General features: G+C 49.8%; 1 protein-coding gene across 1 annotated transcript; it reads left to right on the forward strand.

The window, feature by feature from the left end:
- The first annotated feature begins 17,280 nt into the window (after positions 1 to 17,280).
- LOC147091435 (uncharacterized) lies at positions 17,281 to 37,422 on the forward strand. Its single transcript, XM_085976557.1, has 4 exons — positions 17,281 to 17,548; positions 20,102 to 20,173; positions 24,875 to 24,961; positions 37,235 to 37,422. Exons 1-4 carry the CDS (start codon positions 17,482 to 17,484, stop codon positions 37,360 to 37,362), a joined length of 354 nt encoding a protein of 117 aa, XP_085832683.1. The 5' UTR covers positions 17,281 to 17,481; the 3' UTR covers positions 37,363 to 37,422.
- Positions 37,423 to 72,089: the final 34,667 nt, after the last annotated feature.

The following is a 72,089-nucleotide window of genomic DNA, read 5'->3' on the forward strand; positions in this document are numbered from 1 at the left end:
GAGCCTCGGTTGTTTAGTTTCGTTATTGCCTTCCACCAGTAAAGATCTATCTGTTTTCACTCCTGCTAGTCCGTGTCTCAATCATTCACGGACTTAACACTGGCGACGAGTAAGAAACGAACTTACCTGCAACTCAGCAGCAGCTCTGACGACGTTGTTGAAGGTCGGAGCCAGAAGAAATAAATAAATAAATAAATAAATAGGCCATTGAAACTCGGGAAACGGGCGTCGACCGTCAATCATCGATTTCAAAAACTTGCAGGAGAGATTGTCCAGAGCCAGGCTTGGTTCCTCGGTCCGTGGTTTCCCAACTAATCGGGCTGGTGGCAGGTAGTGCTCTGATCCTTCCTGGGCTGCGGCGGGCTGAAGCTCGATCGGGTGGCTTTTCACGGGGCCGGGCAGCGAGTCGGGAAGCAAAGAGAGAGAGAGAGGGTGGAGCACACAGGGCGCGGCCAGTGCTTCGAAGCCGGGCAGCGTTCGGACCTAAGAAGAGGGAGGGAAGTGTCCCCGAGGGTCCGCTCCACGACGGGAAGATAATAAAAGAAAAAGAATTAATATTTAACGCGCAGGAAACCGTGGAAAGCAGCGCTAACAACAGCGGGGAAGAAGACAAAGCGCGGGAGGCACCATTTTGTTAAATCGGGGAAGAAGGCAAAGCGCGGGAGGCGCCAATTTAGATTTGCAAGATGCCGAAGACTGGCTGTATCACTGCTTTTGATAATACATTAGAGGACTGGATCACGTATGTGGAAAGAGTCGAGGTATATTTCGAGGCAAACGAAATAGCGGAGGGGAAAAAGGCATTGATATTGCTAAACTTAATGGGCGCTAGAACGTACGGCCTATTGGGGGATCTGATTACTCCAGCCAAACCGAAGGCGAAGAGTTTTAACAAAATTGCTGCTGTTCGACAGGAACACTTAAACCCTGCACTGCTGTTGATAGCAGAAAGATTTAAATTCCACAGGAGAACTCAGCACAAAGATGAGAGCAATGCTGAGTATCTTACGGAGCTACGCAAGCTATCAAAGCACTGCCAGTTCGGAGCAGGACTGGCAGATACCCTACGGGACAAATTTGTCTGTGGACTCCTGAGTGAAGGAACACAGAAGAAGTTACTCGCAGAAAAAGAGCTGACGCTAGATAAGGCTTTCAGCGTGGCAGTATCGTATGAAGCAGCAGCCAGGGGAGCTGCAGAAATTCAACAAAAACCACAGGAATACGGCACCCACGAAATGACACGGGGATTTGCAAAATGTTATCGCTACGGCAGAACTAACCATGACCAGAAGGACTGCTGGTCCAAAGACAAAATATGCAGACAATGCGGAAGATTGGACACATTGCACGAGTTTATAGGTCTGGGAAGAAGACCAGCGACAACAAAAAGGCTACTAAGGAACCGTACAAGAAAGTACAAAAGATGACGGACAGTAGTTCCGAAGACCAGATGAGCGATAGTGAATCCGAGAACAGGAGATTAAGCTGTCTGAAACTACACAATGTAATCGCAAAAGAGGATCACCGAACCATTTGGGTCACCCTCACGATAGCAGGGTCCCAAGTTAAAATGGAATTGGATACAGGATCAGCGCCAACCGTCATGAATCGACGAGACTACGAGCGGCTATTTTCACACATACCCTTGAGAGAGACATCCATCATCTTGACGACGTATACGGGGCAAAAAGTATACCCCAGAGGAAAAATAAGGGTGCCTGTCGGATACAATGGCAAGAAAATACAGAAATTGTATCTCTACATACTGCAAAATGGTGGACCACCGTTATTGGGACGGGAATGGATCAGGAAGATAAACTTAGATTGGCATTCCATTCATGCAATGACGGTGGACGGTAAAAAAGATGAAGATGTCACTCCTGGACGATTGTCAACAATCTTAGCTAACGCCAAAGAGGTATTTCAACAAGAACTGGGCACGCGTAAAGGCGTAACCGCCTCGATAAAAATAGAAGAGAATGCAGTTCCCAAGTTTTTAAAAGCGAGACCGGTACCATATGCAATTCGCCCAGCCGTCGAGGCAGAGCTGGAGAATCTGGAGAACGCAGGCGTGTTGTCTAAGGTCGACTGGAGCGAGTGGGCGACACCCATCGTTCCTGTCATGAAGAAAACGTTAAGCAATAAGTCCGGAGAGCCAAGGGAGATTCGCATCTGTGGGGATTTCAAGGTGACGGTGAACCCTGTCCTTCGCACAGTACAATATCCTCTTCCAAGGATAGAAGACATCTTCGCCTCGCTGTCTGGAGGGAAGCGTTTTACAAAAATTGACCTAGCACAAGCATATTTGCAGATGGAGGTTGAAGAGTCCTCTAGGAAGCATCTCACGATAAACACTCACAAAGGTCTTTACCAGTATCATCGATTGGTATTCGGAGTAGCATTGGCTCCGGCGATATGGCAAAGGGCGATGGAACAAGTCCTGCAAGGGATTCCGGGGACTCAGTGTTACTTGGACGACATCCTTGTAACAGGTGAAGATGACAGTGAACACCTTAACAACCTAGAACAGGTGCTCACTAGACTACGGGAACATGGGCTGTGAGCCAACCGCCCCAAGTGCGAATATTTTAAGAAACAGATGTCGTATTGTGGCCACGTGATTGATGAAGAGGGGTTACATAAGTCCCCTGACAAAATTGAAGCGGTTGTTAAGGCCCCAGCGCCTGAAAATGTGTCGCAACTGAGGTCATTCCTCGGATTGGTGAATTACTATCATAAGTTTTTGCCGAATTTGTCGACAATTCTGCACCCACTGAACGCCCTGCTACGAACGGGGGTAGCATGGAAACGGAGCGATGATTATAAGCGTGCTTTTCAGAAGAGTAAGGACTTAATCACTTCAAAGGAAGTATTGGCTCACTACAACCCAGCACTACCAATCAGGCTGGCGTGTGATGCGTCTCCCTACGGCATTGGGGCGGTACTGTCACATAAATTCCTTGATGGTTTGGAAAGGCCGATAGCTTTTGCGTCACGCTCGTTAACTTCTGCCGAGCGTAACTACGCCCAGATTGACAGAGAGGCCCTCAGCCTAGTGTGGGGGGTGGAGAAGTTCAATCACTATCTGCACGGTCAAAAATTTACTCTACTAACCGATCATCAACCTCTTGTCTCCATTTTCAACCCTCAGAAGGGCGTACCGATAATGACAGCACAACGGCTGCAGAGGTGGTCCCTTTTCCTAGGGGCGCACCAATATGACATCGAGTACAAAGGAACTAAACAGCATGGGAATACTGATGGATTGTCACGTCTACCGTTGCCGACAGTGGAAGAAGAAGACCTTGCAGTGGATCCAATGGAGTTATTCCACTCGACCATAGTCGAATGTCTCCCTGTGACGAATGCAAACATAGAAAAGGAAACACGGAATGACCCGACACTATCACGGGTCTATGATTTAACGGTGAAGGGATGGCCAGCACATGGCGAACCACTGCTGCCAGCATTCTCGCCGAGAAGAGAACAGCTGTCAGTGTGCAGAGGAACCTTGATGTGTGGATCCAGAGTAGTAATTCCACCTAAGTTGACGGATAGAGTGCTCAATGAGCTTCATGAGGGTCATCTGGGTGGGGTAAAAATGAAGAGCTTAGCCAGAGCGGTTGTGTGGTGGCCGGGAATCGATAGAGAAATTGAAGAGATGACCAAGAGCTGTGCAGGATGCCAGAAGGTCCAAAACGCCCCACCACAAGCTCCTCTGCATCCATGGGAGTGGCCCTCATCTCCATGGCAAAGGGTGCACATTGATTTTGCTGGTCCCTTCATGGACTCGATGTTTTTAATTGCGGTGGATGCACATTCAAAGTGGCCAGAGGTAATAAAAATGTCCTCAACCACCACGGAAAAAACTATCACAGTTTTACGAACCATATTCGCCAGGAATGGGCTGCCTGAACAGATTTGCTCTGACAATGGACCACAGTTTGTGTCTGAAGAGTTCCGGAGGTTCTTAAAGAACAATGGTTTTAAGCATTACACATCTGCCCCATATCATCCAGCCACTAATGGATTGGCCGAGAGGTTTGTCCAAACATTCAAGAAGGCTATCAAGGCAATGTGTAATGAAGATATACCCCTACAACACAAGGTGAACAACTTTTTGTTTGCCTACCGGAATGCGACACATGCGGTTACCAACCAAACTCCAGCCATGATGTTCTTCAATCGAAGACTACGATGCCGCTTGGATTTGGTTAAGCCAAACGTCCGAAGAGATGTGGAGAACAGGCAGTTTCAGAATATGAATGAAAGGCCGACCAGGAGTTTTAAGATAGGTCAACCAGTTTTGGCCCGGGACTACCGCACTGAGAAATGGCAGCCAGGAACGATTTGTACACGACAAGGACCTCTCATGTATACCGTGGACGTTGGGGAGAGCATTGTAAGACGCCATGTTGACCAAATTCTAGAGTCACTGGAAAACGTCAACTCCACACCACGATCTGATACACCTGGTAATGAAATCGACGTTCCAATTGCAGCAACCGCAGAACCGGTAATATTGGAAGCAGATGAACCAAACAACGACATTGATTCCGACTCAACATTGCCAGAAGAACCTGATACCCCAAAGAGGCATTATCCAGACAGAATCAGTAAGCCTCCTCAAAGACTGAACTTATAATTGCTTAAACTTAACCAATGTATCTGGCAACAGTAATTGTGATTGTAATTAGTTATCATTTAGTTGTTAAATGAATGTTATGTACGGTTTATCTAAAAGGGGAGGAATTGTTGTGTATGTACCTTTAAAAGAATAACTGGTCTCAGACTGCAGTACCGGCAGTGAGCACCCCTGTATAAAAGGCGCTAGAGAGCCTCGGTTGTTTAGTTTCGTTATTGCCTTCCACCAGTAAAGATCTATCTGTTTTCACTCCTGCTAGTCCGTGTCTCAATCATTCATGGACTTAACAGTCATCGCCCTGCACAGCGCCCCGGCCGCGATCTTCAGTAGCGCCCCCCTGGCTTAGCGCCGGACGCTATGCCCGATGGGGGCAGGGCCTACCTGCGGCCGGGACGGCGCAAATCAAAGGTAAGGTGCCGGGCGGCCATTTTTGTTGCTGGCCGCCGGCCAGCAACTGCCCCCCCCTCCCCCTGTTGTCGTGTTCGGCCTCCTGACCCGCCGCGGAGTGCCGGCTGTGCTCCGTGAGCCCGGCACTTCTCTTGCGCGCTGGGCTCTTTTGCCGGCTCTCCCGATCCCCGGGGGCCCAGCTGGGCCCCGGGTCGCGCCTCGCAATTCCCCTCCCCTTTAATAAGGTGAGGAAGATCTGCGATACCACGGCACGTAGCGCTGCGATATTCCCTCGCAGCACCCGAAGAGGGAGGCAGGGCGCTTCCAGTAGCACCCTGCTTCCCTCTTGGGGCGTTACCACTCAATTTCGGCCACGGGGGCGCTAATTTTTGCGGGAAAAATAGCGCCCCGGTGAAGTTAGTGCCCCAAAGGGGGCGAGACTCCATTTTTCCCCCATAGAGTCAAACGGCACAGAAACTGTGCCCACTAGTTCTAGATTCCCCCACGAGGTGAAACATCCTCTCTGCATCTACCCTGACAAGCCCCTTCAGAATCTTATATGTTTCAATAAGATCCCCTCTCATTCTTCTAAACTCCAATGAGTATAGGCCCAACCTGCTCAACCTTTCTTCATAAGTCAACCCCTTCATCTCCGGAATCAACCTCGTGAATCGTCTCTGAACTGCCTCCGATGCAAGTATATCCTTCCTTAAATAAGGAGACCAAAACTGTACGCAGTACTCCAGGTGTGGTCTCACCAATACCCTGTACAGTTGGAGCAGGACTTCCCTACTTTTATACACCATTACCCTTTGCAATAAAGGTGATGTTCACAGAAATCACAGAAACCCCACAGTGCAGATAGAGGCCATTTCGGCCCATCGAGCCTGCACCGACACATATCCCACCCGATCCCCGTAACCCCACGTATTTAATCCCCCTAACACTAAGGGTCAATTTAGCATAGCCAATCAACCTAACCCGCACATCTTTGGACTGTGGGAGGAAACCGGAGCACCCGGAGGAAACCCACGCAAACACGGGGAGAATGTGCAAACTCCACACAGACAGTTGCCCGAGGCCGGATTCGAACCCAGGTCCCTGGCGCTGTGAGGCAACAGTGCTAACCACTATGCCACCGTGCTGTTGGATGAGAGAAAAATATTGGCCCCTGCTCTTTGTCGAAATAGTACCATGGGATCTTTTACATCCACCTGAGAGAGCAGACGTGACCTCCAGGTGTGGTCTCACCAGCGCCCTACTGTTGGTCTCGACCCACAGGAATTAACCTGGTGAACCCTTCTCCAAACTGCCTCCAATGCAAGTGTATCCCTCCTTAAATAAGGCCGTCAAAAAAAACAGCACGCTGATCCAGGTTCTGCGCCATCACTGGCCCTCCCCTTTAAGCAAGGGAGGCAGCCTCTGATGGCGTCAGCGATGCGCTGCAAATTGTTTAGCCCTCTGCTGCTACCGCCCCCACCCCCGCCCCCGGACTCAAGCGCCCCGAGAGCAGTGGCGAGCGCTTGATTTAGCGCTCCACGCCCCCCTTGGAGTGGGAAAGCTGAATTTCCCCGGCCGCAGTGAATCATTAGTGCCTGGCGCACAATACTTTTACTTTTCAAAAATTGGCGCCCCCAAACGGGACGATACCGAATTTCTAGCCCATATACTATTACTTAAGAAAAGATTCATTGTGCACCAGTCGCTGAAGGTAAGCATGCAGGTGCAGCAGGCGGTTAAGAAGGCAACTGGTATGTTGGCCTTCATAGCGAGAGGATTCGAGTACAGGAACAAGGATGTCTTGCTGCAGTTGGTGAGACCACAGCTTGAGTATTGTGTGCAGTTTTGGTCACCTTATCTGAGGAAGGATGTTCTTGCCATGGAGGGAGTGCAGCGAAGATTCACCAGACTGATACCTGGGATGGCAGGAATGATGTACGAAGAGAGATTGGGTCAATTGGGCTTATATTCGCTAGAGTTTAGAAAAATGAGAGGGGATCTCATTGAAATTTATAAAATTCTAACAGGACTAGACAGACTAGATCCAGGAAGGATGTTCCCGATGGCGGAGGAGTCCAGAACCAGGGGTCACAGTCTCAGGATAAGGGGTAAGCCATTTAGGACAGAGATGAGGAGGAATTTCTTCACCCAGAGAGTGGTGAACCTGTGGAATTCTCTACCACACAAGGCTGTTGAGGCCAATTCATTAAATATATTCAAGACGGAGTTAGATATATTTCTTAAGGCTAAAGGGATCAAGGTATATGGGGAGAAGGCAGGGACAGGATACTGAATTTGGATGATCAGCCATGATCTCATTAAATGGCGGAACGGGCTCGAGGGGCCGAATGGCCGACTCCTGCTCCTATCTTCTATGTTTCTATGTTTCTATTCACGAGAACGATAGCAGAACTGAGAGTTTAGAGCTATCAGGAAAGAGTGAACAGGGAAGGCTGGGGGGTGACCTGATAGAGGTCTTTAAAATTATGAACGTAATTTGATCGGTTAGACGTAGAGAAGATGTTTCCTCTTGCAGGCGAGACCAGAACTAGGGGCCATCAACATAAGATGGTCACCAATGAATCCAATCGGGGATTCAGAAGAAACTTCTTTCCCCAGAGAGTGGTGAGAATGTGGAACTCGCTACCACAGGGAGTGGTTGAGGCAAATAACATCGACGCATTTAAGGGGAAGCTGGATAAACACATTTGGGAGAAAGGACTGGAAGGATATGGCGATGGGGTGAGATGAAGAGGGGGTGGGAGGAGGCTGGTGTGGAGCAGAAACACCGGCACGGAGCAGTTGGGCCGAATTACCTGTCCTCGGGCTATAAATTCGATGTAACTCTCCCTCAGTCCCTTTCATGCTGTCTCTGCCTTTTCCTCTGTCCCTCTCTCTGTTTCTCACTCTGTCTGATTGAAACTTATAAAATTCGAACAGGACTAGACAGACTAGACGCAGGAAGGATGTTCCCGATGGTCGGGGGAGTCCAGAACCAGGGGTCACAGTCTAAGGATAAGGGGTAAGCCATTTAGGACTGAGATGAGGAGGAATTTCTTCACCCAGAGAGTGGTGAACCTGTGGAATTCTCTACCACACAAGGCAGTCGAGGCCAATTCATTAAATATATTCAAGAAGGAGTTGGATATATTTCTTAAGGCTAAAGGGATCAAGGGATATGGGGAGAAAGCAGGGACAGGGTACTGAATTTGGATGATCAGCCATGACGTCATTAAATGGCGGAGCAGGCTCGAGGGGCCGAATGGCCTACTCCTCCTCCTATCCTCTATGTTTCTGTTTCTATGTCTGTCTCTCTATTTCCTTCAGTGGGGACTCCTCACCGCCACAACCTCCCCCACCCCCCACAAACTGTGGGGACTCCTCACCCCCCGAAATCAGAGTTCCCTCACCTACCTGACCTTCTCCGCTGCTGTGCCCCGACCTTCCGACACACACACACACACGATTGAGGTACGTCGTCACCCACCCACCTCTCGGGATAGCTGCGCAGCTACTCGTGACTCCTTCCTGGTCCCCGAAGCACTTTCCTTGTCCCGAAGCGAGGCGCTGACGGCAAAGCTGGGTGGCAAAAACTGAAATACAACCCTGTCCTGTCCTAACGCCACACGCCAAGGCAACCCAAATCAGATGCAAATCTCAGACACAATACTGTCTCTGTGGCCCGGCACACCAGGAAGCATAAAATCACAGGCACAGAAGGAGCCCGTTCGGCCCGTCGAGTCCGTGCCGGCTCTCCGTAGAGCAATCCAGTCAAGTCCCACCCCCCCGCCCTTTCCCCGTAGCCATGCAAATTTCTTTCCTTCAGTTACTTATCCAATTCCCTTCTGAAAGCCGTGATTGAATCTGCCTCCACCACCCTCTCGGGCAGTGCATTCCAGATCCTAACCACTCGCTGTGTAAAAAAGTTTTTCCTCATGTCGCCTTTGGTTCTTCTGCCAATCACCTTAAATCTGTGTCCTCTGGTTCTCGACTTCTCCGCCAATCGGAACAGTTTAGAACATAAGAATTAGCAACAGGAGTCGGCCATTCGGCCCCTCGAGCCTGCTCCGCCATTCAATAAAATCATGGCCGATCTTCTACCTCATCTCCACTTTCCTGCACCATCCCCCTATCCCTTGATTCCCTTAATATTCAAAAATCTATCGATCTCTGTCTTGAATATACTCAACGACTGAGCCTCCACAGCCCTCTGGGGTGGAGAATTCCAAAGATTCACCTCCCTCTGAGTGAAGAAATTTCTCCTCATCTCAGTCCTAAATGGCCGACCCCTTATTCTGAGACTGTGACCCTGGTTCTAGACTCCCCAGCCAGGGAGAAACATCCTCCCTGCATCTACCCTGTCAAGCCCTGTCAGAATTTTGTATGTTTCAATGAGATCACCTCTCATTCTTCTGAACGCTGGAGAATATAGGCCTAGTCTACTCAGTCTGTCCTCATAGGACAATCCCCCCCATCCCAGGAACCCATAACGGCACAGAAGGAGGCCATTCGGCCCATCGAGTCCGTGCCGGCTCTCTGTAGAGCAATCCAGTCAGTCCCATTCCCCGCTCTATCCCTGTAGCCCTGCAAGTTTATTTCCCTCAAGTGCCTATCTAGTCTCCCCTTGAAAACATCGAGTGTCTCCGCTTCCACCACTTCCGTCGGCAGAGAGTTCCAGGTCCTCACCACTCGCTGCGTAAAAAGGTTTTTCCTCGCGTCCCCTCCTGTATCTCTTGCCCAAAACCTTAAATCTGTGTCTCCTAGTCCTCGTACCATCAACTAGTGGGAACAGCCGTTCCCCGTCTAGCCTATCCAAACCCGTCATAATCTTGTACACCTATCAAATCACCCCTCAACCTCCTTTGCTCTAATGAAAACAAATCCAGCTTCTCCAACCTGTCCTTGTAGCTAAGATTCCCCCATCCCCGGAAGCATTCTGGTAAATCTCCTCTGCACCCTCTCAAGGGCCTTCACATCCTTCCTAAAGTGTGGTGACCAGAACTGGACGCAATACTCCAGTTGTGGCCTAACCAGCGCTTTATAAAGGTTCAGAATCACCTCTCATTCTTCTAAACTCCAGAGAATATAGGCCTAGTCGACTCAATCTCTCCTCACAGGACAATCCCCTCATGGGCAGAACAGTGGCAAATGGAATTTATCCCTGAAAAGTGTGAGGTGATGCATTTTTGGAGGACTAACAAGGCAAGGGAATACACAATGAATGGTAGGACCCATGGAAGGGCAGAGGATCAGAGGGACCTTGGTGTGCATGTACATAGATCCCTGAAGGCAGCAGGACAGGTGGATAAGGTTGCTAAAAAGGCATATGGGATACTTGCCTTCATTAGCCGAGGCATAGAATATAAGAGCAGGGAGGTTATGATGGAGCTGTACAAAACGTTAGTTAGGCCACAGCTGGAATACTGTGTGCAGTTCTGGTCGCCACACTATAGGAAGGATGTGATTGCATTGGAGAGGGTGCAGAGGAGATTCACCAGGATGTTACCTGGGCTGGAGCGCTTCAGCTATGAAGAGAGACTGGACAGGCTGGGGTTGTTTTCCTTAGAGCAGAGAAGGCTGAGGGGGGACCTGATTGAGGTGTACAAAATGATGAGGGGCATAGATAGGGTAGATAGAAAGGGACTTTTCCCCTTCGTAGAGGGGTCAATATAGTTTCAAGGTAAGGGGCAGGAGGTTTAAAGGGGATTTGAGGAAATACTTTCTCACCCAGAGGGTGGTTGGAATCTGGAACTCACTGCCTGAAAGGGTGGTAGAGGCAGGAACCCTCACAACATTCAAGAAGCATTTAGATGAGCACTTGAAGCGCCATAGCATACAAGGCTACGGACCAAGTGCTGGAAAATGGGATTAGAATAGACAGGGCTTGATGGCCGGCGCGGACTCAATGGGCCGAAGGGCCTCTTTCTGTTCTGTATAGCTCTATGACTCTATAAAACTCTTACAGGGCTTGACAGGGTAGCTGCAGGGAGGATGTTTCCCCCGGCTGGGGAGTCTAGAACCAGGGGTCACAGGCTCAGGATAAGGAGTCGGCCATTTGGGACTGAGATGAGGAGAAATTTCTTCACTCAAAAGGTCGTGATCTTTGGAATTCTCTACCCCAGAGGTCTGTGGAGGCTCAGTCGTTGAGAATATTCAAGACAGAGATCGATAGGGAGAAGGGGAAGTGCAACGAGACCTGGGTGTCCTTGTGCACCAGTCACTGAAGGTAAGCATGCAGGTGCAGCAGGCGGTTAAGAAGGCAAATGGTATGTTGGCCTTTGTATCGAGAGGGTTCGAGTACAGGAACAAGGATGTCTTGCTGCAGTTGTACAGGGCCTTGGTGAGACCACACCTTGAGTATTGTGTGCAGTTCTGGTCGCCTTATCTGAGGAAGGATGTTCTTGCCGTGGAGGGAGTGCAGCGAAGATTCACCAGACTGATACCTGGGATGGCAGGAATGACGTATGAGGAGAGGTTGGGTCGATTGGGCTTGTACTCACTGGAGTTTAGAAGAATGAGAGGGGATCTCATTGAAACTTATAAAATTCTGACAGGACTAGACAGACTAGATGCAGGAAGGATGTTCCCGATGGTCGGGGAGTCCAGAACCAGGGGTCACAGTCTAAGGATAAGGGGTAAGCCATTTAGGACTGAGATGAGGAGGAATTTCTTCACCCAGAGAGTGGTGAACCTGTGGAATTCTCTACCACAGAAGGCAGTTGAGGCCAATTCATTAAATATATTCAAGAAGGAGTTAGATATATTTCTTAAGGCTAAGGGGATCAAGGGGTATGAGGAGAAGGAAGGGACAGGGTACTGAATTTGGATGATCAGCCATGATCTCACTAAATGGCGGAGCAGGCTCGAGGGGCCGAATGGCCTACTCCTGCTCCTATCTTCTATGTTTCTATGTTTCTATGTCTGTTATAGCACCTCCGGGCAAGTTCAAATCATAGTAATCAGAAATTAAGACTAAAATTGCGTGCTAAAAACCAGGCTTTCAACCAGGCGAGTCTTATTAGCACTGCACCTATTTAGCCACCGTGTTCTCCCTTTCACAAAAATAAACATCAACTCCCATTCAATGTAGTAAAACGTCCCAAGGCGCTTCACAGGAGCGATTATCAAAACAAAATTTGACACCGAGCCACGTAAGGATAAATTAGGGCAGGTGACCAAAAGCTTGGTCATAGAGGTAGGTTTTAAGGAGCGTTTTAAAGGAGTAAAGAGAGGCGGAGAGGTTTAGGGAGGGAATTCCAGAGCTCAGGGCCGAGGCAGCAGAAGGCACGCCCACCAATGGTGGAGCGATTAAAATCAGTGATGCTCAAGAGGGCAGAATTAGAGGAGCGCAGAGATCTCCAGGAGGGGGTTGTGGGGCTGAAGGAGATTACAGAGATTGGGAGAGGCGAGGCCATGGAGGGATTTGAAAACAAGGATGAGAATTTTGAAATCGAGGCGCCGTTTAACCGAGAGCCAATGTAGGTCAGCGAGCACGGGGGAGACGGGCGGACGGGACTTAGTGCGAGTTAGGACACGGGCAGCCGAGTTTTGGATGACCTTGAGTTTTTTTTTAAATTCGTTTATGTGATGTGGGTGTCGCTGGTAAGGCCCAGCATTTATTGCCCATCTCTAGTTGCCCCTGGAGAAGGTGGTGGTGAGCCGCCTTCTTGAACCGCTGCAGTCCATGTGGTGAAGGTGCTTCCACAGTGCTGTGAGGGAGGGAGTTCCAGGATTTTGACCCAGTGACGATGAAGGATCGGCCGATATATTTCCAAGTCAGGATGGTGTGTGACTTGGAGGGGAACTTGGAGGTGGTGGTGTTCCCATGCGCCTGCTGCCCTTGTCCCTCTAGGTGGAAGAGGTCGCGGGTTTGGGAGGTGCTGCCGAAGAAGCCTTGGCGAGTTGCTGCAGTGCATCTTGTAGATGGTACACACTGCAGTCACGGTGCGCCGGTGGTGGAGGGAGTGAATGTTTAAGGTGGTGGATGGGGTGCCAAGTCTATGTAGGGTGGAATGTGGGAGGCCAGCCAGGATTGCGTTGGAATCGTCACATCTAGATGTAAAAAAGGCATGGATGAGGGTTTCAACAGCGGATGAGCCAAGGCAAGGGTGGAGATGGGTGATAATAATAATAATTCAACTTTATTGTCATTGTACAATGCACAACGAAATGTGATCTTGCAAGCTCCCATGAGTCCAGTACAAATAACATTAACATTAAATGTAAATAGCACCGTCCTGGGTAGAAGCAAAGCCGCTGCGTCTGTGCGCGCCGCCATTCCATTTCCACCATTCCGACAATCTTCAGCCCAACGCCCGGGCCTGCTCACCAGCCGCCCCTCCTCGGGGCTCCTTCCGTGACCTTCTGCACCTGGTCTTCCCGGATGGTCACCCCTCCATGGTACTAACCAGGCCTGGCTCTTGCTTAGCTTCCAAGCCTTGACCAGTGACCCTGTCCCTAGTCCCAGCAACAGGACTACGGAGGTGGTTACGGAGGTTACGGATGTTACGGAGGTGGGACTAGGCGGTCTTAGTTATGCCGCGGATATGTGGTCGGAAGCTCATTTCAGGGTCAAATATGACAGTGTGGTGCAGCCTCAGACAGATGTGAGGGAGAGGGATGGAGTCAGTGGCTGGGGAATGGAGTTTGTGGCAGATATGGAGATATTAGGACAGGTGACCCAAAGCTTGGTCAAAGAGGTCGGTTTTAAGGAGCGTCTTAAAGGAGGAACAAGAGGCGGAGAGGTTTAGGGAGGGAATTCCAGAGCTCAGGGCCCAGGCAGCTGAAGGCACGGCCGCCAATGGTGGAGCGATGGAAATCGAGGGATGCGGAAGAGGGCAGAATTGGAGGAACGCAGAGATCTCCGGGGGTTGCAGGGGCTGGAGGAGGTTACAGAGATAGGGAGGCGGGCGAGGAAGAAAGTTGGTTTTCTATGGCGACTTTCACGGCATCAGGACGAACCAAAGCGCTTTACATCCAATGTTTTACTCTTGTAATTTACGAAACGCAGCAGCCAATTTGGGCACAGCAAGCTCCCACAAACAGCAATGAGATAAATGACCAGGTAATCTGGTATAGTGATGTTGGTTGAGGGAAAAATATTGGCCGCTGGACACCGAGTAGATCTCCCCTGCCCTTCTTCCAATAGTAGTCGTGGGAACCATTTTCATCCAGCTCAGAGGGCAGATGGGGCCTCGGTTTAATGTCTCATCACAAAGGCGGCACTTCTGACAGTGCAGCGCTCCCTCAGTACTGCCCCTCCGACAGTGCAGCGCTCCCTCAGTACTGCCCCTCCGACAGTGCAGCGCTCCCTCAGTACTGCCCCTCCGACAGTACAGCGCTCCCTCAATACTGCCACTCCGACAGTGCATCGTTCCCTCAGTACTGCCCCTCCGACAGTGCATCGCTCCCTCAGTCCTGCCCCTCCGAGAGTGCAGCGCTCTCTCAGTACTGCCCCTCCGGCAGTGCAGCGCTCCCTCAGTACTGCCCCTCCGACAGTGCAGCGCTCCCTCAGTACTGCCCCTCTGACAGTGCGGCACTCCCTCAGTACTTCCCCTCTGACAGTGCAGCGCTCCCTCAGTACTGCCCCTCCAACAGTGCAGCGCTCGCTCAGTACAGCCCCTCCGACAGTGCAGCACTCCCTCAGTACTGCCCCTCCAACAGTGCAGCGCTCCCTCAATACTGCCCCTCCGACAGTGCAGCACTCCCTCAGTACAGCCCCTCCGACAGTGCAGCCCTCCCTCAGTACTGCCCCTCCGACAGTGCAGCACTCCCTCAGTACTGCCCCTCTGACAGTGCAGCGCTACCTCAATACTGCCACTCTGACAGTGCAGCGCTCCCTCAGTACTGCCCCTCCGACAGTGCAGCACTCCCCCAGTACTGCCCCTCTGACAGTGCAGCGCTCGCTCAGTACATCCCCCTCCGACAGTGCAGCGCCCCCTCAATACTGCCACTCCGACAGTGCGGCGCTCCCTCAGTACTGCCCCTCCGACAGTGCGGCGCTCCCTCAGTAATTCCCCTCCTACAGTGCAGCACTCCCTCAGTACTGTCCCTCTGACAGTGCAGCACTCCCTCAGTCCAGCCCCTCCGACAGTGCGGCGCTCCCTCAGTACTGCCCCTCCGACAGTGCAGCGCTCCCTCAGTACAGCCCCTCCGACAGTGCGGCGCTCCCTCAGTACTGCCCCTCCGACAGTGCAGTGCTCCCTCAGTACAGCCCCTCCGACAGTGCAGCACTCCCTCAATACAGCCCCTCCGACAGTGCGGCGCTCACTCAGTACTGCCCCTCTGACAGTGAGCACTCCTTCAGTACTGCCCCTCCGACAGTGCAGCGCTCCCTCAGTACAGCCCCTCTGACAGTGCAGCACTCCCTCAGTACAGCCCCTCCGACAGTGCGGCGCTCCCTCAGTACTGCCATTCTGACAGTGCAGTGCTCCCTCAGTACAGCCCCTCCGACATCCGACAGTGCAGTGCTCCCTCAGTACAGCCCCTCTGACAGTGCAGCGCTCCCTCAGTACTGCCCCTCTGACAGTGCAGCACTCCCTCAGTACTGCCCTTCCAACTGTGCCGTGCTCCCTTAGTGCTGTCCCTCTGACAGTGCAGCACTCCCTCAGTACTGCCCCTCCGACAGTGCAGCACTCCCTCACTACTGTCCTTCTGACAGTGCAGCACTCCCTCACTTCAGCCCCTCCGACTGCAGCACTCCCTCAGTACTGCCCCTCCGACAGTGCAGCACTCCCTCAGCACTGCCCCACCGACAGTGCAGCACTCCCTCAGTACTGCCCCTCCGACAGTGCAGCGCTCCCTCAGTACTGCCCCTCCGACAGTGCAGCGCTCCCTCAGTACTGCCTCTCCGACAGTGCAGCACTCCCTCTGTACTGCCCCTCCAACTGTGCAGCGCTCCCTCAGTGCTGCCCCTCCGACAGTGCAGCACTCCCTCAGTACTGCCCCTCCGACAGTGCAGCGTTCCCTCAGTACTGCCCCTCCGACAGTGCAGCTTTCCCTCTGTACTGCCCCTCCGACAGTGCAGCGCCCCTTCAGGACTGGGCAACCGGGGAGTGCCGGCCGGGATGATTGGGTTCCTACTTATGTGACTTTTAGGTGGTCTTGGTGATGGATAGGAAATGGGATTTCGAGCTCGGCTCAGGGTGAAATAGCCCACTGAAGGTGCTCGTCCTTGAGTTCAGCCTGAAGGAGCAATTGGGAGGAGATATGGATTTGGGGGACTAGGATGCAGAAGTTTTTGCAAGAGCCAAACAGCATGGCTTCTGTCTTACTGATGAGTTGGAGGAAGTTCTGGCTCATCACGAGTTGAGAAGCAGTGAGATGAGTGAGAGTGAGGAACAGAGAGAGAGAGTGAGAGGGAGAGGGAGGGAGAGAGAGAGAATGAGAGAGGGCGAGACCTGACCACGGTAACAGATAGCAAATTGAGAAAAACCTTGACTATGTACAGACTTAGTGAGCATAGCCTGGCCATCGAAAAAGGCAGACACAGACAGACCTGGCTGCCAAGAGAGGACACGATATGCTCTCACTGCAGTCAGGGAGTGGTGGAGACAGAGTTTCACTTCCTCACAGCTTGTGGAAACTATCAGGGCATCAGGGGGAATTTCTACCCAAAATTCATAAAAATATGCCCTGAATTCAAAAATTTGAATGACGACCAAAAACTCCCACATCTATTAGGGGAAGAGAGAAATTGTGTAACCTTAGCGGCACACTATGTTACAGCTTGCCATAAACAGAGGGACAACCATTAAATCTAAGAATAGAGTATATACAAATTACATGAATGTATACACTCAGGGATATAACTGTTTATACACTGTATGGATAGATCAGCGTTTATGTGTTCAACCATAAATGTTTTTTCGATGCTTTGGCAACATAAGATGTACCTTGTCATGCCAATAAAGCGATTTGAATTGAATTGAATTGAATTGAGAGAGAGAGAGAGTGAGACAGAGAGACAGAGAGAGACAGAGAGAGAGAGAATGAGAGAGTGAGACAGAGAGAGAGAGACAGAGAGAGAGTGGGAGAGTGAGAGGGAGAGAGAGAGAGAGAATGAGAGAGTGAGACAGAGAGAGAGAGACAGAGAGAGAGTGGAGGAGAGACAGGGGCAGAAAGAGTGTTAAAGTGAGAGAGAGGGAGATTGAGATTTAGAGAGAGAGTGAGATAGAGAGAATGAGAAACTGAGAGAGACAGAGTGAGAGAAACAGAGAGGTCCTGAGAGAGGGAGGCAGTCCCACCCACTGACCATGTTTGCCACCCACTCAGATACCAGGAGACTTCGACAAACAATAAATAAGCAGAAGTAACACGTTGAGGCAGGCGAGCACTTGTTTTGTGCAGCAGAAGAGTTGTGGCACACATCCTGTGAAGCTGAGATCGGCAGGCGACGGAGGCAGGCGGGACAGGGTTCTGAGGAGAGACGCCCTTGGGTGGCAGCAGGCATGGACGAGGAGACCACCTACATGAACGTGCAGTTCGGGAAGAAGGACTCATCAGTTCCGAGTGAAGGTCGGTCAGAATGTCAGGTACCGAGAGAGGGCAACAGGTCCCACGAAGTAGGATGGCCAGAATAGGGGCAAGTGGGTCAGAAGTGGATCTTTCACCCTCTGTATCTAACCCCGTGCTGGACCTGCCCTGGGAGTGTTTGATGGGACAGTGTTGAGGGAGCTTTACTCTGTATCTAACCCCGTGCTGGACCTGCCCTGGGAGTGTTTGATGGGACAGTGTTGAGGGAGCTTTACTCTGTGTCTAACCCGTGCTGTACCTGCCCTGGGAGTGTTTGATGGGACAGTGTAGAGGGAGCTTTACTCTGTATCTAACCCGTGCTGTACCTGCCCTGGGAGTGTTTGATGGGACAGTGTAGATGGAGCTTTACTCTGTATCTAACCCGTGCTGTACCTGCCCTGGGAGTGTTTGATGGGATAGTGTAGAGGGAGCTTTACTCTGTATCTAACCTGTGCTTTACCTGCCCTGGGAGTGTTTGATGGGACAGTGCAGAGGGAGCTTTACTCTGTATCTAACCCATGCTGTACCTGCCCTGGGAGTGTTTGATGGGTCAGTGTAGAGGGAGCTTTACTCTGTATCTAACCCGTGCTGTACCTGCCCTGGGAGTGTTTGATGGGTCAGTGTAGAGGGAGCTTTACTCTGTATCTAACCCGTGCTGTACCTGCCCTGGGAGTGTTTGATGGTGCAGTGTAGATGGAGCATTACTCTGTATCTAACCCGTGCTGTACCTGCCCTGGGAGTGTTTGATGGTGCAGTGTAGATGAAGCTTTACTCTGTATCTAACCCGTGCTGTACCTGCCCTGGGAGTGTTTGATGGGACAGTGTAGAGGGAGCTTTACTCTGTATCGAACCCCGTGCTGTACCTGCACTGAGAGTGTTTGATGGGACAGTGTAGAGGGAGCTTTACTCTGTATCTAACCCGTGCTGTACCTGCCCTGGGAGTGTTTGATGGTGCAGTGTAGATGGAGCTTTACTCTGTATCTAACCCGTGCTGTACCTGCCCTGGGAGTGTTTGATGGGACAATGTAGAGGGAGCTTTACTCCGTATCGAACCCCGTGCTGTACCTGCACTGAGAGTGTTTGATGGGACAGTGTAGAGGGAGCTTTACTCTGTATCTAACCCGTGCTGTACCTGCCCTGGGAGTATTTGATGGGACAGTGTAGAGGGAGCTTTACTCTGTATCTAACCCGTGCTGTACCTGCCCTGGGAGTGTTTGATGGGATAGTGTAGAGGGAGCTTTACTCTGTATCTAACCCTGTGCTTTACCTGCCCTGGGAGTGTTTGATGGGACAGTGCAGAGGGAGCTTTACTCTGTATCTAACCCATGCTGTACCTGCCCTGGGAGTGTTTGATGGGTCAGTGTAGAGGGAGCTTTACTCTGTATCTAACCCGTGCTGTACCTGCCCTGGGAGTGTTTGATGGGTCAGTGTAGAGGGAGCTTTACTCTGTATCTAACCCGTGCTGTACCTGCCCTGGGAGTGTTTGATGGTGCAGTGTAGATGGAGCATTACTCTGTATCTAACCCGTGCTGTACCTGCCCTGGGAGTGTTTGATGGTGCAGTGTAGATGAAGCTTTACTCTGTATCTAACCCGTGCTGTACCTGCCCTGGGAGTGTTTGATGGGACAGTGTAGAGGGAGCTTTACTCTGTATCGAACCCCGTGCTGTACCTGCACTGAGAGTGTTTGATGGGACAGTGTAGAGGGAGCTTTACTCTGTATCTAACCCGTGCTGTACCTGCCCTGGGAGTATTTGATGGGACAGTGTAGAGGGAGCTTTACTCTGTATCTAACCCGTGCTGTACCTGCCCTGGGAGTGTTTGATGGGACAGTGTAGAGGGAGCTTTACTCTGTATCGAACCCCGTGCTGTACCTGCACTGAGAGTGTTTGATGGGACAGTGTAGAGGGAGCTTTACTCTGTATCTAACCCGTGCTGTACCTGCCCTGGGAGTGTTTGATGGGACAGTGTAGAGGGAGCTTTACTCTGTATCTAACCCGTGCTGTACCTGCCCTGGGAGTATTTGAAGGGACAGTGTAGAGGCAGCTTTACTCTGTATCTGACCCGTGCTGTACCTGCCCTGGGAGTGTTTGATGGGACAGTGTAGAGGGAGCTTTACTCTGTATCTAACCCGTGCTGTACCTGCCCTGGGAGTGTTTGAAGGGACAGTGTAGAGGGAGCTTTACTCTGTATCTGACCCGTGCTGTACCTGCCCTGGCAGTGTTTGATGGGACAGTGTAGAGGGAGCTGTACTCTGTATCTAACCCAGTGCTGTACCTGCCCTGGGAGTGTTTGATGGGACAGTGTAGAGGGAGCTTTACTCTGTATCTAACCCAGTGCTGTACCTGCCCTGGCAGTGTTTGATGGGACAGTGTAGAGGGAGCTTTACTCTGTATCTAACCCGTGCTGTACCTGCCCTGGGAGTGTTTGATGGGACAGTGTAGAGGGAGCTTTACTCTGTATCTAACCCGTGCTGTACCTGTCCTGGGCGTGTTTGACAGGAACTTTACTCTGTATTCTAACCCTGTCACCATTGGATTGTGTGTTTTCCCATGTAGATGATGCTGGGATGTCCTATGTGGAGTTGAATTTTCATCCATCCCCTCAGGTTTCCAGTACCCTCGCAACAGGTCAGTTACAGACATCTCAGTTCGATGCTAAGTCACGGCTCTGGATCACACCTGCTGTCTGTCAGCTGCACATCAGTTACATCTCAATCTTATCAGTTTTGTGTTTAATTACACCTCGTTGATGTGACTGGTCATTATCTCTTACACCTCAGTCTAGTTTCACCTCAGTTACATCTTACGTGCGTGTCTGATGCAACTTACTTACGTGTCTCATTACACCTCCGTTACGTATGTGTTACACCTCAGCTGTATGTCGTTTCCCTGTCAGTTGCACCTCAGTTAACTGTCCATTCCCACCCAGTTACGTGTCCGTTGCACCTTAGTTACGTGACTGTTAGACCTCAGTTACGTGACCATTACAAACCAGTTACGTGTCCGTTGCACTTCAGTTACATGTCTGTCAGACGTCAGTTATGTGACCATTACAACCCTGTTACGTGTCCGTTGCACCTTAGTTACGTGACTGTCCGACCTCAGTTACGTGACCATTACAACCCAGTTACGTGTCCCTTTCATCTTAGTTACATGTCTGTCAGACCTCAGTTATGTGACCATTACAACCCAGTTACGTGTCCCTTTCATCGTAGTTACATGTCTGTCAGACCTCAGTTATGTGACCATTACGACCCAGTTACGTGTCTGTTACACCTTAGTTACATGTCTGTCAGACCTCAGTTACGTGACCATTACAACCCAGTTACGTGTCCCTTTCATCTTAGTTACGTGTCTGTCAGACCTCAGTTATGTGACCATTACAACCCAGTTACGTGTCCCTTTCATCGTAGTTACATTTCTGTCAGCCCTCAGTTATGTGACCATTACGACCCAGTTACGTGTCTGTTACACCTTAGTTACATGTCTGTCAGACCTCAGTTATGTGACCATTACAACCCAGTTACGTGTCCCTTTCATCGTAGTTACATGTCTGTCAGACCTCAGTTACGTAACCATTACAACCCAGTTACGTGTCCCTTTCATCGTAGTTACATGTCTGTCAGACCTCAGTTACGTAACCATTACTACCCAGTTACGTGTCTGTTACACCTTAGTTACATGTCTGTCAGACCTCAGTTACGTAACCATTACAACCCAGTTACGTGTCCGTTGCACTTTAGTTATGTCTGGACAGCAGATTTCCTTCCCTAAAGGACATTAGTGAGCCAGATGGGTTTTTACAACATCTGATAGTTTCATGGTCATCATTACTGATACTAACTTTTTATTCCAGAATTATTTAATGAACTGAATTTAAATTCCCCAGTTGCTATGGTGGGATTTGAACTCACGTTTAACTGGATCTTTAATCCAGGCCTCTAGGATTACTAGTTCAGTGACCATTACCACTATGCTGTCGTGAGCAGTTCTGGGCACCACACCTTAGGAAAGATACAATGGCCCAGAACTTGGTGTCAGGGGCTTGCCGCGCGTGCAAGCCCCCGATCTGCACTCACCCTGCGCGCTGACATCTGAAGCCCGGGCCTGCTTGCATTTCCTGTCCCTGGCCCGGTTCAGATGTCGGCGCGATGTGCTTACCTGATCCAGCGGCGTAGTTAGTGCGATGTGCCGGCTGGGATCAGGTGAGCACTGTACAACCAATCAGGGGAGGGGAAGGTTCATTCATGAGTTTGAGAGTAAGAACTGTCAAACTCATGAAAACTACGGGGGCCCAAAACACTATTTAAAGTTTAAATAAAAATTTAGAAACATCCCAATCATTTAATTAAGTATAAATAAGTTTAAAAAAAAATTTAAACAATAATTTTTTTTTTTGAAGAAAATAAATTTTTAATAAAAAGGGTCGAAAACTAAACTTACCTTATTGTAGATTCTTTAAAATAATAAACCTGTGGAAAAAATATTTCTAAATTACACTAAAACACCACTTACCTGTAAAAATAAATACTTACGTGTGCTTTTTACAAGCGTAAAGACCGGAGGCCTTTAGACATGCACAAATCCCCCAAAACAGAGGAAATCCAAGACGCACGCGCTGCCCCCTGTAGCGCACGCGCTAGCCTCTTCACCTCTTGGGTTAGAGGAGAGGAAATGCCGGTTTTCAGCGCATGCGCTGTGCATGCTGAAAACCGGCATTTCCTCCGGCCAGACGCGTGAGTAACCCTTCCGTCCTCAAGCGTTTGGGGAGGAATTACTGCCCCGTTGGCTTTGGAGGGAGTGCAGCGTAGGTTTACCAGAATGATACCCAGACTCCAAGGATTAAGTTACGAGTAGAGATTACACAAATTAGGGTTTATTCCCGAGAATTTAGAAGGTTAGGGGGTGATCTGATCGAAGTTATCAGGATATTGAGGGGAACTGATAAGGTAGATAGAGAGAAACTATTTCTGCTGGTTGGGGATTCTAGGACTAAGGGGGCTTAAACATTCACTCCCTCCACCACCGGCGCACCGTGGCTGCAGTGTGTACCATCTACAAGATGCACTGCAGCAACTCTCCAAGGCTTCTTCGGCAGCACCTCCCAAACCCGCGGCCTCTTCCACCTAGAGGGACAAGGGCAGCAGGCGCATGGGAACACCGCCACCTCCAAGTTCCCCTCCAAGGACATCGCTGCAGGTGTTCCTCAGGGCAGTGTCCTCGGCCCAACCATCTTCAGCTGCTTCATCAATGACCTTCCCTCCAACATAAGGTCAGAAACGGGGATGTTCGCTGATGACTGCACAGTGTTCAGCGCCATTCGCAACTCCACAGATAATGGAGCAGTCCATGCCCACATGCAACAAGACCTGGATGACGTTCAGCCTTGGGCTGATAAGTGGCAGGTAACATTCACGCCACAGAAGTGCCAGGCAATGACTATCTCCAACAAGCGAGAGTCTAACCACCACACCTTGACATTCAATGGCATTACCATCGCCGAATCCCTCCATCACCGGCGTACCGTGGCTGCAGTGTGTACCATCTACAAGATGCACTGCAGCAACTCGCCAAGGCTTCTTCGGCAGCACCTCCCAAACCCGCGACCTTTTCCACCTAGAAGGACAAGGGCAGCAGGTGCATGGGAACACCACCACCTCCAAGTTCCCCTCCAAGTCACACACCATCCTGACTTGGAAGTATATCGGCCGATCCTTCATCGTCGCTGGGTCAAAATCCTGGAACTCCCTCCCTGACAGCACTGTGGGAGTACCTTCACCACACGGACTGCAGCGGTTCAAGAAGGCGGCTCACCACCACCTTCTCAAGGGGCAACTAGGGCTGGGCAATAAATGCTGGGCCTTGCCCAGCGACACCCACATCCCATAAACGAATAAAAAATGTCTGAAAATTAGAGCCAGACCTTTCAGGAGCGAAGTTAGGAAACACTTCTACACACGAAGGGTGGTAGAAGTTTGGAACTCTCTTCCGCAAACGGCAAATGGTGCGAGATCAATTGTTAATTTTAAATCGGAGATTGATAGCTTTTTGTTAACCAAAGGTATTAAGGGATATGGGGCAAAGGCAGGTATGTGGAGTTAGATCGCAGATCAGTCATGATCTCATTGAATGGTGGAACAGGCTCGAGGGGCAAATGGCCTCCTCCTCCTCCTGTGTTCCCATGTGTCTGTTACACCTTAGTAATGTGTCCATTACACATTAGGTATGTGTCTATTATGCCTTAGTTACAAGTCTATTACATCAAGTGCAGCAGGCGGTTAAGAAGGCAAATGGTGTGTTGGCCTTCATAGCGAGAGAATTTGAGTGCAGGGGCAAGGATGTCTTGCTGCAGTTGTACAGGGCCTTGGTGAGACCACACCTTGCGTATTGTGTGCAGTTTTGGTCGCCTTATCTGAGGAAGGATGTTCTTGCCATGGAGGGAGTGCAGCGAAGATTCACCAGACTGATACCTGGGATGGCAGGAATGACATATGAGGAGAGATTGGGTCGATTGGGCTTATATTCGCTGGAGTTTAGAAGAATGAGAGGGGATCTCATTGAAACTTATAAAATTCTAACAGGACTAGACAGACTAGATGCAGGAAGGATGTTCCCGATGGTCGGGGAGTCCAGAACCAGGGGTCACAGTCTAAGGATAAGGGGTAAGCCATTTAGGACAGAGATGAGGAGGAATTTCTTCACCCAGAGAGTGGTGAACCTGTGGAATTCTCTACCACAGAAGGCAGTTGAGGCCAACTTATTAAATATATTCAAGAAGGAGTTAGATATATTTCTTAAGGCTAAAGGGATCAAGGGATATGGGAAGAAAGCAGGGACAGGGTACTGAATTTGGATGATCAGCCATGATCTCATTAAATGGCGGAGCAGGCTCGAAGGGCCGAATGGCCTACTCCTGCTCCTATGTTCTATGTTTCTATGTTTCTATGTTCCTATCTTAGTTACAGGCCCATTACACCTCAGTTACGTGTCTGTTGCACCTTAATTACGTGCATGTTACACTGTAGTTACATGCCTGTTAGACCTCAGATACATTTTCTGTTAGTTATCCGTTGCACCTCAACTACGTGTCCGCTACGCTTCAGTTAAGTGTCAAAGCCTTGGCAGCCCTTTGCCAGTCAAACCCAGCGTCTGTTACGCACTGGCTACGTGAGAGTTATGCCTTGGCTAGCGTGCCTGCTACGCGCTGCTCTCACCGCGATGTGCTCGTGGCTGCCACGTCATTGAGTCTCGGCGGCCCGTGTATGTCACGCGTCACACAGACCTGCCCTTGACTCTCTCCGTCCCCTTCTCTCCCTCTGTGTCTCGCAGGTGTCCCTGAGTCGTCCTACGCTCAACTCAACTTCAAGCCCCAGGCTCCGCAGGCGAAACAGGCCCCGGTGGTATCCGTGGCAACAGGTCAGTGACCGGTCATCCTTTGAGGGTGGGGGGGGCAGAGGTCGCGACGGGTCAGCTCCAACGGCATTACCATTGCCGAATCCCCCACCATCAACATCCTGGGGGTCACCATTTACCAGAAACTTAACTGGACCAGCCACATAAATACTGTGGCAACAAGAGCAGATCAGAGGCTGGGTATTCTGCGGCGAGTGTCTCACCTCCTGACTCCCCAAAGCCTTTCCACCATCGACAAGTCACAAGTCAGGAGTGTGATGGAATACTCTCCACTTGCCTGGATGAGCGCAGCTCCAACAACACTCAAGAAGTTCGACACCATCCAGGACAAAGCAGCCCGCTTGATCGGCACCCTATCCACCACCTTAAACATTCACTCCCTCCACCACCGGCGTACCGGGGCTGCAGTGTGTACCATCTACAAGATTCACTGCAGCAACTCGCCAAGGCTTCTTCGGCAGCACCTCCCAAACCCACAACCTCTTCCACCTAGAAGGACAAGGGCAGCAGGCGCATGGGAACACCACCACCTCCAAGTTCCCCTCCAAGTCACACACCATCCTGACTTAGAAGAATATCGGCCGATCCTTCATCGTCGCTGGGTCAAAATCCTGAAACTCCCTCCCTAACAGCACTGTGGGAGCACCTTCACCACACGGACTGCAGCGGTTCAAGAAGGAGGCTCACCACCACCTTCTCGAGGGCAATTAGGGGATGGGCAATAAATTCGAGGGGCGGTGGGGGTTGGGGAGCTGACTCAAGAGACGCCATCTCGCTGTTACTCCCTGGATCGCGAGAAATGATTAAAACTGCGACCATGGTTAAGTACTGCAAGGGAGACAGGACAGTGCGATAGGTCAAACTTTGACCTTTCATCCCTCTGGGACCTGGGTTCAAGTTCAGATGTTAGGGGAAGAGTCTCCAACTGTGGAAGGAGTTGAAACCTCGTCAATGGGGCGAGCAGGGTGGGCTGCTTGGTAATAGAGTAATGGAATCGTAGAATAGGACAGTGCAGCAGGAGGCCATTCAGTCTATTGTGTCTGTGCCGGCTCTTTCGAAAAGCGATCCAATCTAACCCGTGTTGTACCTGCCCTGGGAGTGTTTACTGGGACAGTGTAGAGGGAGCTTTACTCTGTATCTAACCCGTGCTGTACCTGCCCTGGGAGTGTTTGATGGGACAGTGTAGAGGGAGCTTTACTCTGTGTATAACCCGTGCTGTACCTGCAATGGGAGTGTTTGATGGGACGGTGTAGAGGGAGCTTTACTCTGTATCTAACCCGTGCTGTGCCTGCCCTGGGAGTGTTTGATGGGACAGTGTCGAGGGAGCTTTACTCTGTATCTAACCCGTGCTGTACCTGCCCTGGGAGTGTTTGATGGGACAGTGTAGAGGGAGCTTTACTCTGTATCTAACCCGTGCTGTACCAGCCCTGGGAGTGTTTGATGGGACAGTGTCGAGGGAGCTTTACTCTGTATCTAACCCGTGCTGTTCCTGCCCTGGGAGTGTTTGATGGGACAGTGTAGAGGGAGCTTTACTCTGTATCTAACCCGTGCTGTACCTGCACTGGGAGTGTTTGATGGGACAGTGTAGAGGGAGCTTTACTCTGTATCTAACCCCGTGCTGTACCTGCCCTGGGAGTGTTTGATGGGACAGTGTAGAGGGAGCTTTACTCTGTATCTAACCTGTGCTGTACCTGCCCTGGGAGTGTTTGATGGGACAGTGTAGAGGGAGCTTTACTCTGTATCTAACCCGTGCTGTACCCGCCCTGGGAGTGTTTGATGGGACAGTGTAGAGGGAGCGTTAGTCTGTATCTACCCCGTGCTGTACCTGCCCTGGGAGTGTTTGATGGGACAGTGTAGAGGGAGCTTTACTTTGTATCTAACCCGTGCTGTACCCGCCCTGGGAGTGTTTGATGGGACAGTGTAGAGGGAGCTTAAGCCTGTATCTAACCCGTGCTGTACCTGCCCTGGGAGTGTTTGATGGGACAGTGTAGAGGGAGAATTACTTTGTATCTAACCCGTGCTGTACCCGCCCTGGGAGTGTTTGATGGGACAGTGCAGAGGGAGCTTTAGTCTGTATCTAACCCGTGCTTTACCTGCCCTGGGTGTGTTTGATGGGACAGTGTAGAGGGAGCTTTACTTTGTATCTAACCCGTGCTGTACCCACCCTGGGAGTGATTGATGGGGACAGTGTAGAGGAAGGTTTACTCTGTATCTAACCCATGCTGTACCTGCCCTGGGAGTGTTTGATGGGACAGTGTAGAGGGAGCTTTACTCTGTATCTAACCCGTGCTGTACCTACTCTGGGAGTGTTTGATGGGACAGTGTAGAGGGAGCTTTACTCTGTATCTAACCCATGCTGTACCTGCCCTGGGAGTGTTTGATGGGACAGTGTAGAGGGAGCTTTACTCTGTATCTAACCCATGCTGTACCTGCCCTGGGAGTGTTTGATGGGACAGTGTAGAGGGAGCTTTACTCTGTATCTAACCCATGCTGTACCTGCCCTGGGAGTGTTTGATGGGACAGTGTAGAGGGAGCTTTACTCTGTATCTAACCTGTGCTGTACCTGCCCTGGGAGTGTTTGATGGGACAGTGTAGAGGGAGCTTTACTCTGTATCTAATCCCGTGCTGCACCTGCCCTGGGAGTGCTTGATGGGACAGTGTAGAGGGAGCTTTACTCTGTATCTAACCCGTGCTGTACCTGCCCTGGGAGTGTTTGATGGGACAGTGTAGAGGGAGCTTTACTCTATGTCTAACCCGTGCTGTACCTGCCCTGGGAGTGTTTGATGGGACAGTGTAGAGGGAGCTTTACTCTGTATCTAACCCGTGCTGTACCTGCCCTGGGAGTGTTTGATGGGACAGTGTAGATGGAGCTTTACAATGTATCTAACCCCGTGCTGTACCTGCCCTGGGAGTGTTTGATGGGACAGTGTAGAGGGAGCTTTACCCTGTATCTAACCCGTGCTGTACCTGCCCTGGGAGTGTTTGATGGGACAGTGTAGAGGGAGCTTTACTCTGTGTCTAACCCGTGCTGTACCTGCCCTGGGAGTGTTTGATGGGACAGTGTAGAGGGAGCTTTACTCTGTGTCTAACCCGTGCTGTACCTGCCCTGGGAGTGTTTGAAACAGTTAGTCCCACCTGTAGTGTATGTACCCGTCTACCTTTAAGAGAACTATTGTATGTAACCGTTCACCTTTAAGAGAACTACCTTAGGTGTGGCACTACTTGTTTGGCTTCTGTATACTGTAATACCGACAGTGACCACACCGGTATATAAGTGTTGTGGCATGATTCCTTGGGCAGATTCGCCCGGACCTTCGAATAGTAAAGACCTGTTTGTTTGTTATTCCTGAAGTCTGTGTCGTTATTAATTGTACAACCCACAGACTTTACAGTGGCGATGAGTCCGATCGTACCCTGCGGCAAGACTACCAAAGCAACTAAAGAGCGTCGAAGAGAGTCAACCGCCCTCGTCGTTCTGCTGGGAGAAAACACGAGGCTGCAGCAGGAGGAAGGAGGAAGACTTTAGCAACAAAAGCTTCCAGCAGCAACAGGCACTGACTACCCTTTTACCACGGTGCGGAGTGAGCCGATCAGCTGGAAACAAGGCGGCCGCGGAGACTGTGAGTAGGGGAAAGTGTAACGAAATCCGGAGGATAAGGGCTGTGCACTCGACCACGGTCGAGGGGGAGCAGAGCTGGTCAGGAAGGCGGGTCCAACGGCGTCGTGAGATAGCCGGACCGCGATCGGCGGGAAAAGCCGGGCAGCGACCGAAGCCACGAAGCGCTGAGACCGGGAGCAGGCGCGGGAAGAGAGAAACTCAGCCGCAGCCGGGGAGGGAAGCACCGGACTGCGTGAGGGCTGGGAGGCGAACGGGAACAGAGCGTGTGGGAGAGGCAGAGCCGACCAAAGGAGGCTGCGCGAGAGCCAGTCCAGCGGCTGAACTGTCCTCCACCAACGGGGTACCCAGCGCCGGTAGAGCCGAGTGTGCGGGAGAGAGAGAGACAGAGCCGAGCATGGGGAGAGAGACTGCGTGAGAGCCAGTCCAGCGGATGAACTGTCCTCCACCAACGGGGTACCCAGCGCCGGTAGAGCCGAGTGTGCGGGAGAGAGAGAGACAGAGCCGAGCATGGGGAGAGAGACTGCGTGAGAGCCAGTCCAGCGGATGAACTGTCCTCCACCAACGGGGTGTACCCAGCGCCGGTAGAACCGAACGTGCGGGGGAGAGAAAGACAGAGCCGAGTAAGGGGAGCTGTGCGAGAGCCAGCCCAGCGGCTGAACCTGTCCGTTGTGGGGAAAGCGTACCCCTTCCACCAGGGAAGAAACGCGGGAAGCCGCCATTAGGCGGCGAAGATGACAGAAGCGGGAAACCGCCATTGAAGTGGGCGGGGAGAGAAGGAAAGAGCGGGAAACCGCCATTTTCGCGGGAAAAGCCGCCATCTTAGGAAAAAATAAATAAAGAAATAAAGAAATAAAAATTGTGTTGTACCCAAGGAAAGGAAGATTCCATAAGCGGGGGGACATCAACGATTTTAATTCTGAGATAGAAGACTGGGCCACGTACGTGGAACGTATTGAGATACATTGTAAGGCTAACAAAATAGCTAAGGATGAAAAAGCTTCAACCTTACTTAACATGATGGGTGCGAAAACATTCGGGTTGTTGAAGCATCTTCTCTCACCAGCTAAACCGGCGGATCAGACTTTCGATGATATTGTAGCAGTGCTGAAGGATCACTTGAACCCCACACCATTGAAGCTGGCTGAACGATTCAGATTCTATGCGAGAACGCAGAAGAAAGACGAAAGCAACACGGAATACTTGGTCGAACTGCGTAGGCTAGCGGAACACTGCCAGTTCGGAGGGAATCTGACAGAGGCACTGCGAGACAAGTTCGTATGTGGATTGTCCAAAGAAGGGACGCAAAAGCGACTACTGGAAGAGAACGACCTCACACTAGACAGGGCTGTCCTTATAGCTGCATCGCACGAAGCCGCAGCGAAAGGAACGGCGGAAATGCAGCTAAAGGCGGCGGCACTCGGGGTGGACCAAATTACCTCGAATACAACAAAATGCTATCGTTGTGGGAAGACAACGCACGACCAGAATCAATGCTGGGTTAAGAACCAAGAATGTAGGAAATGTGGCAAACTGGGTCACATCGCAAAGGTATGCCGGTCAGGGAAGAAGACCAACAACCAAAGGAAGCCACCACAAGAAAAGTACAGCAAGGTACACAAGGTGGCTGAGAAGAGTTCAGACGAACAGAATTCAGACTCAGACCCAAACAGCCAGGAGCTGGGTAGTCTGAGAATTCACAATGTGAGTAAGGAAGCTGACCTACAAACTATCTGGGTCATACTAAAAATAGCTGGAGTCCAAGTAAGAATGGAGTTGGACACTGGATCAGCTCTATCAGTCATAAATCGAAGGGACTACCACCGGCTATTCTCTCACATACCCTTAAGAAATACCAAGTTCGTATTGCAGACATACACGGGGCATAAGGTATACCCCATGGGGAAGATAAGAGTCAAGGTGAGAGATGGGGGTAAAGAACACCCAAGAATGAACTTGTACGTATTATCTGAGGGAGGACCACCACTTCTAGGACGAGAGTGGATCAAGAAAATAGACATGGAATGGCACTATCTAAAAGCCATAATGAGTGAGGACTCGGTGCAAGCTATCAGCTCAGATTCTGAAACGGATGACGATAAGACCAACTCAAATATGGAAGACAAGGCTAAAATGAACTTACCGACTATGGTGGAGAAAACGAAGACAGGCATAAAGGCTTATGCTACCGAGAAGAATAAAGCTTCAGAGCAGAACTCCAAGTTGACAGAGAATTCTGAGCCTGTTCAAGTTAAGGACTTATCCACGACGGAAGAACACCGAACTCGGATTCAAACTTATTTCAAAGTACGACAACAATTAGAACAGTTGAGTTACCGTCTCGTACAAGAGATGAAAACAATGGAAAAGTTCTGGGACACCGAATGGGAGAACCTGGAAAGACAGCAGAGGCAGCTAGCTCAAGCAAAGAGCGACCATAGAGCCATCGTGACCAAGTACCGATCACATCTCCCTTATGATGTTCAGGAGTTAGAATATTTGCATGATTAGAGATACAGCATAAAGGCAAACCACGCTACACTGAGGATTTTGTTCTGCAATTGGAGACGGAGCTAGTGCAGGCAAGGTTAAGAGAAGCTGAATCGCAGTGTGCACTTAAAGATATGCAGAAAAAAATCTTGGACATGGAAAAGAGAAACGCTTCTTTACCTGATGTGAATAATGTGGCCATGTTGCAAGAGGAGCTTATAGGGGCGAAACTGAAAGAAGCTAAGCAAAGGATGTTGGAACTTGAAACACAGAACCAAATCAGCAGTAACCAGCTATGTCGAGCAGAGAAGGAGTGCTATGGTCTACATGAGAAGGTGCAATATCTCTCAGCCCAGAATAAGGGACTACTCACTCAGTTAAATGAAAGTAAACGGGAAATGGCTGAGATAGACTGCAAGAATAAAGAAGATTTGATGGCAGTGAGACTTCGAGAGGCAGATAGCATAGCAGCCTTGGCTGAACTCCAACAGGAAATTGCGAAAGAAGCAAATGAAGAGGAATCTTCAGGAAGCCAGGATGTTATTCCAGTTCTTCTCTACGACTCCTTACAAGCAGAGTGTGAGAAGTTGAAAGAACAGTATGAACAGGCCCAGGCTACAATTCTGGAGGGGGTTAACTCGGCAACCTCCGAAAAGCTAGTTTCAGTAGAAGCATATGAACAACTAAAGGTTGAACATGAGCAAGAAGTCCAAAGGCTGCAGGAAATTCTTGATGAGCTCAAGGCCAAGACAGACTCATCGGTAGAAGTTCCATCCATAGATGAGAAATTAGAGGTGAAAGACATGGCAGAACATGAAAGACAAGATGTCCAAGAACTCATAAAAATATTGAAGGAAACCCAAGACAAATATGAGGCGGCAATGACCGAGGTTCAACAACTTGAAGAACAGATTCAACTGGGAATCCTTTCAGTGGAAGAAAAGGAAACTAAGAAACACAGAGACTGTAAGAATGGCCCCTGAACATGAGCTAGAGAGCATCAGGGCGCAACTTTTCCGAGCGCTGAAAGCCAAAGTACAAGAGGAACAGAAGGTGGAAGCATTGGAGGAAAAGGTGGATGAAATGGAGAAGACTCTGATCCACAGTGTTCCCGTGGAAGAGTTAACGGTCAGCCAACTCCTTCATATGCTGAGGGAAAAGACTCTGCAATGGGAACAATCTGAACACGAGCTTCAATCTTCAACGGGAAGGAGTTCGGAGCTCTCAAGAGTTTGGGAAATAGCTGACGTTGCAAAACAGACTTTACTGGGATGCCAAAAGTACGCTGAATCACGTCTATGTGAACAACAGAATGTTGAAACAGCTGCTCCAGTAGAAGGATTGAATAGCCCGATCAATCAATCCCCGAGGGAAGGGGAAGTATTGAAATCACAAATGAGGTCATTAGTGAAGGATTTGCAGGAAACCCAGGAAGAGCGGGATGAAGATGAATGCATGAAGAAGTCTTTTCAAGAAAGATGTCTAGGGAAGGAACCACAGTCAGCTAACGTCCAGATGGGTAAGGAGGAAGTAGAAGGCCCTCTCGCGGGCCTAACTCAGGACGAACCCGAATATTACCATGACCTGTTGAGTGACACTGAATATTACGAGGATGTGGTCTGCCCAGTTTGTGATGAAAACTCCCAAAGTGCCGAAATCAGGATGAAGCACTTAAAGTCAAAGGAACATAGAGAGTTAGTGGCACTACTGCTGGCAGCTGATAAGGGAGCCCCGAGAGTCTCCAAAAAGCAGAAAAGAAAAAGAAGAAGCAGAAGATGATAACTATCGCAAATATTATCACTTCTACCAGATCATGCGTGGACCCTACGAAAGGAGTTAAATCAGTTGGGAAGTAGGAAAATATCAAGGCAACCCAGTTGTTGTAAAAGTCAGCACTGCTGGTTAGCAGGACGAAAGTTCAAGCTGTTACGTCAAGAAAAGGATATGGAGGAGTCACGCTAGCAATGTGAACCATCTACACCAAAGAGATGTTGTTCGGACCGAGTCAAGATCAGAGACTGAATCTGTGAACTGTTTCCCACCGAGACTATGTCTGTAAATTGTTTTATATGAAGTTGAAGAGATGTTATGTTTAATGGGGACTCTGTAAGTAATAAGCTAAAAAGGGAGGATTGTAGTGTATGTACCCGTCTACCTTTAAGAGAACGATTGTATGTAACCGTTCACCTTTAAGAGAACTACTTTAGGTGTGGCGCTACTTGTTTGGCTTCTGTATACTGTAATACCGACGGTGACCACACCGGTATATAAGTGTTGTGGCATGATTCCTTGGGCAGATTCGCCCTGACCTTCGAATAGTAAAGACCTGTTTGTTTGTTATTCCTGAAGTCTGTGTCGTTATTAACTGTACAACCCCCAGACTTTACACCACCCCCCCGCTCTTTCCTCATATCCCTGGAGTTTTTTCTCCTTCGACTATCTATCCAATTCCCTTTTGAAGGCTCCTATTGAATCTGTATCCACCACCATATCAGGCAGCGCATTCCAAATCCTAACCACTCGCTGCGTAAAAAAGTTTTTCCTCGTGTCCCCTCTGGTTCTTTTGCCAATCACCTTAAATCTGTGCCCTTTGGTTATCGACACTTCAGCCATTGGAAACAGTTTCTCTTTATTTACTCTGTGTAAACCCTTCATGATTTCAAACACCTCTATCAAATCTCCTCTTAACCTTCTCTGCTCTAAGGAGAACAACCCCAGCTTCTCCAGTCTCTCCATGTAACTGAAGTCCCTCATCCCTGGTCCCATTCTGGTCAATCTCCCCTTAACCTTCTCTGCTCTAAGGAGAACAACCCCAGCTTCTCCAGTCTCTCCACGTAACTGAAGTCCCTCATCCCTGGTACCATTCTGGTCAATCTCCCCCTTAACCTTCTCTGCTGTAAGGAGAACAACCCCAGCTTCTCCAGTCTCTCCACAGAACTGAAGTCCCTCATCCCTGGTCCCATTCTGGTCAATCTCCCCTTAACCTTCTCTGCTGCAAGGAGAACAACCCCAGCTTCTCCAGTCTCTCCACAGAACTGAAGTCCCTCATCCCTGGTCCCATTCTGGTCAATCTCCCCTTAACCTTCTCTGCTCTAAGGAGAACAACCCCAGCTTCTCCAGTCTCTCCACGTAACTGAAGTCCCTCATCCCTGGTCCCATTCTGGTCAATCTCCCCCTTAACCTTCTCTGCTCTAAGGAGAACAACCCCAGCTTCTCCAGTCTCTACACATAACTGAAGTCCCTCATCCCTGGTACCATTCTGGTCAATCTCCCCCTAACCTTCTCTGCTCTAAGGAGAACAACCCCAGCTTCTCCAGTCTCTCCACGTAACTGAAGTCCCTCATCCCTGGTCCCATTCTGGTCAATCTCCCCTTAACCTTCTCTGCTCTAAGGAGAACAATCCCAGCTTCTCCAGTCTCTCCACGTAACTGAAGTCCCTCATCCCTGGTCCCATTCTGGTCAATCTCCCCTTAACCTTCTCTGCTCTAAGGAGAACAACCCCAGCTTCTCCAGTCTCTCCACATAACTGAAGCCCCTCATCCCTGGTACCATTCTGGTCAATCTCCCCCTTAACCTTCTCTGCTCTAAGGAGAACAACCCCAGCTTCTCCAGTCTCTCCACATAACTGAAGCCCCTCATCCCTGGTCCCATTCTGGTCAATCTCCCCTTAACCTTCTCTGCTCTAAGGAGAACAACCCCAGCTTCTCCAGTCTCTCCACAGAACTGAAGTCCCTCATCCCTGGTACCATTCTGGTCAATCTCCCCCTTAACCTTCTCTGCTCTAAGGAGAACAACCCCAGCTTCTCCAGTCTCTCCACAGAACTGAAGTCCCTCATCCCTGGTCCCATTCTGGTCAATCTCCCCTTAACCTTCTCTGCTCTAAGGAGAACAACCCCAGCTTCTCCAGTCTCTCCACAGAACTGAAGTCCCTCATCCCTGGTACCATTCTGGTCAATCTCCCCCTTAACCTTCTCTGCTCTAAGGAGAACAACCCCAGCTTCTCCAGTCTCTCCACGTAACTGAAGTCCCTCATCCCTGGTCCCATTCTGGTCAATCTCCCCTTAACCTTCTCTGCTCTAAGGAGAACAACCCCAGCTTCTCCAGTCTCTCCACAGAACTGAAGCCCCTCATCCCTGGCACCATTCTGGTCAATCTCCCCCTTAACCTTCTCTGCTCTAAGGAGAACAATCCCAGCTTCTCCAGTCTCTCCACGTAACTGAAGTCCCTCATCCCTGGTCCCATTCTGGTCAATCTCCCCCTTAACCTTCTCTGCTCTAAGGAGAACAACCCCAGCTTCTCCAGTCTCTCCACATAACTGAAGCCCCTCATCCCTGGTACCATTCTGGTCAATCTCCCCTTAACCTTCTCTGCTCTAAGGAGAACAACCCCAGCTTCTCCAGTCTCTCCACGTAACTGAAGTCCCTCATCCCTGGTACCATTCTGGTCAATCTCCCCTTAACCTTCTCTGCTCTAAGGAGAACAACCCCAGCTTCTCCAGTCTCTACACATAACTGAAGTCCCTCATCCCTGGAACCATTCTGGTAAATCTCCCCCTTAACCTTCTCTGCTCTAAGGAGAACAGTCCCAGCTTCTCCAGTCTCTCCACAGAACTGAAGTCCCTCATCCCTGGTACCATTCTGGTCAATCTCCCCTTAACCTTCTCTGCTCTAAGGAGAACAACCCCAGCTTCTCCAGTCTCTCCACAGAACTGAAGTCCCTCATCCCTGGTACCATTCTGGTCAATCTCCCCCTTAACTTTCTCTGCTCTAAGGAGAACCACCCCAGCTTCTCCAGTCTCTACACATAACTGAAGTCCCTCATCCCTTAGACCATTCTGGTAAATCTCCCCCTTAACCTTCTCTGCTCCGAGGAGAACAATCCCAGCTTCCCCAGTCTCTCCACATAACTGAAGCCCCTCATCCCTGGTACCGTCCTGGTCAATCTCCCCTTAACCTTCTCTGCTCTAAGGAGAACAACCCCAACTTCTCCAGTCTCTCCACATAACTGAATTCCCTCATCCCTGGTACCATTCTGGTCAATCTCCCCTTAACCTTCTCTGCTCTAAGGAGAACAACCCCAACTTCTCCAGTCTCTCCACGTAACTGAATTCCCTCATCCCTGGTACCATTCTGGTCAAACTCCCCCTTAACCTTCTCTGCTCTAAGGAGAACAACCCCAGCTTCTCCAGTCTCTCCACATAACTGAAGCCCCTCATCCCTGGTACCATTCTGGTCAATCTCCCCCTTAACCTTCTCTGCTCCAAGGAGAACAATCCCAGCTTCTCCAGTCTCTCCACGTAACTGAATTCCCTCATCCCTGGTACCATTCTGGTCAATCTCCCCTTAACCTTCTCTGCTCTAAGGAGAACAATCCCAGCTTCTCCAGTCACTCCACAGAACTGAAGTCCCTCATCCCTGGTACCATCCTGGTCAATCTCCCCTTAACCTTCTGTGCTCGAAGGAGAACAATCCCAGCTTCTCCAGTCACTCCACAGAACTGAAGACCCTCATCCCTGGTACCATTCTGGTCAATCTCCCCGCTAACCTTCTCGGCTCCAAAGAGAACAATCCCCGCTTCTCCAGTCTCTCCACGTAACTCTCCAATCCTCATCCTTGTTTGCAAATCCCTCCATGGCCTTTCGCACCCCGCCACCCTCCCTATCCCTGTAACCTCCTCCAGCCCCGACAACCCTCCCAGATGTCAGCCCTCCTCCAATTCTGGCCTCTTGTGCATCCCCCGATTTCCATCGATCCACCATTGGCGGCCGTGCCCTCAGCTGCCAAGGTCCCGAACCTCTGGAATTCCCTCCCTAAAGCTCTCCGCCTCTCAACCTCTCTGTCATTCTGCAAGAGGCTCCTTAATACCTACCTCTTTGACCAAGCCTTTGGTCACCTGTCCTAATAACTCCTTCGGAGGCTCGGTGTCAAATGTATATTTGATAACGCGCCTGTGAATCGCCTCGGGAAGTTTTATGGCATTAAAGCACGATAAAAATGGCAGTTGCTCTTATTGTATAGCCGGCTTGCTCACGAGTTTGAAAGGCTAACATTCGATGGGGCTTTGCGCTGGGGTTAGGGAAGTCCCTGTCGGTCACAAATGTTTTAATTTTGGCTGCTCACCGGAGATTTTATAATTCCACACGACAGCGCAGTTTCACTTCTCTTTTGCAGACGAAAATGTGCAGGATGCAGCTGGAGGGAAGCGCGCGGTCAAATCGCGATGGTTGGAGGTAGTCTGCCTCGTGACTTTATTCTCCGTCTTTGCAATCATCACTGGCATCACCGTGCATGGTATGTAGATATAACAACCCACCCCTCGCTGTAACACTCTCTGCTATACCCCACACCACTCACTGTAACACTCTGATATACCCCACACCCCTCACTGTAACACTCTGATATACCCCACACCCCTCACTGTAACACTCTGATATACCCCACACCCCTCACTGTAACACTCTGATATACCCCACACCATTCACTGTAACACTCTGATATACCCCACACCCCTCACTGTAACACTCCGATATACCCCACACCCCTCACTGTAACACTGATATACCCCACACCCCTCACTGTAACACTGATATACCCCACACCCCTCACTGTAACACACTGATATACCCCACACCACTCACTGCAACACTCTGATATACCCCACACCCCTCACTGTAACACTCTGATATATCCCACACCCCTCACTGTAACACACTGATATACCCCACACCCATCACTGTAACACTCTGATATACCCCTCACCCCTCACTGTAACACTCTGATAAAACCGACACCCATCACTGTAACACTCTGATACACCCCACACCCCTCACTGTAACACTCTGATATACCCCACACCCCTCACTGTAACACTCTGATATACCCCACATTCCTCAGTGTAACACTGATATACCCCACACGCCTCACTGTAACACTCCGATATACCCCACACCCCTCACTGTAACACTCTGATATACCCCACACCCCTCAGTGTAACACTCTGATATACCCCACACCCCTCACTGTAACACTCTGAAATACCACACACCTCACTGTAACACACTGATATACCCCACACACCTCACTGTAACACACTGATACACCCCAGACCCCTCACTGTAACACACAGATAGACCCCACACATCTCACTGTAACACTCTGATATACCCCACACCCCTCACTGTAACACTGATATACCCCACACCCCTCACGGTTACACACTGATATATCCCACACCCCTCACTGTAACACACTGATGTACCCTACACCCCTCACAATAACACATTGATATACCTCACACCCCTCACTGTAACACACTGATACACCCCACACCCCTCACAGTAACACACTGATATACCCCACACCCCTCCCTGTAACACACTCATATACCCCACACCCCTCACTGTAACACACTGATATACCTCACAACCCTCATTGTAACACACTGATATACCTCACAACCCTCATTGTAACACACTGATATACCCCACACCCCTCACTGTAACACTCTGAAATACCACACACCTCACTGTAACACACTGATATACCCCACACACCTCACTGTAACACTCTGATATACCCCACACCCCTCACTGTAACACTGATATACCCCACACCCCTCACGGTTACACACTGATATATCCCACACCCCTCACTGTAACACACTGATATACCCTACACCCCTCACAATAACACATTGATATACCTCACACCCCTCACTGTAACACACTGATACACCCCACACCCCTCACAGTAACACACTGATATACCCCACACCCCTCCCTGTAACACACTCATATACCCCACACCCCTCACTGTAACACACTGATATACCTCACAACCCTCATTGTAACACACTGATATACCTCACAACCCTCATTGTAACACACTGATATACGCCACACCCCTCACTGTAACACACTGATATACCCCACACCAGTCACTGTAACACTCTGATATACCCCACACCCTCATTGTAACACTCTGATATACCCCACAGACCTCAGTGTAACACTCTGATATAGCCCACACCCCACACTGTAACACTATGATATACCTCACACCCCTCATTGTAACTCACTGATATACCTCACACCCCACACTGTAACACTCTGATATACCCCACACCCCTCACTGTAACACACTGATATACCCCACTCTCCTCACTATAACTAACTGATATCCCCCACACCCCTCACTGTAACTCACTGATATACGCCACACCCCTCAATGTAACACTCTGATATACCCCATATCCCTCACTGTAACACACTCATAAACCCGTCACCCCTGACTGTAACACTCTGATAGACCCCACACTCCTCCCTGTAACACTCTGATATACCCCTCACTCCTCTGTGTAACACTCTGATATACCCCTCACCCCTCACTGTAACACACTGATATACTCCACACCCCTCACTGTAACACACTGATATACCCCACACCCCTCACTGTAACACTCTGATATACCCCTCACTCCTCTCTGTAACACTCTGATATACCCCTCACCCCTCACTGTAACACACTGATATACTCCACACCCCTCACTGTAACACACTGGTATAGACCACACCCCTCACAGTAACACACTGATATATCCCACAGCCCTCACTGTAACACTCTGATATACCCCATACCCCTCACTGAAATACTCAGATATACGGCACACCCCTCACTGCAACACATTCATATACCACACACCCCTCAGTGTAACACTGATATACCCCACACCCCTCAATTTAACACTCTGATATACGCCAAACCGATCACTGTAACACTCTGATATATCCCACACCCCTCACAGTAACACTCTCTGCTATACACCACACCCCTCACTGTAACACACTGATATACCCCACACCCCTCACTGTAAAACGCGGATATACCCAACACACCTCACTGTACCACACTGATACACCCCACACCCCTCACTATAACACACTGATATAACCGACACCCCTGACTTTAACACACAGGTATACCCCACACCTCTCACTGTAACACTCTGATATACCCCACACCCCTCACTGTAACACTGATATACCCCATACCCCTCACTGTAACACACTGATATACCCCAGACCCCTCACAGTAACACACTGATATACCCCACACACCTCACTGTAGCACTCTGATACACACCACACCCCTCACAGTAACGCACTGATATACACCAGACCCCTCACTGTAACACTGATATACCCCACACCCCTCACAGTAACACACTGATAAACCCCACACACCTCACTGTAACACACTGATTTACCCCACACCCCTCACTGTAACACACTGATATACCCCACACCCCTCACGGTTACACACTGATATATCCCACACCCCTCACTGTAACACACTGATATACCCCACACCCCTCACAATAACACACTGATATACCCCACACCCTTCACTGTAACACACTGATACACCCCACACCCCGCACAGTAACACACTGATATACCCCACACCCCTCACTGTAACACTCTGATATACCCCACACCACTCACTGTAACACACTGATATACCCCACACCCCTCACTGTAACACTCTGATATACCCCACACCTCTCACTGTAACACTCTGATATACCCCACACCAGTCACTGTAACACTCTGATATACCCCACACCCCTCAATGTAACACTCTGATATACACCATATCCCTCACTGTAACACACTAATATACCCGTCACCCCTCACTGTAACACTCTGATATACCCCACACCCCTCACTGTAACACACTGATATAGCCCACACCCCTCACGGTAACACACTGATATATCCCACACCCCTCACTGTAACACTCTGATATACCCCATACCCCTCACTGAAATACTCAGATATACACCACACCCCTCACTGTAACACATTTATATACCCCACACCCCTCAGTGTAACACTGATATACCCCACACCCCTCACTTTAACACTCTGATATTCGCCAAACCCATCACTGTACCACTCTGATATATCCCACACCCCTCACAGTAACACTCTGATATACCCCACACCCCTCACTGTAACACTCTGATATACCCCACACCCCTCACTGTAACACTCTCTGATATATCCCACACCCCTCACTGTAACACTGATATACCCCACATCCCGCACTTTAACACTGATATACCACACACCTCTCACTGTAACACTCTGATATACCCCAAACCCCTCACTGTAACACACTGATATACCCCACACCCCTCACTGTAACACTATGATATACCCCACACCCCTCACTGTAACACACTGATATACCCCACACTCCTCACTATAACACTCTGATATATCCCACACCCCTCACTGTAACACTCTGATATACCCCACACCCCTCACTGTAACACTATGATATACCCCACACCCCTCACTGTAACACACTGATATACCTCACACCCCTCACTGTAACACACTGATATACCCCACACTCCTCACTATAACACTCTGATATATCCCACACCCCTCACTGTAACACTCTGATATACCCCACACCCCTCACTGTAACACTATGATATACCCCACACCCCTCACTGTAACACACTGATATACCCCACACCCCTCACTGTAACACACTGATATACCCCACACTCCTCACTATAACACACTGATATACCCCACACCCCTCACTGTAACACTATAATATACCCCACACCCCTCACTGTAACACACTGATATACCCCACACTCCTCACTATAACACTCTGATATACCCCACACCCCTCACTGTAACACACTGATATACCCCACACTCCTCACTATAACACTCTGATATATCCCACACCCCTCACTGTAACACTCTGATATAACCCACACCCCTCACAGTCACACACTGATATACACCACTCCGCTCACTGTTACGTTCTGATATACCCCACAACACTCACTGTAACACTCTGATATACCCCACACCACTCACTGTAACAATCTGATATACCCCACACCCCTCACTGTTACACTCTGATATACCCCACGTCCCTCACAGTAACACTCTGATATACCCCACACCACTCACTGTCACACTCTGATATACCCCACATGCCTCACTGTAACACTGATATACCCCGCACCCTTCACTGTAAAACTCTCTGATATATCCCACACCCTTCACTCTAACACTGATATACCCCACACCCCTCACTGTAACAATCTGATATAACCCACACCTCTCACTGTAACACTTTGATATACACCGCACCCCTCACTGTAACACTCTCTGATATATCCCAAACCCCTCACTGTAACACTCTGATATAACCAACACCCCTCACTGTTACACTCTGATATACACCACGCCTCTGACAGTTACACTCAGATATACCCCACACCTCTCACTGTAACACTCTGTTATACCCCACATGCCTTACTGTAACACTGATATACCCCACAACCCTCACTGTAACGCTCTGATATACCCCACACCCCTCACTGTAACACACTGATATACCCCACACCCCTCACTGTAACACTCTGATATACCACACACCCGTCACTGTAACACTCTGTTATACCCCACACCCCTCACAGTAACACTGGCATAGTGGTTAGCACTGTTGTCTCACAGCACCAGGGACCCGGGTTCGAATCCGGCCTCAGGTGACTGTCTGTGTGGAGTTTGCACATTCTCCCCGTGTTTGCGTGGGTTTCCTCCGGGTGCTCCGGTTTCCTCCCACAGTCCAAAGATGTGCGGGTTAGGTTGATTGGCTATGATAAATTGACCCTTAGTGTTAGGGGGGATTAAATACGTGGGGTTACGGGGATAGGGTGGGATATGTGTTGGTGCAGGCTCGATGGGCCGAAATGGCCTCTATCTGCACTGTGGGGTTTCTGTGATTTCTGTGATTCTGATATACCCCACACCGCTCACTGTAACGCTCGGATATACCCCACACCCCTCACAGTTACACTCTGATATACCCCACACCCCTCACAGTTACACTCTGATATACCCCACACCCCTCACAGTTACACTCTGATATACCCCACAACCCTCACTGTAACACTCTGATATACCCCACACCCCTCACTGTAACGCTCGGATATACCCCACACCCCTCACTGTAACACTCTGATATACCCCACACCCTTCACTGTAACACTCTGATATACCCCACACCCCTCACTGTAACACTCTGATATACCCCACACCCCTCACTGTAACACTCTGATATACCCCACACCCCTCACTGTAACACTCTGATATACCCCACACCACTCACTGTAACACACTGATATACCCCACACCCCTCACTGTAACACTCTGATATACCCCACACCCCTCACTGTAACAATCTAATATACCCCACACCCATCACTGTAACACTCTGATATACCCCACACCCCTCACTGTAACAATCTAATATACCCCACACCCCTCACTGTAACACTCTGATATACCCCACACCCCTCACTGTAACACACTGATATACCCCACACCCCTCACTGTAACACTCTGATATACCCCACACCCCTCACTGTAACACTCTGATATACTCCACACCCCTCACTGTAACACTCTGATATACCCCACACCCCTCACTGTAACGCTCGGATATACCCCACACCCCTCACTGTAACACTCTGAGATACCCCACACCCCTCACTGTAACACTCTGATATACCCCACACCCTTCACTGTAACACTCTGATATACCCCACACCCCTCACTGTAACACTCTGATATACCCCACACCCCTCACTGTAACACTCTGATATACCCCACACCCTTCACTGTAACACTCTGATATACCCCACACCCCTCACTGTAACACACTGATATACCCCACACCCCTCACTGTAACACTCTGATATACCCCACACCCTTCACTGTAACACTCTGATATACCCCACACCCTCACTGTAACACTCTGATATACCCCACACCCCTCACTGTAACAATCTGATATACCCCACACCCATCACTGTAACACTCTGATATACCCCACACCCCTCACTGTAACAATCTAATATACCCCACACCCATCACTGTAACACTCTGATATACCCCACACCACTCACTGTAACACACTGATATACCCCACACCCCTCACTGTAACAATCTAATATACCCCACACCCATCACTGTAACACTCTGATATACCCCACACCACTCACTGTAACACACTGATATACCCCACACCACTCACTGCAACACTCTGACATACCCCACACCCCTCACTGTAACACTCTGATATACCCCACACCCCTCACTGTAACACTCCGATATACCCCACACCACTCACTGTAACACTCTGATATACCCCACACCCCTCACTGTAAAACTGATATACCCCACACCCCTCACTGTAACACTCTGATATACCCCACACCCCTCACTGTAACACACTGATATACCCCACACCCCTCACTGTAACACTCTGATATACCCCACACCCCTCACTGTAACACTGATATACCCCACACCCCTCACTGTAACACTGATATACCCCACACCCCTCACTGTAACACACTGATATACCCCACACCACTCACTGCAACAATCTAATATACCCCACACCCCTCACTGTAACAATCTAATATACCCCACACCCCTCACTGCAACACTCTGATATACCCCACACCCCTCACTGTAACACTCTGATATACCCCACACCACTCACTGCAACACTCTGATATACCCCACACCCCTCACTGTAACAATCTAATATACCCCACACCCATCACTGTAACACTCTGATATACCCCACACCCCTCACTGTAACACTCTGATATACCCCACACCCCTCACTGTAACACTCTGATATACCCCACACCCCTCACTGTAACACTCTGATATAACCCACACCCCTCACTGTAACACTCTGATATACCCCACACCCCTCACTGTAACAATCTAATATACCCCACACCCCTCACTGTAACACTCTGATATACCCCACACCCCTCACTGTAACAATCTAATATACCCCACACCCCTCACTGTAACACTCTGATATACCCCACACCCCTCACTGTAACACACTGATATACCCCACACCCATCACTGTAACACTCTGATATACCCCTCACCCCTCACTGTAACACTCTGATAAAACCGACACCCCTCACTGTAACACTCTGATATACCCCACACCCCTCACTGTAACACTCTGATATATCCCACACCCCTCACTGTAACACACTGATATACCCCACACCCATCACTGTAACACTCTGATATACCCCACACCCCTCACTGTAACACTGATATACCCCACACCCCTCACTGTAACACTCTGATACACCCCACATTCCTCAGTGTAACACTGATATACCCCACACGCCTCACTGTAACACTCCGATATACCCCACACCCCTCACTGTAACACACTGATATACCCCACACCCCTCAGTGTAACACTCTGATATACCCCACACCCCTCACTGTAACACTCTGAAATACCACACACCTCACTGTAACACACTGATATACCCCACACACCTCACTGTAACACACTGATACACCCCAGACCCCTCACTGTAACACACAGATAGACCCCACACATCTCACTGTAACACTCTGATATACCCCACACCCCTCACTGTAACACTGATATACCCCACACCCCTCACGGTTACACACTGATATATCCCACACCCCTCACTGTAACACACTGATATACCCCACACCCCTCACAATAACACATTGATATACCCCACACCCCTCACTGTAACACACTGATACCACCCCACACCCCTCACAGTAACACACTGATATACCCCACACCCTCCCTGTAACACACTCATATACCCCCACACCACTCACTGTAACACACTGATATACCTCACAACCCTCATTGCAACACTCTGATATACCTCACAACCCTCCATTGTAACACACTGATATACCTCACAACCCTCATTGTAACACACTGATATACGCCACACCCTCACTGTAACACACTGATATACCCCACACCCTCATTGTAACACTCTGATATACCCCACAGACTCAGTGTAACACTCTGATATAGCCCACACCCCACACTGTAACACTATGATATACCTCACACCCCTCATTGTAACTCACTGATATACCCACACCCTCACTGTAACACTCTGATATACCTCACACCCCACACTGTAACACTCTGATATACCCCACACCCTCACTGTAACACTCTGATATACCCAACACCCCTCACTGTTACACTCTGATATACACCACGCCTCTCACAGTTACACTCTGATATACCCCACACACCCCACAGAAAACACTGATATACCCCACACCCCTCACTGTAACACTCTGATATACCCACGCCTCTCACAGTTACACTCTGATATACCGCACATGCCTCACTGTAACACTGATAATACCCCACAACCCCTCACTGTAACAATCTAGTATACCCCACACCCCTCACTGTAACACACTAATATACCCCACACCCCTCACTGTACACTCTGATATACCCCACACCCCTCACTGTAACATTTCTGATGTACCCCACACCCCTCACTGTAACACTCTGATATACCCCACACCCCTCACTGTAACACACTGATATACCCCACACCCCTCACTGTAACACTCTGATATACCCCACACCCCTCACTGTAACACTGATATACCCCACACCCCTCACTGTAACACTCTGATATACCCCACACCCCTCACTGTGACACTCTGATATACCCCACACCCCCTCACTGTAACACTCTGATATACCCCACACCCCTCACTGTGACACTCTGATATACCCCACACCCCTCACTGTAACACTCTGATATACCCCACACCCCTCACTGCAACACTCTGATATACCCCACACCCCTCAATGTAACACTCTGATATACCCCACACCCCTCACTGTAACACTCTGATATACCCCACACCCCTCACTGTAACACTGATATACCCCACACCCCTCACTGTAACACTCCGATATACCCCACAGCCCTCACTGTAACACTCTGATATACCCCACACCCCTCACTGTAACACTCGGATATACCCCACACCCCTCACTGTAACAATCTGATATAACCCACACCTCTCACTGTAACACTTTGATATACCCCGCACCCCTCACTGTAACACTCTCTGATATATCCCAAACCCCTCACTGTAACACTCTGATATAACCAACACCCCTCACTGTAAAACTCTGATATACACCACACCCCTCACGGTAACGCTCAGATTTACCACACACCCCTCACTGTTACACTCTGATATACACCACGCCTCTCACAGTTACACTCAGATATACCCCACACCTCTCACTGTAACACTCTGTTATACCCCACATGCCTTACTGTAACACTGATATACCCCACAACCCTCACTGTAACGCTCTGATATACCCCACACCCCTCACTGTAACACACTGATATACCCCACACCCCTCACTGTAACACTCTGATATACCACACACCCGTCACTGTAACACTCTGTTATACCCCACACCCCTCACAGTAACACTGGCATAGTGGTTAGCACTGTTGTCTCACAGCACCAGGGACCCGGGTTCGAATCCGGCCTCAGGTGACTGTCTGTGTGGAGTTTGCACATTCTCCCCGTGTTTGCGTGGGTTTCCTCCGGGTGCTCCGGTTTCCTCCCACAGTCCAAAGATGTGCGGGTTAGGTTGATTGGCTATGATAAATTGACCCTTAGTGTTAGGGGGGATTAAATACGTGGGGTTACGGGGATAGGGTGGGATATGTGTTGGTGCAGGCTCGATGGGCCGAAATGGCCTCTATCTGCACTGTGGGGTTTCTGTGATTTCTGTGATTCTGATATACCCCACACCGCTCACTGTAACGCTCGGATATACCCCACACCCCTCACAGTTACACTCTGATATACCCCACACCCCTCACAGTTACACTCTGATATACCCCACAACCCTCACTGTAACACTCTGATATACCCCACACCCCTCACTGTAACGCTCGGATATACCCCACACCCCTCACTGTAACACTCTGATATACCCCACACCCCTCACTGTAACACTCTGATATACCCCACACCCCTCACTGTAACACTCTGATATACCCCACACCCTTCACTGTAACACTCTGATATACCCCACACCCCTCACTGTAACACTCTGATATACCCCACACCCCTCACTGTAACACTCTGATATACCCCACACCCCTCACTGTAACACTCTGATATACCCCACACCACTCACTGTAACACACTGATATACCCCACACCCCTCACTGTAACACTCTGATATACCCCACACCCCTCACTGTAACAATCTAATATACCCCACACCCATCACTGTAACACTCTGATATACCCCACACCCCTCACTGTAACAATCTAATATACCCCACACCCCTCACTGTAACACTCTGATATACCCCACACCCCTCACTGTAACACACTGATATACCCCACACCCCTCACTGTAACACTCTGATATACCCCACACCCCTCACTGTAACACTCTGATATACTCCACACCCCTCACTGTAACACTCTGATATACCCCACACCCCTCACTGTAACGCTCGGATATACCCCACACCCCTCACTGTAACACTCTGAGATACCCCACACCCCTCACTGTAACACTCTGATATACCCCACACCCTTCACTGTAACACTCTGATATACCCCACACCCCTCACTGTAACACTCTGATATACCCCACACCCCTCACTGTAACACTCTGATATACCCCACACCCTTCACTGTAACACTCTGATATACCCCACACCCCTCACTGTAACACACTGATATACCCCACACCCCTCACTGTAACACTCTGATATACCCCACACCCTTCACTGTAACACTCTGATATACCCCACACCCTCACTGTAACACTCTGATATACCCCACACCCCTCACTGTAACAATCTGATATACCCCACACCCATCACTGTAACACTCTGATATACCCCACACCCCTCACTGTAACAATCTAATATACCCCACACCCATCACTGTAACACTCTGATATACCCCACACCACTCACTGTAACACACTGATATACCCCACACCCCTCACTGTAACAATCTAATATACCCCACACCCATCACTGTAACACTCTGATATACCCCACACCACTCACTGTAACACACTGATATACCCCACACCACTCACTGCAACACTCTGACATACCCCACACCCCTCACTGTAACACTCTGATATACCCCACACCCCTCACTGTAACACTCCGATATACCCCACACCACTCACTGTAACACTCTGATATACCCCACACCCCTCACTGTAAAACTGATATACCCCACACCCCTCACTGTAACACTCTGATATACCCCACACCCCTCACTGTAACACACTGATATACCCCACACCCCTCACTGTAACACTCTGATATACCCCACACCCCTCACTGTAACACTGATATACCCCACACCCCTCACTGTAACACTGATATACCCCACACCCCTCACTGTAACACACTGATATACCCCACACCACTCACTGCAACAATCTAATATACCCCACACCCCTCACTGTAACAATCTAATATACCCCACACCCCTCACTGCAACACTCTGATATACCCCACACCCCTCACTGTAACACTCTGATATACCCCACACCACTCACTGCAACACTCTGATATACCCCACACCCCTCACTGTAACAATCTAATATACCCCACACCCATCACTGTAACACTCTGATATACCCCACACCCCTCACTGTAACACTCTGATATACCCCACACCCCTCACTGTAACACTCTGATATACCCCACACCCCTCACTGTAACACTCTGATATAACCCACACCCCTCACTGTAACACTCTGATATACCCCACACCCCTCACTGTAACAATCTAATATACCCCACACCCCTCACTGTAACACTCTGATATACCCCACACCCCTCACTGTAACAATCTAATATACCCCACACCCCTCACTGTAACACTCTGATATACCCCACACCCCTCACTGTAACACACTGATATACCCCACACCCATCACTGTAACACTCTGATATACCCCTCACCCCTCACTGTAACACTCTGATAAAACCGACACCCCTCACTGTAACACTCTGATATACCCCACACCCCTCACTGTAACACTCTGATATATCCCACACCCCTCACTGTAACACACTGATATACCCCACACCCATCACTGTAACACTCTGATATACCCCACACCCCTCACTGTAACACTGATATACCCCACACCCCTCACTGTAACACTCTGATACACCCCACATTCCTCAGTGTAACACTGATATACCCCACACGCCTCACTGTAACACTCCGATATACCCCACACCCCTCACTGTAACACACTGATATACCCCACACCCCTCAGTGTAACACTCTGATATACCCCACACCCCTCACTGTAACACTCTGAAATACCACACACCTCACTGTAACACACTGATATACCCCACACACCTCACTGTAACACACTGATACACCCCAGACCCCTCACTGTAACACACAGATAGACCCCACACATCTCACTGTAACACTCTGATATACCCCACACCCCTCACTGTAACACTGATATACCCCACACCCCTCACGGTTACACACTGATATATCCCACACCCCTCACTGTAACACACTGATATACCCCACACCCCTCACAATAACACATTGATATACCCCACACCCCTCACTGTAACACACTGATACACCCCACACCCCTCACAGTAACACACTGATATACCCCACACCCCTCCCTGTAACACACTCATATACCCCACACCACTCACTGTAACACACTGATATACCTCACAACCCTCATTGCAACACTCTGATATACCTCACAACCCTCATTGTAACACACTGATATACCTCACAACCCTCATTGTAACACACTGATATACGCCACACCCCTCACTGTAACACACTGATATACCCCACACCCTCATTGTAACACTCTGATATACCCCACAGACCTCAGTGTAACACTCTGATATAGCCCACACCCCACACTGTAACACTATGATATACCTCACACCCCTCATTGTAACTCACTGATATACCCCACACCCCTCACTGTAACACTCTGATATACCTCACACCCCACACTGTAACACTCTGATATACCCCACACCCCTCACTGTAACACTCTGATATACCCAACACCCCTCACTGTTACACTCTGATATACACCACGCCTCTCACAGTTACACTCTGATATACCCCACACACCCCACAGAAACACTGATATACCCCACACCCCTCACTGTAACAATCTGATATACCCCACGCCTCTCACAGTTACACTCTGATATACCGCACATGCCTCACTGTAACACTCTGATATACCCCACACCCCTCACTGCAACACTCTGATATACCCCACACCCCTCAATGTAACACTCTGATATACCCCACACCCCTCACTGTAACACTCTGATATACCCCACACCCCTCACTGTAACAATCTAATATACCCCACACCCCTCACTGTAACACTCTGATATACCCCACACCCCTCACTGTAACAATCTAATATACCCCACACCCCTCACTGTAACACTCTGATATACCCCACACCCCTCACTGTAACACACTGATATACCCCACACCCATCACTGTAACACTCTGATATACCCCTCACCCCTCACTGTAACACTCTGATAAAACCGACACCCCTCACTGTAACACTCTGATATACCCCACACCCCTCACTGTAACACTCTGATATATCCCACACCCCTCACTGTAACACACTGATATACCCCACACCCATCACTGTAACACTCTGATATACCCCACACCCCTCACTGTAACACTGATATACCCCACACCCCTCACTGTAACACTCTGATACACCCCACATTCCTCAGTGTAACACTGATATACCCCACACGCCTCACTGTAACACTCCGATATACCCCACACCCCTCACTGTAACACACTGATATACCCCACACCCCTCAGTGTAACACTCTGATATACCCCACACCCCTCACTGTAACACTCTGAAATACCACACACCTCACTGTAACACACTGATATACCCCACACACCTCACTGTAACACACTGATACACCCCAGACCCCTCACTGTAACACACAGATAGACCCCACACATCTCACTGTAACACTCTGATATACCCCACACCCCTCACTGTAACACTGATATACCCCACACCCCTCACGGTTACACACTGATATATCCCACACCCCTCACTGTAACACACTGATATACCCCACACCCCTCACAATAACACATTGATATACCCCACACCCCTCACTGTAACACACTGATACACCCCACACCCCTCACAGTAACACACTGATATACCCCACACCCCTCCCTGTAACACACTCATATACCCCACACCACTCACTGTAACACACTGATATACCTCACAACCCTCATTGCAACACTCTGATATACCTCACAACCCTCATTGTAACACACTGATATACCTCACAACCCTCATTGTAACACACTGATATACGCCACACCCCTCACTGTAACACACTGATATACCCCACACCCTCATTGTAACACTCTGATATACCCCACAGACCTCAGTGTAACACTCTGATATAGCCCACACCCCACACTGTAACACTATGATATACCTCACACCCCTCATTGTAACTCACTGATATACCCCACACCCCTCACTGTAACACTCTGATATACCTCACACCCCACACTGTAACACTCTGATATACCCCACACCCCTCACTGTAACACTCTGATATACCCAACACCCCTCACTGTTACACTCTGATATACACCACGCCTCTCACAGTTACACTCTGATATACCCCACACACCCCACAGAAACACTGATATACCCCACACCCCTCACTGTAACAATCTGATATACCCCACGCCTCTCACAGTTACACTCTGATATACCGCACATGCCTCACTGTAACACTGATATACCCCACACCCCTCACTGTAACAATCTAGTATACCCCACACCCCTCACTGTAACACACTAATATACCCCACACCCCTCACTGTAACACTCTGATATACCCCACACCCCTCACTGTAACATTCTGATGTACCCCACACCCCTCACTGTAACACTCTGATATACCCCACACCCCTCACTGTAACACACTGATATACCCCACACCCCTCACTGTAACACTCTGATATACCCCACACCCCTCACTGTAACACTGATATACCCCACACCCCTCACTGTAACACTCTGATATACCCCACACCCCTCACTGTGACACTCTGATATACCCCACACCCCTCACTGTAACACTCTGATATACCCCACACCCCTCACTGTGACACTCTGATATACCCCACACCCCTCACTGTAACACTCTGATATACCCCACACCCCTCACTGCAACACTCTGATATACCCCACACCCCTCAATGTAACACTCTGATATACCCCACACCCCTCACTGTAACACTCTGATATACCCCACACCCCTCACTGTAACACTGATATACCCCACACCCCTCACTGTAACACTCCGATATACCCCACAGCCCTCACTGTAACACTCTGATATACCCCACACCCCTCACTGTAACACTCTGATATACCCCACACCCCTCACTGTAACACTCTGATATACCCCACACCCCTCACTGTAACACTCTGAGATACCCCACACCCCTCACTGTAACACTCTGATATACCCCACACCCCTCACTGTTACAATCTGATATACCCCACACCCCTCACTGTAACACTCTGATATACCCCACACCCCTCACTGTAACACTCTGATATACCGCAAACCCCTCACTGTAACACTCTGATATACCCCACACCCCTCACTGTAACACTCTAATATACCCCACGCCCCTCACTGTAACACTCTGATATACCCCACACCCCTCACTGTAACACTCTGATATACCCCACACCCCTCACTGTAACACTCTGATATACCCCACACCCCTCACTGTAACACTCTCTGATACATCGCACACCCCTCACTGTAACACTCTGATATACCCCACACCCCTCACTGTAACACTCTGATATACCCCACACACCCCACAGTAACACTGATATACCCCACACCCCTCACTGTAACACTCTGATATACCCCACACTCCTCACTGTAACACTCTGATATACCCCATACGCCTCACTGTAACACACTGATATACCCCACACCCCTCACTGTAGCACTCTTATATACCCCACACCCCTCACTGTAACACTCTGATATATCCCACACCCCTCACTGTAACACTAATATAACCCACATCCCTCACTGTAACACACTGATATACCCCACACACCTCACTGCAACACTGATATACACTACACCCCTCACTGTAAAACACTGATATACCCCACACCCCTCACTGTAACACAGTGATATACCCCACACCCCTCACTGTAACACTCTGATATACCCCACACCCCTCACTGTAACACTCTGATATACCCCACACCCCTCACTGTAACACTCTGATATACCCCACACCCCTCACTGTAACACTGATATACCCCACACCCCTCACTGTAACACTCTAATAAATCCCACACCCCTCACTGTAACACACTGATATACCCCCACCACTCACTGTAGCATTCTGATATACCCCACACCCATCACTGTAACACTCTGATATACCCCACACCCCTCACTGTAACACTCTGATATACCCCACATCCCTCACTGTAACATTCTGATATACCCAACACCCCTCACTGTAACACTCAGATATACCCCACACCCCTCACTGTAAAACTGATATACTCCACAGCCCTTACTGTAACACTGACATACCCCACACCCCTCACTGTAACATTGTGCTATACACCACACCCCTCACTGTAACACGCTGATATACCCCACACCCCTCACTGTAACACTCTGATATTCCGCACACCCCTCACGGTAACAATCTGAAATTCCCCACACCCTTCACTGTAACACTCTGATATACCCCACACCCCTCACTGTAACACTCTGATATACCCCACACCCATCACTGTAACGCTCTGATATACCCAACACCCCTCATGTAACACTCTGATATACACCACACCCCTCACGGTAACGCTCAGATTTACCCCACACCCCTCACTGTTACACTCTGATACACCCCACACCACTCACTGTAACACTCTGATATACCCCACACCCCTCACTGTAACACTCTGATATACCCCACACCCCTCACTGTAACACACTGATATTCCCCACACCCCTCACTGTAACACACTGATATACCCCACACCCCTCACTGTAACACTCTGATATACCCCACATGCCTCACTGTAACACTGATATTCCCCACACCCCTCACTGTAACACTCTGATATACCCCACACCCCTCACTGTAACACTCTGATATACCCCACACCTCTCACTGTAACACTCTGATATACCCCACACCCCTCACTGTAACACTCTGATATACCCCACACCCCTCACTGTAACACTCTGATATACCCCACGCCCCTCACTGTAACACTCTGATATACCCCACACCCCTCACTGTAACACTCTGATATACCCCACACCCCTCACTGTAACACACTGATATACCCCACACCGCTAACTGTAACACTCTGATATACCCCACACCCCTCACTGTAACACACTGATATACCCCACACCCCTCACTGTAACACTCTGATATACTCCACACCCCTCACTGTAACACACTGATATATCCCACACCCCTCACTGTAAAGCACTGATATACCCCACACCACTCACTGTAACACTCTGATATACCCCACACCCCTCACTGTAACACTGATATACCCCACACCCCGCACTGTAACACACTGATATACCCCACACCCCTCACTGTAACACTGATATTCCCCACACCCCTCACTGTAACACTCTGATATACCCCACACCCGTCACTGTAACACTGATATTCCCCACACCCCTCACTGTAACACTCTGATATACCCCACACCCCTCACTGTAACACACTGATATACCCCACACCCCTCACTGTAACACTCTGATATACTCCACACCCCTCACTGTAACACTCTGATATACCCCACACCCCTCACTGTAACACTCTGATATACCCCACACCCCTCACTGTAACACTCTGAGATACCCCACACCCCTCACTGTAACACACTGATATAACCCACACCCCTCACTGTAACACACTGATATACCGCACACCCCTCACTGTAACACTCTGATATACCCCACACCCCTCACTGTAACACTGATATAACCCACACCCCTCACTGTAACACACTGATATACCCCACACCCCTCACTGTAACACTCTGATATACCCGACACCCCTCACTGTAACACTCTGATATACCCCACACCCCTCACTGTAACACTCTGATATACCCCATACCCCTCACTGTAACACTCTGATATACCCCACACCCCTCACTGTAACACTCTGATATACCCCACACCTCTCACTGTAACACTCTGATATACCCCACACCCCTCACTGTAACACTCTGATATACTCCACACCCCTCACTGTAACACTATGAGATACCCCACACCCCTCACTGTAACACTCTGATATACCCCACACCCCTCACTGTAACACTCTGATATAACCCACACCCCTCACTGTAACACTCTGATATACCCCACACCCCTCACTGTAACACTCTGATATACCCCACACCCCTCACTGTAACACACTGATATACCCCACACCCCTCACTGTAACACACTGATATACCCCACACCCCTCACTGTAACACTATGAGATACCCCACACCCCTCACTGTAACACTCTGATATACCCCACACCCCTCACTGTAACACTCTGATATACCCCACACCCCTCACTGTAACACACTGATATACCCCACACCCCTCACTGTAACACATTGATATACCCCACACCCCTCACTGTAACACACTGATATACACCACACCCCTCACTGTAACACACTGATATACACCACACCCCTCACTGTAACACACTGATATACCCCACACCCCTCACTGTAACACTCTGATATACCCCACACCCCTCACTGTAACACTCTGATATACCCCACACCCCTCACTGTAACACTCTGATATACCCCACACCCCTCACTGTAACACTCTGATATACCCCACACCCCTCACTGTAACACTCTGATATACCCCACACCCCTCACTGTAACACTCTGATATACCCCACACCCCTCACTGTAACACACTGATATACCCCACACCCCTCACTGTAACACTGATATTCCCCACACCCCTCACTGTAACACTCTGATATACCCCACACCCCTCACTGTAACACACTGATATACCCCACACCCCTCACTGTAACACACTGATATACCCCACACCCCTGACTGTAACATTCTGATATACCCCACACCACTCACTGTAACACACTGTTATACCCCACACCCCTCACTGTAACACTCTGATATACCCCACACCCCTCACTGTAACACTCTGATATACCCCACACCCTCACTGTAACACTCTGATATACCCCACACCCCTCACTGTAACACTCTGATATACCCCACACCCCTCACTGTAACACTCTGATATACCCCACACCCCTCACTGTAACACTCTGATATACCCCACACCCCTCACTGTAACACTCTGATATACCCCACACCCCTCACTGTAACACTCTGATATACCCCACACCCCTCACTGTAACACTCTGATATACCCCACACCCCTCACTGTAACACTCTGATATACCCCACACCCCTCACAGTAACACTCTGATATACCCCACACCGCTCACTGTAACGCTCTGATATACCCTGTTAAGTCTGTGTGTCCCAGTTATGCTTATTATAAATCACTGGACACAGACCACAAGAATAACTTTAACAGGTCTTTATTATTCGGAGGTCAGGGCTGAACTGCCCAGCCAATCCCTACACAACACTTATATACCGGTGTGGTCACCACCAGTATTACAGTATACAGCAGCCAAGAGAAAGTAGTACATCTCTTAAGGTAGTTCTCTTAAGGTGGAACAGGTTACATACACCACAATCCTCCCTTTTTAGCTTAACAGTTATATCCCCATTTAACATAACATAATAACATATATGTATATACAACTTCATGCAAAACAGTTCAAAGATTCAGTCTCTGAGGAGGCCTCCTGACTCGAGTTGGATAACGCCTTTCAGGGGTCTCTGATTCTCGTTGCTGGGGTGACTCATCTAGTTGGTCTCTTATGGATTGGACATCATCATCAGGTACATTCACTTCTGAGGTAGATGCTTCAGGTTCACTAACTTCTTCCACGGTTGTCTCTGCCGTAACCATGGGTTCGACCCTTGTTCTCGATTCTACCAGTTGGTCAGCATGACGCCATATTACATTTTCACCAATATCTACCGTGTACATCAGGGGTCCTTGTCTGGCCCGAATTGTTCCAGATTGCCATTCCTCGTTTTTATAGTCCCGGGCTAACACTGGTTGTCCTATTTCGAAACTCCGAGTGATCTTGTTATTTATATGCTGGAACTGTTTGTTTTCAACTTCCCTCCGCACATTTGGTTTTAACAAGTCCAACCTGGACCGCAACCTCCTGTTATAGAACATCATGGCAGGACTTTGGTTTGTCACTGCATGAGTGGCGTTTCGATATGCCAGTAGGAATTTGTCCACCTTGTGTTGTAGTGGAATCTGATCTTCGCTCATGGCCTTTATTGCTTTTTTGAACGTTTGTACAAATCTCTCGGCCAACCCGTTTGTAGCCGGATGATATGGGGCAGAGGTATAATGTTTCACCCCATTCTTCTTCATGAATTTCTGGAATTCTTCTGACACGAACTGCGGTCCGTTGTCTGAACATATTTGTTCTGGCAATCCATTTCTTGCAAGTATCGTTCTTAGCACTGCGATCGTCTTTTCCGAGGTAGTGGTAGTCATCTTAATCACTTCTGGCCATTTAGAATGTGCGTCCACCGCAATTAAAAACATGGAGGCCATGAATGGACCAGCAAAGTCAATATGTACACGTTGCCATGGGGTTGAAGGCCATTCCCATGGATGCAGCGGTGCAATCGGAGGTGCATTTTGCACTTTTTTGGCACCCTGAGCAGCTTTTCGTCAGATCCTCTATCTGTTGGTCGATACCCGGCCACCACACATAAGCCCTAGCAAGGCTTTTCATCTTGACTCCCCCCAGATGACCTTCATGCAGTTCCTTTAGAACTCTCTCTCTTAACTTAGGAGGAATAATCACCCTTGTTCCATACATCAATGTTCCTTGACAGACAGACAGCTGTCCTCGTCTTGCTGAGAATGCCGGTAACAGTGGATCACCATGTGCTGGCCATCCCTTCACTGTCACTTCGTAGACCCGGTACAGTGTCGGGTCATTCCTGGTTTCTCTTTCAATACTTGCATTGGTGACTGGTAAACATTCGATGATGGTCGAGTGAAATAACTCAACAGGGTCAACCGTCGGTGCCTCCTCCTCTGTAGGTAGTGGCAGGCGCGACAGCCCATCAGCATTACCATGCTGCTTTGTACCTTTGAATTCGATCTGATATTGATGTGCCCCTAGGAAAAGGGACCATCTCTGGAGTCTCTGTGCTGTCATCACCGAAACACCCTTCTTAGGGTTAAAAATGGATACCAACGGCTGGTGGTCTGTCAGAAGCGTAAACTTTTGGCCCTGCAGGTAATGATTAAACTTCTTTACTCCCCACACAAGGCTGAGAGCCTCCCTATCTATCTGAGCATAGTTGCGCTCAGCGGAGGTCAATGATCTGGATGCGAACGCAACTGGCCTCTCCAGGCCATTTGGCAACTTGTGTGAGAGTACTGCCCCAATACCATATGGAGAAGCATCACAAGCCAAACGAATAGGCAGCGTTGGGTTGAAGTGAGCCAACACTTCCTCTGAGGTGATCAATGCCTTGCTTTTGCGAAAGGCCCTCTTACAGTCCTCGCTCCACTTCCATGGTACTCCCTTCTGCAAAAGAGCGTTCAGCGGGTGCAGCACCGTGGATAAATTTGGCAGAAACTTATGGTAATAGTTAATCAACCCTAGGAACGACCTTAACTGGGATACATTATCCGGAGCGGGAGCCTTCACAACAGCTTCGATCTTGTCAGGAGACTTATGAAGCCCCTCCTGGTCAATGACGAGATCCGCTTCTGAAAGAACTCACATTTCTGGCGATTAACTCGAAGTCCATATTCTTTCAATCTGGTGAGCACCAGTTCCAAATTTGCAAGGTGTTCCTCGTCATCATCTCCTGTAATCAGAATATCGTCCAGGTAACATTGTGTGCCTGGAATTCCCTGTAATACCTGCTCCATGGCCCTCTGCCAAATTGCTGGAGCCGATGCCACTCCAAAAACCAGTCTATTATACCGGTACAAGCCTCTATGCGTGTTGATCGTGAGATACTGGCGTGACTCTTCCTCAACTTCCATCTGTAAGTACGCCTGCGCCAGGTCTATCTTGGTGAAGTGTTTCCCGCCAGACAACGAAGCGAAGATATCCTCAATCCGCGGAAGCGGATACTGCACCGTGTGAAGCACCGGATTAACAGTGATCTTGAAATCTCCACAGATGCGAACCTTCCCCGGTTCCCCCGGCTTGTTGCTCGATGAACGCTTCATGACGGGAACAATGGGCGTGGCCCACTCACTCCAGTCTACCTTAGACAGTACTCCTGAACGTTCTAGCCCTTCCAGCTCAGCTTCCACAGCAGGTCGTATCGCATAAGGTACCGGTCTGGCTTTGAAAAATTTCAGGTTTGCATGTCCTTCAACCTTGATGTTTGCCGTAATTCCTCTCAGTGTTCCCAGTCCCTGTTGGAACACCTCTTTAGCATCGTCCAATATTCTGGACAATCGTTTAGGTTTGACATCTTTTTTACCGGAATCTACCGTTAGTGCTTTTAAGGAATGCCAGTCCATACTTATTTTCCTAATCCACTCCCGTCCCAGTAGTGGTGGACTCCCTCAGGTAGCACATATAAGTCCATTCCTCGGCTTTCTTTGCCCTTGTGGACCACTTTTACCTCTATCTTCCCGATGGGGTATACTCTTTGCCACGTGTATGTTTTCAATACAATCTCCATATCCCGTAGGGGAATATGTGGGAATAACCTTTTGTAATCTTGCTTATTTATGACTGTGAATGCCGATCCAGTGTCCAATTCCATCTTCACTTGGACTCCTGCTATCTGAAGTGTGACCCAGATTGTTTGGAGGTCTGCTTCATTACCAACATTGTGTACTCTTAGACTACCCAGTTCATTACTGCTGGAGTCTGAATTTGACTTCTGTTCGTTCGAACTGTTCTCTGTCACCTTGTGTACCTTTCTGTACTTTTCCTGCGGTGACTTTTTGTTGCTGGTCTTCTTTCCTGACCGGCATACTTTAGCTATGTGACCAAGCCTGCCACATTTTCTGCATTCCTGATTTTTGAACCAGCACTGGTTCTGATCGTGCGTTGTCTTTCCACAACGATAACATTTTACTGTACCCAAGACCATTTGATTGGTGCTGAGTTCCGGTGACCATAGCTGCATTTGCGCAGTGCCTCTCGCTGCGGCTTCGTGCGATGCTGCAATAGTGACAGCTTTATCAAGCGTAAGATCATTCTCCTCAAGCAGTCGCTTTTGTGTTCCTTCTTTTAACAATCCACATACAAATTTATCTCTCAGCGCATCTGCTAGTCCTGTTCCAAACTGACAGTACTTTGATAGCTTACGCAGTTCAATTAAAAATTCAGCGTTGCTTTCGTCTTTCAGCTGCGTTCTTCTGTAAAATTTAAATCGTTCCGCTATCATCGGCGGTGTGGGGTTTAAATGATTTTTCGGGACAGTAACAATATTCGCGAAAGTCTGATCCGTCGGTTTATCTGGTGACAGAAGGTGCTTCAATAGCCCGTATGTCTTCGCACCCATTGAGCTTAATAAGGTTAGTGCTTTCTCATCATCTGGTACCTTATTTGCTTTACAATAAACTTCCATGCGTTCTACATACGTGGTCCAATCTTCGATATCGCTATCAAAGGTATTAATGTTCCCATGTTTAGGCATTCCTGCAAGTTTTTTAATTTTTCTTTTTCTCAAAATGGCGGCTTCCCGCGCTTGTCTTTTTCCCCCCGCCTACTATAATGGCGGCTTCCCGCGCTTGGTGGTCTTTCCCACGCTCGTCTTCTTCCCCCGCCGACTACAATGGCGGATTCCCGCGTTTGCCTTCTTCCCCCGCTGGCTGCAATGGCGATTGCCGTGCTGCTGCCATTCTCGCCTCCCCAGCGGTTCTCAATTCCCTGACGCTGCTTTTACTCCCCCGCGGTTCCCGTGGGCATTCACGCTTCCCCTGCTGTTGCGCCTCTCAGCCCCGCATGCAGTCCGGTCCTTTACACCGGCTGCGTTTGAGTTCTCCGCGGCTCTCGTGCCTTAAGCTGCCCCAGTCGCTGCGCCTCTCGGCCTCGATTGCAGCCCGGCCCTTTTCACCGGCCGTGGTCGAGTTCTCCGCCCTTTTTCCTCTGTTTCCCCTCCCCCACTCCACAGTCAACGCGGCCGACTTTCTGCTCGTGTCGCTGATCGGCTTACCCACCACCGTGGTAGAAGGGATGATCACTGCCTGTCGCTGATGGAGGGCTTCGTGGTCAGAATTTTTCATTTTAACCCGGGTTCTCGATGGCTCCCTTGCGATGGTGCTCAGCAGGATGATGAGGGCGGATGCCTCTTCTCGACGCCCATTCTGAGGACGAAGCTGCCTTGGATGTAAAACTGCCGCAGGGTAAGATCGGACTCGTCGCCACTGTTAAGTCTGTGTGTCCCAGTTATGCTTATTATAAATCACTGGACACAGACCACAAGAATAACTTTAACAGGTCTTTACTATTCGGAGGTCAGGACTGAACTGCCCAACAAATCCCGACACAACACTTATATACCGGTGTGGTCACCACCGGTATTACAGTATACAGCAGCCAAGAGAAAGTAGTACATCTCTTAAGGTAGTTCTCTTAAGGTGGAACAGGTTACTTACACCACATATCCCAAAACCCTCACTGTAACACTCTGATATACCCCACACCCCTCACGGTAACGCTCGGATATACCCCACACCCCTCACAGTTACACTCTGATAGACCCCACACCCCTCACTGTAACACTCTGATATACCCGACACCCCTCAATGTACACTCTGATATACCCCACCCCCCCCACTGTAACACTGATATACCCCACACCCCTCACTGTAACACTCTGATATACCCCACACCCCTCACTGTAACACTCTGATATACACCACACCCCTCACTGCAACACTTTGATATACCCCACACCCCTCACTGTAACACTCTGATATACCCCACACCCCTCACTGCAACACTCTGATATACCCCACACACGTCTCTGCAAAACACTGATATACCCCACACCCCTCACTGTAACACTCTGATATACCACACACCCCTCACTGTAACACTCTGATATACCCCACACTCCTCACTGTAACACACTGATATACACCACACCCCTCACTGCAACACTCTGATATACCCCACACCCCTCACTGTAACACACTGATATATCCCACACTCCTCACTGTAACACACTGGTATACACCACACCCCTCACTGTAACACTCTGATATACCCCACACTCCTCACTGTAACACACTGGTATACACCACACCCCTCACTGTAACACTCTGATATACCCCACAGCCCTCACTGTAACACTCTGATATACCCCACACACCTCACTATAACACTTTGATATACCCCACACCCCTCACTGTAACACTCTGATATACCCCACACCCCTCACTATAACACACTGATATACCCCACACCCCTCACTGTAACATACTGATATATCCCACACCCCTCACTGTAACACACTGATATATCCCACACCCCTCACTGTAACACTCTGATATACCCCACACTCCTCACTGTAACACACTGGTATACACCACACCCCTCACTGTAACACTCTGATATACCCCACAGCCCTCACTGTAACACTCTGATATACCCCACACACCTCACTATAACACTTTGATATACCCCACACCCCTCACTGTAACACTCTGATATACCCCACACCCCTCACTATAACACACTGATATACCCCACACCCCTCACTGTAACACTCTGATATACCCCACACCCCTCACTGTAACACTTTGATATACCCCACACCCCTCACTGTAACACTCTGATATACCCCACACCCCTCACTATAACACACTGATATATCCCACACCCCTCACTGTAACACTCTGATACACCCCACACCCCTCACTGTAACACTCTGATATACCCCACAGCCCTCACTGTAACACTCTGATATACCCCACACACCTCACTGTAACACTCTGATATATCCCACACCCCTCACTGTAACACTCTGATATACAACACCCCCCCACCGTAACACACTGATATACACCACACCCCTCACTGTAACGCACTGATATTCCGCACACCCCTCACGGTAACACTCTGATATACCCCACACCCCTCACTGTAACACTCTGATATACACCACACCCCTCACTGTAACACACTGATATACCCCACACCCCTCACTGTAACACACTGATATACACCACAACCCTCACTGTAGCACTCTGATATACCCCACACCCCTCACTGTAACACTCTGATATATCCCACACCCCTTACTGTAACACTGATATACCCCACACCCCTCACTGTAACACTCTGATATACCCCACACCCCTCACTGTAAAACACTGATAATCCCGACACCCCTCAGTGTAACACTCTGATATACCCCACACCCCTCACTGTAACACTCTGATATACCCCGCACCCCTCACTGTAACACTTTGATATACTCCACACACCGCACAGTAACACTGATATACCCCACACCCATCACAGTAACACTCTGATATACCCCACACCCCTCACTGTAACACTCTGATATACCCCACACCCCTCACTGTAACACTCTGATATACCCCGCACCCCTCACTGTAACACTTTGATATACTCCACACACCGCACAGTAACACTGATATACCCCACACCCATCACAGTAAAACTCTGATATACCCCACGCCCCTCACTGTAACACACTGATATACCACACACCCCTCATTGTAACACTGATATACCCCACACCACTCACTGTAACACTCTGATATACCCCACACCCCTCACTGTAACACACTGATATACCCCACACCCCTCACGGTAACACTCTGATATACCCCACACCCCTCACTGTAACATTCTGATATACCCAACACCCCTTTCTCTCTGATATACCCCACACCCATCTCTCTCTGATATACCCCACACCCCTCTCTCTCTGATATACCCCACATCTCTCTCTCTCTGATATACCCCACACCCCTCTCTCTCTGATGTACCCCACACCCCTCTCTCTCTGATATACCCCACACCCCTCTCTCTCTCTGATATACCCCACACCCCTCTCTCTCTCTGATATACCCCACACCCTCTCTCTCTGATATACCCCACACCCCTCTCTCTCTCTGATATACCCCACACCCCTCTCTCTCTGATATACCCCACACCCTCTCTCTCTGATATACGCCACACCCCTCTCTCTCTGATATACCCCACTCCTCTCTCTCTCTGATATACCCTACACCTCTCTCTCTCTGATATACCCCACACCCCTCTCTCTCTGATATACCCCACACCCCTCTCTCTCTCTGATATACCCCACACCTCTCTCTCTCTGATATACCCCACACCCCTCTCTCTCTCTGATATACCCCACACCTCTCTCTCTCTGATGTACCCCACACCCCTCTCTCTCTGATATACCCCACACCCCTCTCTCTCTGATATACCCCACACCCTCTCTCTCTCTGATATACCCCACACCCCTCTCACTGATATACCCCACACCCCTCTCTCTCTGATATACCCCACACCTCTCTCTCTCTGATATACCCCACACCCCCTCTCTCTCTGATATACCCCACACCCCTCTCTCTGATATACCCCACACCTCTCTCTCTCTCTGATATACCCCACACCTCTCTCTCTGATATACCCCACACCCCTCTCTCTCTGATATACCCCACACCCTCTCTCTCTCTGATATACCCCACACCCCTCTCTCTCTGATATACCCCACACCCCTCTCTCTCTGATATACCCCACACCCCTCTCTCTCTGATATACCCCACACCCCTCTCTCTCTGATATACCCCACACCCCTCTCTCTCTGATATACCCCACACCCCTCTCTCTCTGATATACCCCACACCCGTCTCTCTCTCTGATATACCCCACACCCCTCTCTCTCTGATATACCCCACACCCGTCTCTCTCTCTCTGATATACCCCACACCCCTCTCTCTCTGATATACCCCACACCTCTCTCTCTGATATACCCCACACCCTCTCTCTCTCTGATATACCCCACACCCCTCTCTCTCTGATATACCCCACACCCGTCTCTCTCTCTCTGATATACCCCACACCCCTCTCTCTCTGATATACCCCACACCCTCTCTCTCTCTGATATACCCCACACCTCTCTCTCTCTGATATACCCCACACCCTCTCTCTCTCTGATATACCCCACACCCCTCTCTCTCTGATATACCCCACACCCTCTCTCTCTCTGATATACCCCACACCCCTCTCTCTCTGATATACCCCACACCTCTCTCTCTGATATACCCCACAACCCTCTCTCTCTCTGATATACCCCACACCCCTCTCTCTCTCTGATATACCCCACACCTCTCTCTCTCTGATATACCCCACACCCCTCTCTCTCTCTGATATACCCCACACCCCTCTCTCTCTGATATACCCCACACCCCTCTCTCTCTCTGATATACCCCACACCCCTCTCTCTCTCTGATATACCCCACACCCTCTCTCTCTCTGATATACCCCACACCCCTCTCTCTCTCTGATATACCCCACACCCCTCTCTCTCTGATATACCCCACACCCCTCTCTCTCTCTGATATACCCACACCCCTCTCTCTCTCTGATATACCCCACACCCTCTCTCTCTCTGATATACCCCACACCCCTCTCTCTCTCTGATATACCCCACACCTCTCTCTCTCTCTGATATACCCCACACCCCTCTCTCTCTGATATACCACACACCTCTCTCTCTCTGATATACCCCACACCTCTCTCTCTCTGATATACCCCACACCCCTCTCTCTCTGATATACCCCACACCCTCTCACTCTGATATACCCCACACCCCTCTCTCTCTGATATACCCCACACCTCTCTCTCTCTGATATACCCCACACCCCTCTCTCTCTGATATACCCCACACCCCTCTCTCTCACTGATATACCCCACACCCCTCTCTCTCTGATATACCCACACTCCTCTCTCTCTCTGATATACCCCACACCTCTCTCTCTCTCATATACCCCACACCCGTCTCTCTCTCTCTGATATACCCCACACCCCTCTCTCTCTGATATACCCCACACCTCTCTCTCTCTGATATACCCCACACCCTCTCTCTCTCTGATATACCCCACACCTCTCTCTCTCTGATATACCCCACACCCTCTCTCTCTCTGATATACCCCACACCCTCTCTCTCTCTGATATACCCCACACCCCTCTCTCTCTCTGATATACCCACACCCCTCTCTCTCTCTGATATACCCCACACCCCTCTCTCTCTGATATACCCCACACACCTCTCTCTCTGATATACCCCACACCTCTCTCTCTCTGATATACCCCACACCCCTCTCTCTCTCTGATATACCCCACACCTCTCTCTCTCTCTGATATACCCCACACCCCTCTCTCTCTGATATACCCCACACACCTCTCTCTCTCTGATATACCCCACACCTCTCTCTCTCTGATATACCCCACACCCCTCTCTCTCTGATATACCCCACACCCCTCACTCTGATATACCCCACACCCCTCTCTCTCTGATATACCCCACACCTCTCTCTCTCTGATATACCCCACACCCCTCTCTCTCTGATATACCCCACACCCCTCTCTCTCTGATATACCCCTCACCCCTCTCTCTCTCTGATATACCCCACACCCTCTCTCTCTCTGATATACCCCACACCCTCTCTCTCTGATATACGCCACACCCCTCTCTCTCTGATATACCCCACTCCTCTCTCTCTCTGATATACCCCACACCTCTCTCTCTCTGATATACCCCACACCCCTCTCTCTCTGATATACCCCACACCCCTCTCTCTCTCTGATATGCCCCACACCTCTCTCTCTCTGATATACCCCACACCCCTCTCTCTCTCTGATATACCCCACACCTCTCTCTCTCTGATGTACCCCACACCCCTCTCTCTCTGATATACCCCACACCCCTCTCTCTCTGATATACCCCACACCCTCTCTCTCTCTGATATACCCCACACCCCTCTCACTGATATACCCCACACCCCTCTCTCTCTGATATACCCCACACCTCTCTCTCTCTGATATACCCCACACCCCCTCTCTCTGATATACCCCACACCCCTCTCTCTCTGATATACCCCACACCCTCTCTCTCTCTGATATACCCCACACCTCTCTCTCTGATATACCCCACACCCCTCTCTCTCTGATATACCCCACACCCTCTCTCTCTCTGATATACCCCACACCCCTCTCTCTCTGATATACCCCACACCCCTCTCTCTCTGATATACCCCACACCCCTCTCTCTCTGATATACCCCACACCCCTCTCTCTCTGATATACCCCACACCCCTCTCTCTCTGATATACCCCACACCCCTCTCTCTCTGATATACCCCACACCGTCTCTCTCTCTGATATACCCCACACCCTCTCTCTCTCTGATATACCCCACACCCGTCTCTCTCTCTGATATACCCCACACCCCTCTCTCTCTGATATACCCCACACCCTCTCTCTCTGATATACCCCACACCCTCTCTCTCTCTGATATACCCCACACCCCTCTCTCTCTGATATACCCCACACCGTCTCTCTCTCTCTGATATACCCCACACCCCTCTCTCTCTGATATACCCCACACCTCTCTCTCTCTGATATACCCCACACCTCTCTCTCTCTGATATACCCCACACCCTCTCTCTCTCTGATATACCCCACACCCCTCTCTCTCTGATATACCCCACACCCCTCTCTCTCTCTGATATACCCCACACCCCTCTCTCTCTGATATACCCCACACCTCTCTCTCTCTGATATACCCCACACCCCTCTCTCTCTCTGATATACCCCACACCCCTCTCTCTCTCTGATATACCCCACACCTCTCTCTCTCTGATATACCCCACACCCCTCTCTCTCTCTGATATACCCCACACCCCTCTCTCTCTGATATACCCCACACCCCTCTCTCTCTCTGATATACCCCCACACCCTCTCTCTCTCTGATATACCCCACACCCTCTCTCTCTCTGATATACCCCACACCCTCTCTCTCTCTGATATACCCCACACCCCTCTCTCTCTGATATACCCCACACCCCTCTCTCTCTCTGATATACCCCACACCCTCTCTCTCTCTGATATACCCCACACCCTCTCTCTCTCTGATATACCCCACACCCCTCTCTCTCTCTGATATACCCCACACCTCTCTCTCTCTCTGATATACCCCACACCCCTCTCTCTCTGATATACCCACACACCTCTCTCTCTCTGATATACCCCACACCCTCTCTCTCTGATATACCCCACACCCCTCTCTCTCTGATATACCCCACACCCTCTCACTCTGATATACCCCACACCCCTCTCTCTCTGATATACCCCACACCTCTCTCTCTCTGATATACCCCACACCCCTCTCTCTCTGATATACCCCACACCCCTCTCTCTCACTGATATACCCCACACCCCTCTCTCTCTGATATACCCACACTCCTCTCTCTCTCTGATATACCCCACACCCTCTCTCTCTCTCATATACCCCACACCCCTCTCTCTCTCTCTGATATACCCCACACCCCTCTCTCTCTGATATACCCCACACCTCTCTCTCTCTGATATACCCCACACCCTCTCTCTCTCTGATATACCCCACACCCTCTCTCTCTCTGATATACCCCACACCCTCTCTCTCTCTGATATACCCCACACCCCTCTCTCTCTCTGATATACCCCACACCCCTCTCTCTCTCTGATATACCCACACCCTCTCTCTCTCTGATATACCCCACACCCCTCTCTCTCTGATATACCCCACACACCTCTCTCTCTCTGATATACCCCACACCTCTCTCTCTCTGATATACCCCACACCCCTCTCTCTCTCTGATATACCCCACACCCTCTCTCTCTCTGATATACCCCACACCCCTCTCTCTCTGATATACCACACACCTCTCTCTCTCTGATATACCCCACAGCCCTCTCTCTCTCTGATATACCCCGACACCCTCTCTCTCTCTGATATACCACACACCCTCTCTCTCTCTGATATACCCACACCCTCTCTCTCTCTCTGATATACCCCACACCTCTCTCTCTCTGATATACCCACACACCCTCTCTCTCTGATATACCCCACACCCCACTCTCTCTCTGATATACCCCACACCTCTCTCTCTCTGATATACCCCACACCCCTCTCTCTCTCTGATATACCCCACACCTCTCTCTCTCTGATATACCCCACACCCTCTCTCTCTCTGATATACCCCACACCCCTCTCTCTCTGATATACCCCACACCCTCTCTCTCTCTGATATACCCCACACCCCTCTCTCACTGATATACCCCACACCCCTCTCTCTCTGATATACCCCACACCTCTCTCTCTCTCTGATATACCCCACACCTCTCTCTCTGATATACCCCACACCCCTCTCTCTCTGATATACCCCACACCCTCTCTCTCTCTGATATACCCCACACCCCTCTCTCTCTGATATACCCCACACCCCTCTCTCTCTGATATACCCCACACCCCTCTCTCTCTGATATACCCCACACCCCTCTCTCTCTGATATACCCCACACCCCTCTCTCTCTGATATACCCCACACCCCTCTCTCTCTGATATACCCCACACCCGTCTCTCTCTCTGATATACCCCACACCCCTCTCTCTCTGATATACCCCACACCCGTCTCTCTCTCTGATATACCCCACACCCCTCTCTCTCTGATATACCCCACACCCTCTCTCTCTGATATACCCCACACCCTCTCTCTCTCTGATATACCCCACACCCCTCTCTCTCTGATATACCCCACACCCGTCTCTCTCTCTCTGATATACCCCACACCCCTCTCTCTCTGATATACCCTCACACCCTCTCTCTCTCTGATATACCCCACACCCTCTCTCTCTCTGATATACCCCACACCCTCTCTCTCTCTGATATACCCCACACCCCTCTCTCTCTGATATACCCCACACCCTCTCTCTCTCTGATATACCCCACACCCTCTCTCTCTGATATACCCCACACCCTCTCTCTCTGATATACCCCACACCCCTCTCTCTCTCTGATATACCCCACACCCCTCTCTCTCTCTGATATACCCCACACCTCTCTCTCTCTGATATACCCCACACCCTCTCTCTCTCTGATATACCCCACACCCTCTCTCTCTCTGATATACCCCACACCCCTCTCTCTCTCTGATATACCCCACACCCCTCTCTCTCTCTGATATACCCCACACCCTCTCTCTCTCTGATATACCCCACACCCCTCTCTCTCTCTGATATACCCCACACCCTCTCTCTCTGATATACCCCACACCCTCTCTCTCTCTGATATACCCACACCCTCTCTCTCTCTGATATACCCCACACCCTCTCTCTCTCTGATATACCCCACACCCCTCTCTCTCTCTGATATACCCCACACCCTCTCTCTCTCTGATATACCCACACCTCCTCTCTCTCTCTGATATACCCCACACCTCTCTCTCTCTCTGATATACCCCACACCCTCTCTCTCTCTCTGATATACCCCACACCCCCTCTCTCTCTGATATACCCCACACCTCTCTCTCTCTGATATACCCCACACCCTCTCTCTCTCTGATATACCCCACACCCTCTCTCTCTCTGATATACCCCACACCCTCTCTCTCTCTGATATACCCCACACCCTCTCTCTCTCTGATATACCCCACACCCTCTCTCTCTCTGATATACCCACACCCCTCTCTCTCTCTGATATACCCCACACCCCTCTCTCTCTCTGATATACCCCACACCCTCT

This window comes from Somniosus microcephalus, unplaced genomic scaffold (genome assembly GCF_052327205.1).
Source record: "Somniosus microcephalus isolate GS21.2 unplaced genomic scaffold, FLI_Smic_1.0 unresolved_chr3, whole genome shotgun sequence".
NCBI classification, from domain to species: domain Eukaryota; kingdom Metazoa; phylum Chordata; class Chondrichthyes; order Squaliformes; family Somniosidae; genus Somniosus; species Somniosus microcephalus.

Coding starts and splice junctions, on each gene's coding strand:
- LOC147091435 (XM_085976557.1), top strand. CDS start 17,482: ATGGACGAGGAGACCACCTACATGAACGTGCAGTTCGGGAAGAAGGAC. Junction 17,549..20,101: donor CTCATCAGTTCCGAGTGAAG/GTCGGTCAGAAT, acceptor TTTCCCATGTAG/ATGATGCTGGGATGTCCTAT. Junction 20,174..24,874: donor TTCCAGTACCCTCGCAACAG/GTCAGTTACAGA, acceptor TGTGTCTCGCAG/GTGTCCCTGAGTCGTCCTAC.